This window comes from Lolium perenne, chromosome 3 (assembly GCF_019359855.2).
Source record: "Lolium perenne isolate Kyuss_39 chromosome 3, Kyuss_2.0, whole genome shotgun sequence".
Lineage (NCBI taxonomy): Eukaryota > Viridiplantae > Streptophyta > Magnoliopsida > Poales > Poaceae > Lolium > Lolium perenne.
Window position 1 is genome coordinate 301928716 of NC_067246.2, and position 72089 is coordinate 302000804.

At 44.3% G+C, this 72089-nt stretch overlaps 3 protein-coding genes and 2 long non-coding RNA genes across 5 annotated transcripts in view; 2 read left to right on the forward strand and 3 right to left on the reverse strand.

The window, feature by feature from the left end:
- Positions 1-2657, reverse strand: part of LOC127345254 (uncharacterized) — a 5145-nt gene extending 2488 nt beyond the window's left edge. Inside the window, exons 1-7 of the mRNA XM_051371699.2 lie at positions 2319-2657; positions 1649-1704; positions 1359-1533; positions 1178-1279; positions 994-1065; positions 152-268; positions 1-74 (exon numbers count right to left, since the gene is read on the reverse strand). The exon at positions 1-74 is cut by the window's left edge and continues 4 nt beyond it. Of these exons, the coding sequence (XP_051227659.1) occupies positions 1-74; positions 152-268; positions 994-1065; positions 1178-1279; positions 1359-1533; positions 1649-1704; positions 2319-2408 (686 nt within the window). The 5' untranslated portion in view covers positions 2409-2657. The remainder of the gene's footprint in view (positions 75-151; positions 269-993; positions 1066-1177; positions 1280-1358; positions 1534-1648; positions 1705-2318) is intronic.
- A 15694-nt stretch (positions 2658-18351) lies between these two features.
- On the forward strand, positions 18352-21448 carry LOC127345255 (uncharacterized). Its single transcript, XR_007878604.2, has 2 exons — positions 18352-19268; positions 21285-21448. It is a non-coding gene; the product is annotated as an uncharacterized lncRNA (long non-coding RNA).
- Positions 21449-27508: 6060 nt separating this feature from the next.
- LOC139838618 (uncharacterized) lies at positions 27509-30606 on the forward strand. Its single transcript, XR_011756182.1, has 2 exons — positions 27509-28425; positions 30443-30606. It is a non-coding gene; the product is annotated as an uncharacterized lncRNA (long non-coding RNA).
- Positions 30607-41441: 10835 nt separating this feature from the next.
- LOC127345256 (vacuolar protein sorting-associated protein 53 A) lies at positions 41442-50575 on the reverse strand. The gene is made up of 24 exons (XM_051371701.2): positions 50278-50575; positions 50066-50160; positions 49782-49838; positions 49454-49604; positions 49268-49338; positions 48995-49119; positions 48310-48470; positions 48060-48201; positions 47768-47831; positions 47185-47373; positions 47062-47103; positions 46851-46955; positions 46713-46772; positions 46409-46486; positions 44719-44826; positions 44562-44627; positions 44047-44124; positions 43816-43949; positions 43061-43154; positions 42849-42926; positions 42714-42776; positions 42299-42367; positions 42099-42194; positions 41442-41991 (listed from the first exon to the last, which is right to left on the reverse strand). The coding sequence occupies exons 1-24, from the start codon at positions 50324-50326 to the stop codon at positions 41656-41658; spliced, it is 2511 nt and encodes an 836-aa protein (XP_051227661.1). The 5' UTR covers positions 50327-50575; the 3' UTR covers positions 41442-41655.
- Positions 50576-52735: 2160 nt separating this feature from the next.
- LOC127345257 (uncharacterized) lies at positions 52736-61389 on the reverse strand. The gene is made up of 12 exons (XM_051371702.2): positions 61105-61389; positions 56926-56999; positions 56777-56841; positions 56483-56575; positions 56303-56404; positions 56002-56166; positions 55812-55900; positions 55619-55740; positions 55251-55432; positions 54073-54357; positions 53804-53951; positions 52736-53507 (listed from the first exon to the last, which is right to left on the reverse strand). The coding sequence occupies exons 1-12, from the start codon at positions 61281-61283 to the stop codon at positions 53152-53154; spliced, it is 1860 nt and encodes a 619-aa protein (XP_051227662.1). The 5' UTR covers positions 61284-61389; the 3' UTR covers positions 52736-53151.
- Between the last annotated feature and the right edge of the window lie 10700 nt (positions 61390-72089).

The following is a 72089-nucleotide window of genomic DNA, read 5'->3' on the forward strand; positions in this document are numbered from 1 at the left end:
TGATACTCATATATGCAATAGCTTCCCAAGCTGCCAGAAGGTAAGTCAAGGGGGTATCCAGTTTGGATAAATATCTGTTATGTGCAAGAAAAATGCCCTGTTAGGGAGGTGAAGAGGAAAAGTGAGAGGGAGAGTGCCACAAGAAGAACACCTCAGGTCTCTTCTCCATTTCTTTTGTGAGAGCTCCGACTGTCCCAGGATGCAGTCTGACATCATCATCCAGAAATAGAACGTATTTGGTGTCCTTATGCATCTTTTCAACACCAATCTGTATCAGTGCATGAATAAGAAATCATTACCTTTGGCACCTCAATGGGTTTATTTGGCAAACAGATAATAAGATCAAAAATAGTCCTATGATAGCTCCAGAAAATTTGGAATGTCTTTCCTTGAGTTCAATGTCACCATCATGGAATGACAATGCACGACTCCAAAAGGTTACAGTTTATCAATTTTTTAGGTTCTTTAGATTGATATGAAGAGTTAGGATGAAAGAATGTAAGAGAATGTATGTATGGACAGCCCAAATGTATATTACCATGAATCATCAATAACAACTCCGACCTAAAAAAATGATAACAATCCCAATTTCCCATGCACTTTATATGAAGGTGTGCATACAAAGTCAGCCCCAGGCAAATTCGATCATGTTTTCGCTCAAAATTTAGGCACTTTTACTCCATCTAGATATAAAAGCACTTTCTTTATGAAGCCAAAAGGGAGGGGGGGCAAATCTAGTGTGTACTTGTTCAATAAAATATACTCCTATATTTCCAATGAAATTTGAGCACAATCTGACAATTTTGTTAGCAAAAAAAAAAATCAAGCAGGCCAGGGGGGCTCAGTGATCCCTTTCTAACTCTGACTAGTGTCAACAATAGCGTAACGTAATAATCCATAGTGCAATCATATGGATGAGTTAACCAGAACATTCAACTTTGCGAAATATAAAAAATAAAATAAAGACAAGCAGGAAAGAAGTCCTTTACGTACTAACTGATTATGAATTTTCTGGCTACACGTTGTTGAAAACCCAGCTACAACCACCTTTGCTTCCAGTTTGTCCTGAAAATTATATAATTCAAAAGGGTTACAGCTGATGAAGAGAGATATAAACAAATGAGATGGACTACTTGGGACAATAAGATCATCAACTAGTATCAGGTCTTTCAGTTACCTTGTACTCTACGATCAAACGGGAGACTGCACGATAAGCTGGATCGTCTTGGCTTTCTACTACAAATAGGAATTCCAACGGTCCGCCATAAAGAGAAGTAATCTGTATTTTTTTAACGAGGGTCAATAGCAAAATAGTAATACTATATGCATGAATGGTACACAATGCAGTCTGGCTGTACCTGGGTTTTCCAATTCTGCAAATTGTGTTCCCCCAAGCCCTTCAAGGGCATGATAACAGAGACCCTAGGTAATCTCTCCTGGACAGAGTGCTCAAGCTCATCTACGTCGTCACAGAGAAATGCAAAACTATGTCCATTCGCCATTTTGCGCCTCATCTTGCGTATCTCCCTTTTTCTGGTAAGAAAAGCATCAGTTGCAAAATAAATCAGTTGCTGCTGGATTTCTGGCCTTGAAAACATAGCGAAGATATTTATGATTATGCGAGTGCTTTTCAGAACGTCCGCGATACCTGACGAATGAAGCAAGAGCCCAGCCAAGAGCAAGTAGTAAGGCGATACAGCAGCCCTACAAGAATTGTGGGAAACTTCATTAGAGATCAGCATCAAGCTACAGTAACTATAAAAGTAAATGATACAAATTTAGTGGCAAAGTACTTAGGAAAAATTTCATCTTTAACCTAGTCTAGACGATATATTACATGTCATGCAATCAAATGAAGGTCAATTACCCAGACGGTAAGACATAACCCATACTATACTACACAACAAGTAAGAAAAGTTGAGATCGACATTGCTTGTCCAAACGAAACCGACAGGACGATAAATCTTATGCTCCTAGGCAGGTATCCATTGGGTATGCATAGATTTGCCAAATCGTATCGCCAGCCTCCAATTGCAACGCTCCAGAAGCAGACACAAGTTGCTGTTTACCACTGTGACGAAAGTGAAACACCGCAACTCCTCCCACTTTAATAACTTCCAACAACTGGCACGGGGAGGAAAATCCTCCGCCCAGAAATTACTACGTACTAGAGTAAAAAACGTTTGAAAGAAAAGAAAAAAAAAATCCGCGCTTTCCGCGGCTCCCAGGCAATTCCGCGTCCGGCGGCGGGAAATCCACGGAAATGAGGAGCGCAGGAGAGGAGGGGGCGAGGGCCTCCGTGGGGAGGCGGGTCTCACCTGGATCTGGAAGTACACGGCGACGGAGCTGCAGAATGCGCGGCTGGCGGCGGCCAGCATCGCGTCGGCGGCGGCCTCCATCGCCGCCATTGCCGCGGCGGCGTCCCCTCCCCTGGCGCCGCGGCGGGGCGCCTGCCGGAGCTTCTAGACGCCTCTAGGCGGACCGGCCGGCGGGGGAGGGAGCGCGAGAGGCCGCGTAGGATGGGGGGCGAGGTGGTCTCGTCTCGTCTCTGGCTGGATCTCTCTCTGTGTTGCCTGAGCGGTAAGAAATCGAGGCAGCAGCTCTAGGGTGCCGTGGCGTGCGAAATTTGTATCTGCTGCCCGTCAGCGCATACTGCCTGCTGGCTGCTGCTTGACGTGCGGTTCCTGGGTTTAATCTGGGCTCGGTGCTCTTCGGGATTAGGGCTCTGGCGGCCCGCCTCCCCAGATTGCTTCTGCGCCTGGGCCCCATCTTGTCCCAACATTTTGAATTGGGGATGCTACGGGTACACTGCATCCGTAGTGTGATTAAAAATGTAATTCGTCCATCTCAAAAATGTATAATTCCAACATGTTCAAACAAATGTAATTCCAGGGCAGAGAGTCGGACGACGAATTCAAAGATTTTGTATGTCCACTTTTGTTTGTTAGTCATCTTTGTCACTCGTGTGTGTTTCAGTTTATTCGATCGAGTGATTTTTTTCTGTTTACTCAGTAAAGTCGAATCATTTGATTAAAATTAGAAGAACTAAGTTGAGATTGACACCATATGAAGGTTCCATCTCGCGCCTAAAAAATTAGTCATTACATAATATACATACAAAATATGTATTCACACATGCAACCGAGCGTACATATATTGAGACAAGAGAAGAACACAGGCAGCGAATGGAACATGGTTAAAATGATGAAATTCGAAGATCGAAGTTTTTAAATAGCAAATAAATCTCAGGAGATAAAGAGAAATTATTTGGTACTAATTAATAGGAAATTCTGTAATTAATAAGGTGATAAGTGCACAAGATATTATATGGTGCAAGATTAATTCCAACTTATCTATTCCATACTATATAGGAAAAATTATGTTTGGATGGTCTAGATTCCTTGGGCGAAACGCAATTTGTGTTACCACTTGTTCACATGCATGTTTTAGGATGTATTCCAGTGTATTATCCCTAGTGTTTTGGGCAAAAACACTTGTAAGCATTGATAAGGGGTAACCTTATCAATGCCCATGATGATGAATTTGGATTTTAAGGAAGAAGAATGATGGTGAATCAACAAATCGGTTAGCCAAACTAGGTAGCCCACGAAAAGTATGATCAAGGGCAAATCGTCGAGATTATATTATTCAAGGTCTATAGTTACAAGGTGTTGCGAGTTGTGAATTTGTCCCCTCTCGGTGGCTCCTCCTAGCCCTTATATAGTAGGCTAGGTCTCTGTAAGGGTACATTGTCCCTAAGTGTGTTTTCGGTAAATAATGACAACCTTCTATGAACTAATATTTTTATTGTGTTTATATGAAGGAATATTGCATAGGTATTTCTTAAAGTCCATATGTTAGATTCAAGTGTGGATGTCATGAATATAATGTTATATCTTTGGTATTAGCATCAAGATCATCGATTTGAAGAGAAATATATGATATGATCAACAAAAAGAAATGAAGATGGATTTCTTGTGTGGCACTAGTACAAAAAAGGTCTTCCATCCCAACCCATTAGTCCCCAAATACTTTGACCCGGGACTAATGGGGTCTTTAGTCCCGATTCTGCTGGTGAACCGAGATTAATGCGTGCACCAACCGGGACTAAAGGGCTATGGTGGGTGTCCCCAACCGGGACTAAATGTTTTTTCTGGCTGGTGTCCCCAACCGGGACTAAGAGCATCTCCAGCCGCGTCCCCCAAAGCGTCCCCCAAAGGGATATGGAGCGCGCCGGACCAAAAAACCGTTCCAGCCGCGTCCCCCAAAGCCTATTTTTGTCCGGCGCGCCCCCATACGGTGTCCGGCGCCACGAGCCCGTCCCCGTCCCACAGGGGGCGCTCCGAGCACGCCGGACACAACGAAAAGTGAGGCGAACCGACGCGGGCCCGACGCGTCAGCGGCTCGGAAGCCTAAAACCCCGTCGCCTACCTTTGGTCAAGCGACGTTAATGGCGTCCCTGTTTTCCCAGGCGACGCAGGGACGCGTCTCGTCGTGCATGGCCGCGTGGCCATCCGCGCCGGCGTTATTGCGTGCAACCACCCGCTGCCGCCGCTGTTTAAAGACGCCCTGCAGTTCTCACCGCTCACAAACCATCTCGTCGCCGCTGCCTCCCCCCTCCCAGATCTTCTCCTCGCCGCTCCAAAAATGTCGAGCTCGTCCTCCCGCAAGATCGCCGCGGCGAACGGCTTCAGCCGCGGCAACCTCACCGTGCCGAAGGCGTGGGCGCTGTACAACACCCGGTATCCAGTCCCGCCGGACATGCGGCTGCCAAGCAGCGGCGGCTGGAAGATGGCACGGCATTGGCGTTCCGCCGCCGCCGAAGCCGCGCACGGACCAATGGAGGGACGCCATCAAGGCCCGTCGGGCTCAACTCACCACCGAGGAGCGGTTGGATCCGACGTGGGCGGCCAACAACAACGACGCCTGGTGGACGACGTACTTCAAGGCGAAGTACGACGTCGAGATGCACAGCACCGACGGGCTCGTTGGCGGCTGATGGCGTGTATTTCACACGTTCGTTGGGCAACCCCAAGAGGAAGGTATGATGCGCACAGCAGCAAGTTTTCCCTCAGAAAGAAACCAAGGTTTATCGAACCAGGAGGAGCCAAGAAGCACGTTGAAGGTTGATGGCGGCGGGATGTAGTGCGGCGCAACACCAGGGATTCCGGCGCCAACGTGGAACCTGCACAACACAACCAAAGTACTTTGCCCCAACGAAACAGTGAGGTTGTCAATCTCACCGGCTTGCTGTAACAAAGGATTAACCGTATTGTGTGGAAGATGATTGTTTGCAGAAAACAGTAGAACAAGTATTGCAGTAGATTGTATTTCAGTAAAGAGAATTGGACCGGGGTCCACAGTTCACTAGAGGTGTCTCTCCCATAAGACGAACAACATGTTGGGTGAACAAATTACAGTTGGGCAATTGACAAATAAAGAGGGCATGACCATGCACATACATATTATGATGAGTATTGTGAGATTTAATTGGGCATTACGACAAAGTACATAGACCGTCATCCAACTGCATCTATGCCTAAAAAGTCCACCTTCAGGTTATCATCCGAACCCCCTCCAGTATTAAGTTGCAAACAACAGACAATTGCATTAAGTATGGTGCGTAATGTAACTAGTGACTACATCCTTGAACATAGCACTAATGTTTTATCCCTAGTGGCAACAAGACAACACAACCTTAGAACTTTACATCCTTTGTCCCGGTGTCAATGCAGGCATGAACCCACTATCGAGCATAAGTACTCCCTCTTGGAGTTACAAGCATCTACTTGGCCAGAGCATCTACTAGTAACGGAGAGCATGCAAGATCATAAACAACACATAGCATAACTTTGATAATCAACATAACAAGTATTCTCTATTCATCGGATCCCAACAAACGCAACATATAGAATTACGAGATAGATGATCTTGATCATGTTAGGCAGCTCACAAGATCCGACAATGATAGCACAATGGGGAGAAGACAACCATCTAGCTACTGCTATGGACCCATAGTCCAGGGGTAGACTACTCACACATCACACCGGAGGCGACCATGGCGGCGTAGAGCCCTCCGGGAGATGATTCCCCTCTCCGGCAGTGCGGAGGCGATCTCTGGATCCCCGAGATGGGATCGGCGGCGGCGGCGTCTCCGGAAGGTTTTCCGTATCGTGGCTCTCGGTGCGGGGTTTCGTCACGGAGACTTTTTATAGGCGGAAGGGCAGGTCAAGAGGCGGCACGGGGGCCCCACACCACAGGGCCGCGCGGCCAAGGGGGGGGCCGCGCCGCCCTAGGGTGTGGCCCCTCCGTGGCCCCTCTTCGTCTCTCCTTCGGACTTCTGGAAGCTTCGTGAGAAAATAGGCCCCTGGGCTTTGATTTCGTCCAATTCCGAGAATATTTCCTTACTAGGATTTCTGAAACCAAAAACAGCAGACTTCAGCAAGTGGCACTTCGGCATCTTGTTAATAGGTTAGTTCCAGAAAATGCACGAATATGATATAAAGTGTGCATAAAACATGTAGATAACATCAATAATGTGGCATGGAACATAAGAAATTATCGATACGTCGGAGACGTATCAGCATCCCCAAGCTTAGTTACGCTCGTCCCGAGCGGGTAAAACGATAACACGAGATAATTTACGGAGTGACATGCCATCATAATCTTGATCATACTATTTGTAAAGCATATGTAGTGAATGCAGCGATCGAAACAATGTATATGACATGAGTAAACAAGTGAATCATATAGCAAAGACTTTTCATGAATAGCACTTCAAGACAAGCATCAATAAGTCTTGCATAAGAGTTAACTCATAAAGCAACAATTCAAAGTAGAGATATTGAAGCAACACAAAAGAAGATTAAGTTTCAGCGGTTGCTTTCAACTTGTAACATGTATATCTCATGGATATTGTCAACATAGAGTAATATAATAAGTGCAATAAGCAAATATGTAGGAATCAATGCACAGTTCACACAAGTGTTTGCTTCTTGAGGTGGAGAGAGATAGGTGAACTGACTCAACATTGAAAGTAAAAGAATGGTCCTCCATAGAGGAAAAGCATCGATTGCTATATTTGTGCTAGAGCTTTGATTTTGAAAACATGAAACAATTTTGTCAACGGTAGTAATAAAGCATATGCATCATGTAAATTATATCTTATAAGTTGCAAGCCTCATGCATAGCGTACTAATAGTGCCCGCACCTTGTCCTAATTAGCTTGGACTACCGGGTCATCACAATGCATTGTTTTTACCAAGTGTCACAAAGGGGTACCTCTATGCCGCTTTGTACAAAGGTCTAAGGAGAAAGCTCGCATTGGATTTCTCGCTATTGATTATTCTTCAACTTAGACATCCATACCGGGACAACATAGACAACAGATAATGGACTCCTCTTTTATGCATAAGCATATAACAACAATTAATAATTTTCTCATTTGAGATTTGAGGATTGTTGTCCAAAACTGAAACTTCCACCATGGATCATGGCTTTAGTTAGCGGCCCAATGTTCTTCTCTAACATATGCATGCTTAACCATATGGTGGTAGATCTCTCTTACTTCAGACAAGACGGACATGCATAGCAACTCACATGAAATTCAACAATGAATAGTTGATGGCGTCCCCAGTGAACATGGTTATCGCACAACAAGCAACTTAATAAGAGATAAAGTGCATAATTACATATTCAATACCACAATAGTTTTTAAGCTATTTGTCCCATGAGCTATATATTGCAAAGGTGAATGATGGAATTTTAAAGGTAGCACTCAAGCAATTTACTTTGGAATGGCGGAAAATACCATGTAGTATAGGTAGGTATGGTGGACACAAATGGCATAGTAGTTGGCTCAAGTATTTTGGATGCATGAGAAGTATTCCCTCTCGATACAAGGTTTAGGCTAGCAAGGCTTATTTGAAACAAACACAAGGATGAACCGGTGCAGCAAAACTCACATAAAAGACATATTGAAAACATTATAAGACTCTACACCGTCTTCCTTGTTGTTCAAACTCAATACTAGAAATTATCTAGACCTTAGAGAAACCAAATATGCAAACCAAATTTTAGCATGCTCTATGTATTTCTTCATTAATGGGTGCAAAGCATATGATGCAAGAGCTTAAACATGAGCACAACAATTGCCAAGTATCACATTACCCAAGACATTTATAGCAATTACTACATGTATCATTTTCCAATTCCAACCATATAACAATTTAACGAAGGAGAAACTTCGCCATGAATACTATGAGTAGAAACCAAGGACATACTTGTCCATATGCTACAGCGGAGCGTGTCTCTCTCCCATAAAGTGAATGCTAGGATCCATTTTATTCAAACAAAACAAAAACAAAAACAAACCGACGCTCCAAGCAAAAGCACATAAGATGTGATGGAATAAAAATATAGTTTCAGGGGAGGAACCTGATAATGTTGTCGATGAAGAAGGGGATGCCTTGGGCATCCCCAAGCTTAGACGCTTGAGTCTTCTTGATATATGCAGGGGTGAACCACCGGGTGCATCCCCAAGCTTAGAGCTTTCACTCTCCTTGATCATGTTGCATCATACTCCTCTCTTGATCCTTGAAAACTTCCTCCACACCAAACTCGAAACAACTCATTAGAGGGTTAGTGCACAATATAAATTGACATATTCAGAGGTGACACAATCATTCTTAACACTTCTGGACATTGCATAATGCTACTGGACATTAATGGATCAAAGAAATTCATCCAACATAGCGAAAGAGGCAATGCGAAATAAAAAGGCAGAATCTGTCAAAACAGAACAGTTCGTATTGACGAATTTTAAAATGGCACCAGACTTGCTCAAATGAAAATGCTCAAATTGAATGAAAGTTGCGTACATATCTGAGGATCATGCACGTAAATTGGCTTAATTTTCTGAGCTACCTACAGGGAGGTGGACCCAGATTCGTGACAGCAAAGAAATCTGGAACTGTGCAGTAATCCAAATCTAGTACTTACTTTTCTATCAACGGCTTAACTTGGCACAACAAAACACAAAACTAAGATAAGGAGAGGTTGCTACAGTAGTAAACAACTTCCAAGACACAAAATAAAAACAAAGTACTGTAGGTAAAAACATGGGTTGTCTCCCATAAGCGCTTTTCTTTAAAGCCATTAAGATGGGCTCAGCAATTTTAATGATGCACTCGCAAGAAATAGTATTTGAAGCAAAAGAGAGCATCAAGAGGCAAATTCAAAACAAATTTAAGCCTAACATGCTTCCTATGAAAAGGAATCTTGTACACAAATAAATTCATGAAAAGCAAAGTGACAAGATCAGGAAGATAAAACAAGTGTAGTTTCAAAAATTTCAGCACATAGAGAGGTGTTTTAGTAACATGAAAATTTCTACAACCATATTTTCCTCTCTCATAATAACTTTCAGTAGCATCATGAGCAAACTCAACAATATAACTATCACATAAAGCATTCTTATCATGAGTCTCATGCATAAAATTATTACTCTCCACATAGGCATAATCAATTTTATTAGTTGTAGTGGGAGCAAATTCAACAAAGTGGCTATCATCATATATAGGAGGCATATTGTAATCATAAAAGAAAATTTTCTCCTCAATGCTTGGGGGACTAAAAAGATCATGCTCATCAAAGCCAGCTTCCCCAAGCTTAGAATTTTCCATAGCATTAGCAACAATGGTGTTCAAAGCATTCATAGTAATAACATTCTCATTAGCATGCATATAAAGTTCCATGGGTTTTTTAATTCTCTCTTCAAACACATCATGTCCTAATTCAAGATAAAGTTCATAAAGATCTCTCATATTTTTGTTGTTTTCCATTATGCTTAACTAGTGAAATAAAAACATGCATGATATTAAGTAAAGTAAAACAAGTAACTAATTTTTTTGTGTTTTTGATATAGCAAACAAGATAGCAAGTAAAGTAAAACTAGCAACTAATTTTTTTGTATTTTGATTTAGTGCAGCAAACAAAGTAGTAAATAAAACTAAGCAAGACAAAAACAAAGTAAAGAGATTGAGAAGTGGAGACTCCCCTTGCAGCGTGTCTTGATCTCCCCGGCAACGGCGCCAGAAAATCTATGCTTGATGGCGTGTATTTCACACGTTCGTTGGGCAACCCCAAGAGGAAGGTATGATGCGCACAGCAGCAAGTTTTCCCTCAGAAAGAAACCAAGGTTTATCGAACCAGGAGGAGCCAAGAAGCACGTTGAAGGTTGATGGCGGCGGGATGTAGTGCGACGCAACACCAGGGATTCCGGCGCCAACGTGGAACCTGCACAACACAACCAAAGTACTTTGCCCCAACGAAACAGTGAGGTTGTCAATCTCACCGGCTTGCTGTAACAAAGGATTAACCGTATTGTGTGGAAGATGATTGTTTGCAGAAAACAGTAGAACAGTATTGCAAGAGATTGTATTTCAAGAAAGAGAATTGGACCGGGGTCCACAGTTCACTAGAGGTGTCTCTCCCATAAGACGAACAGCATGTTGGGTGAACAAATTACAGTTGGGCAATTGACAAATAAAGAGGGCATGACCATGCACATACATATTATGATGAGTATTGTGAGATTTAATTGGGCATTACGACAAAGTACATAGACCGTCATCCAACCGCATCTATGCCTAAAAAGTCCACCTTCGAGGTTATCATCCGAACCCCCTCCGGTATTAAGTTGCAAACAACAGACAATTGCATTAAGTATGGTGCGTAATGTAACTAGTGACTACATCCTTGAACATAGCACTAATGTTTTATCCCTAGTGGCAACAGCACAACACAACCTTAGAACTTTCACATCACTTTGTCCCGGTGTCAATGCAGGCATGAACCCACTATCGAGCATAAGTACTCCCTCTTGGAGTTACAAGCATCTACTTGGCCAGAGCATCTACTAGTAACGGAGAGCATGCAAGATCATAAACAACACATAGCATAACTTTGATAATCAACATAACAAGTATTCTCTATTCATCGGATCCCAACAAACGCAACATATAGAATTACAGATAGATGATCTTGATCATGTTAGGCAGCTCACAAGATCCGACAATGATAGCACAATGGGGAGAAGACAACCATCTAGCTACTGCTATGGACCCATAGTCCAGGGGTAGACTACTCACACATCACACCGGAGGCGACCATGGCGGCGTAGAGTCCTCCGGGAGATGATTCCCCTCTCCGGCAGGGTGCCGGAGGCGATCTCCTGGATCCCCCGAGATGGGATCGGCGGCGGCGGCGTCTCTGGAAGGTTTTCCGTATCGTGGCTCTCGGTACTGGGGGTTTCGTCACGGAGACTTTTTATAGGCGGAAGGGCAGGTCAAGAGGCGGCACGGGGGCCCCACACCACAGGGCCGCGCGGCCAAGGGGGGCCGCGCCGCCCTAGGGTGTGGCCCCTCCGTGGCCCCTCTTCGTCTCTCCTTCGGACTTCTGGAAGCTTCGTGAGAAAATAGGCCCCTGGGCTTTGATTTCGTCCAATTCCGAGAATATTTCCTTACTAGGATTTCTGAAACCAAAAACAGCAGAAAACAAAGAATCGGCACTTCGGCATCTTGTTAATAGGTTAGTTCCAGAAAATGCACGAATATGACATAAAGTGTGCATAAAACATGTAGATAACATCAATAATGTGGCATGGAACATAAGAAATTATCGATACGTCGGAGACGTATCAGCGGCCCCAATAGCTGGAACAAGGACGGCCGCGCCCTGTTCTGGGGCGTTCAGGGGCGCACCCTCGAGAACGTCATCTGCGGCATCCTCAACGGCGCTCCAAGGTTGGAGATGCTGTCGTCACCGCCGACGTCTCCTCAATGGCAGCCGAGGAGGACGACGTACTCGTCCTCCTCGCATTCTTCTTCCTCAGGACCGGCGCGATCGACGCCGTCCTCGTCTTACCGGTCGGCGCCCTACACCGTCCCCAAACGGGAGGTGAAGGAGGAGCCGGCGACGCCCGTCAACACGAGCCGTGGCGGCAGCGGCAGCCGGCGGCAGCAAGGGAGGCGCGGCGGCGCCCTCCTCATCCCGAAGCCGGAGGTGAAGGAGGAGCCGGAGGAAGCGTCGCAGGCGGCGCTGCTGGCGGAGTACGAGCGGCAGCAGCGGCTCATCGACAGCAGCGACGACCCCGAGGACTGCCCAGGTCTGCGGGCGGCGTTCTTGGCGTCCATGAATGACAAGGACGCCTGACAAGGATGCCTGGAGGGGCGACCTCGACGCGGCGATTGCCATGTCCATCCGCGACTCCGGCAAGCCACTGGTGGACCTCTCCGACGACGGCGAGGCAGGACCAAGCGACTTGGTGAAGGACGAGCCCGTCGATGAACCCGTCGATGAGCGCGTCAAGAAGGAGGTCGTCATCGACGACATGTACAACTTCCAGCAGTACTACGACGCCTTCGGCCGCCGCAAGTGGTTCTAGATTAGTTTTAGTTTAAATTTAGTCAAATTTCGTTCGAATCTATGTAATATATGGCAAGTTTGGATGAATCTCGCTTAAGTTTACAATTTGCGAAATTTGGTTTGGGGGACGCGACTGGGGAGCGACGTCCCCCAAACGCGGCACGAACGAAACACGTCCCCCAAACGCTCAATCCGGCGCGGTTTGGGGGACGGTTTGGGGGACGCGACTGGAGATGCTCTAAGGTTTTTTCTAGTTTTTTACTCCCCACGCACCGTTCACCCCCGCCCCCCGTGGATCGCCTTTTTCTACTATGTAAAATACAAAAGAAAATGATAGAAAATTCAAAAAATAAAATGTTTTCAGATTCTCAAAATTTTCAATTTTTTTGCAAAAAAAGTTTGAAAAATGGTAAAACCGCATTAACTTTTGCATTCGACGTCGGAAAAAAAACGTATAATATATCAAAATAAGCGTGGGAAAAAGTTACATCCGAATTCTCCTGGGTTTACCCGGTTAACCAATTTTTAGATTCTCAAAATTCCAAATGAAAATACGAAAGCAGAAAGATTTTAGTTTTTGTTATAAATTACAGATTTTATATTTCAAATTTTTTTAAAAAATTAAAATTAATAATTGCATCTGCATAAAGATTACTATTATACCCAATTTTTAGATTTTCAAATTTTTAGGTTTTAGGTTTGGCAAAAAATACAAATTAAAAAGTTAATGTTTATTTATTTATTCAATATTATTATTGCAACATTACTTTTGTTTATTAAAAGAATTATTTGAAATTCAAACAAAAAAGAAATGTGACGTCGACCAACATGTTAATAGGACTGATATGATACTAGTTTCACATACATGCACGCGAAGCACTTGGATGCGGGACGAAATGGAACTCGGAAGTTAAGCGTGCTATTGCTAGAGTAGTGGTAGGATGGGTGACCGAGCGGGAAGTTTGATCACGAGTAAGTAATTTGACCAGAGATAAGTGTAGTTATAGATAGAGACTAAACTATGCAAATAATAGAAATTCCGAAAAAAATAGAAAAAAGTGGAGTGAAAAAAATAAAAATAATAGAAAAATTCACCTGGAGATATTTTTGCCCCATCGCACAGAACTCACGTGGATGGAACTTTTGTCCGGTTCATAAGCAACCGAGAATAAAGGGGGCCTTTACTCTTGACCCTTTAGTCCCGGTTGCACAACCGGACTAAAGGGCATTTTTCTATTAGTGTGGAACTCTAGTTAACCATGCTCTAGCTTATGTGTTAAGTAATGAATGATCAAGATATTATGCTATAGCATGAAGATATACAAGGTTGGCTAAGACTAAGAGTGAAGATTGAATTCAAGTTGGTCAACACATGAAGCATAAAGATTGTACCACTTTGGATCATGTGATCTTGTGGGCGGTAAGCCTTGTAAATTATGCTTCATGAGCTACCCACTATATATGTGCATTTTTGTTGTCTATATGGGTTATGTATCTTGCCATGGCTATGAATCAAGAGTATGATCTCATATAGCCCATGAGAGGATGGCATCAACTTTTGGATGTCATCAAGGTTGAGAAGAGCAAGTTCAAGATGAGCATATCGAAAATACCATGCTTGAAACTTGTGGTCCATTTGGCGATAATGGACATGTGAAGATGTGCATCAATGAAGTTTTCCCATCATGGTGTATGCGTGAGCAATTGTGAGTCTTCATGAAGCAAAAATGGTCAAGTGAGACATTCTGACTCGAGGGAGCTTGAAGCATTGTCATCAAGATCAAACGGAATGCGCAATGCAAAGGCATGACCTTGCTAAGTTTTCTTTTTACCGGTCTCACGGTGGTTGTTGGGATACCGGGTTATAGGACAGATAGCCACACTACCAAGAGGGGCTTTCGGTTGTCAAGGGTGAGCTCATGAAGCTTAGAGAGAATTGTGACCAACTTCGGGCAACTTATGAAAATGCTCTTGGTACATTGAAGCATCCTATTGTTATCAAAAATATTGCTTGTGCTTCTAACTCTAACTTTTATCAAGTGGTCCTTGTTGAGGAGAATAAGAAGTTGAAAGAGGGAAAATATGGTGTAGAACATGGGTACCAACGCACTTGTAGAGGCTAAAAAACTTCATAGGAAACTTCGATGAATATATGTCTGGTTTACGCCCGCCCTAGTTAGGCCATCACCAACGGCCCGATACAATACTTTTGGTCTGTTGCGTCCGCGCGGTCAAAATTTGGGTTTGCCTGCACCCCTGCGACCCGACACATAGTTATGGGCTGTCCGCCGAGACGCATTCATGGACCAAATTTGGGTCGCAAATGCGTCTGCGCGGACACGACACAGACATCTCGCGTGACCTACCCAATCTCGCCTTCCAGGCACAACGAAATCCAACAGACAAAAATCGTACCCCCTCCCCTTTGCATCCTTAAGGCGACGCCGCTACCCTACCGCCACCTGCTCCCCCGCGCCATAGTGGCCAAGCTCTGTTCAGGCCACGACTCGCCCAAGTCCATGCTATGTGCGTGGGTAGGGAGAGGCCTTGCCCGCATCCTTGTTGTCCGCCCATCTGCTCGGAGCCCCTACTGGCCTCGACGCATAGGGCTTGTTTGGTCAATTGTGCGGTACGATATCGACAAACCATTTGGTCATTTGACGTCCATTTGCACCAACTGTGATGGCCATTTATCCATTGTTGTTGTCTCCGCAGATGGACATCACGCAGTCGCTGGAGATGTTGCGTAGGAAAGTCATGGACACCTCGTCGGATGACGAGGAGTTCGAAGAGACGTCGCAACTCATGGTTGCCACGGCCTCCCTCATCCACGAGCACAATGCGAGGCAAATGTCGGTCTACCGGGGCTCGACGAAGGGCCGCTTGGCCAACGTGAATCGTAACCGAGTGGACAGGCACCTCCGCATCTATAAATACTACTTCCATCTGACTGACCCGATCTACAAGGAGGTCATGTTCTGGCGCCGCTTTCTGATGTCAAGCGACCTGTGGTGACCCGGCATACCACTGCATGGTGTAGTATGCAAGTCTGATATAACACCAATGAAACACCGTTCCACTAGTATTATATCGCTCAGAGTGGTACAACAGAAACATATGCGGGTCCAAGGCATGTCTATAGAATTACAACACTGACTCTGTTACATAAGATCATCACAGCCTCCTACTTTACAATGAGGTAAATCTGCAAATAAACTCCAGAAGAACGACTCGTAGTCTAATCCTATCACGAACTCTATTTGTAGAGTATTTGACTAGCTATAGAGGCTATGAATAGATTCTAGCTAAGTAGGAGCTAGGTTTAGGAAGCTAGTTCCATTCTATTGCTAAACTAGGTTTTCTCCTTGTTGGATGTGTAACTGACTCCTCTGACAGGGTCCTGTCTCTTGAAGTAGTTGTTGACTCCTCGGTCTTCGAGTTGCACTGTAGATCCTCCTTCGATGCCTCCATATCTAAGCAGGGGATTTAAGAGTGGGATAAGTACGAGCGTACTCAACAAGTTCATTATAGGAAAGAGGTGTTTAATGCACTAGCTACGATATTAGACCAGAAAGTCTAATACCAATGCAAGTTTTCATAACCATTTCTTCAAAAGGTTGCTTTTATTCAAAAGAACTATGTCCGTCAGCCTTCACCGGTTTACTAGAACTTCATGGAGCTCCTTTCCGGCCGCGTTCGCAGTTCCATATCCCGGAACAGGGAGTGACAGGTCACGGTTCTTTACACTCTGCAGAGGTGTGTTGCTTTACCCATAAGAGATCTTAACCTTGGTGCCAACCGAGCCGCGAGCTCGTCCACACTTCCTATGGTGTGAGGCCCGGTATAAGGTCTAGCCAATCATGTTCCTCCGCTACCTCGAACACCCACCCTTTGTTGCATGCCCCGACCCTGGGTCCTCGCCGGTCCCATTATTCCCGTAATTTCAGGGTGGACCCCGACCACGACGACGATGCAGGATCGAACCAAACTCCTTCGCCGGTAGCTGCAACCCATCATAGACCGCAATACCGTGGGGACTTAGAATGGGTTCCCCACCCACAAGTTGTTCCGCAAGCCGCAACCGCTACGGTATGCACTGCATATCCGTGGGGACTTAGAATGGGTTCCCCACCCACAAGTTGCTCCGCAAGATACAACTGCTACGGTAAGCGCATCCGTTGATAAACGAGAGGTGGAAACACTTTTGACTACTCCGTCCCACTCCAGATCTTATGGTTAACACGGATATTATGGCACAAGAATCACTGGCGACATTTGTTGTTTAATCCTAGATGGATATAAACCCTTGCAATGGAACCTCCACCATATCAACACAATCCATGGTTCCATTGCCCACCACATAGTCATATTCATAGTTATGAAAGTAGTGGTTTTGGTTTTTATGCAATAGTGATAACCATAGTACTTTGCAAGTAATTTGATAGAAATACTCAAATGACATGAGCAAGTGATGAACTTGCCTTTCTTGACTGCAAGATTATGCAGGCAAGGTCTTCGATACGCAATAACTCCAAATTCTGAAATAGCATCATCGTCCGGTAAGGACGATGTTTAAAAGATTGGCAAGGATGCAATAATGCATAAGTATGAGATGCAATCGCTCTAAGCGTGACCTAACCCCGATGATTTAGGTTTGGTGAGTGGTAATGATTAGTTCAGGGTGTGTTGCACTTTTAGAGTGATTCACAAACAAGGTTCTTATTCAGGTGTGATTACTTGGTATCATAATCATGTGCTGCAATATATCATAGCAATAGCATTAATAGCACACAATATTAAGATTTGGTGTAATCCTAATCATGTAATGAATAGTGGTTAGTTTTAGCACTATATGTCATGGTTAATGATTGATTATTATATATACTTTAAAAGAATAACTTTTGAAGAACATGTTCTTGAATAAATAACAAGTATAATAATCAGGGTTGTGGAGTTCTATGGTTTACTATGGTTATAATTTGGTTCTCGAGTAAAGATTAGATGGATCACAACAATTTTGGATTCATCAGTAGCTAGGAATCATATGGTTTTAGTGAAGCACATCTGAGCAATTCATTATACATAGGTGTTATCAAGGTTGGTATATCTTGCTGATGATAGCTGGCTAGGGTTTATAGGTCCTATTAGGCAGGGTTGTTTATTACTCTATATCTACTTCAAAAGAACAACTTTTGAAGAACATATTACTTAAGTAGTAAGAAGTATTTCAGTTGAGGCTTATGGGTTCTAGGTTTTGCTATTGGATCCACTAAGGAGGTAGATGGAACATATGAACATGACAAGTGGATATTCATTTAGCATTTGAATTTTTCTAAGAGAGCATGGATATGCAAAGTAAGTGAAACAATTTACTGTAATTTGAGTTTTGTGCAAGTGTAAGGATTTAAGTGTTGTTGGAGTTTTTATGACTTTAGGTGTGATTGTAAACTCCTAATATTATTCATCTTAGAAAATAAAGGTATATTAACTATTTTAAGGTATACTAAATATTCATAAAATAGTAAAAGCCAGTACTAGAATATAATTTAGAGTTGGCTAACATTCATTATTTTATGAAACTTCTAAATGACTTTTATTAATTCAACATCAAAACTAAGTTTTATTTATTGAATCATGTTTAAATTATAATGAAGATAATTATTACAAAACTAAAGTTGAAATAATGTTTAATTACATGAGTAATGTTTCTAGTATTTTTTTAGAAGTTAGAAAACAATTTGTATATATTGTTGAGTATTTTCTTTCTAATCTGTAATAAAAATAGGCATACATTTAATTACACTAACATGAGTATTGTACATGTTCTAATTCAATTGGCTTGTATATTTAGGGACACACGGATGAGTTTAGAGCTGGGCAAATTATGACACACATATGCACATAGACGGTCGGTCATACAACGTACGGTTCCAGTCTAGCACAGTCGATCCCCTCACGTCTCTCTCGTCGCTCCTCTCATTTTCTTTTTCTTTCACACGCACGCACAGACGTCCCACGCGCACAGGCCGTGCCGCTCCGGCCGTCGCAGCCCCGGCCAGCCGCTGGCCAACTCCGGCGCCGCCGCCCGCCACCGAGGCTTCGCCACCCTCTCCCCTTTCTACTCCTCCACTCTCCCTCGCCGCGACGCCCCTGTCGCCCGCGCTCGCGACCTCCGCGACGTTGTTGCTTCACCGCCTTCTCTCGGCCGCTACCGGCCGACTCCGACGCCGGCGAGGTGGGGTTTTTGCTCACCTCGACGGGATCTACAACCTCCCCCTGTTTGATTTGATTTTCATGGATCCTCACTGTCGCCCCCAATCTGGAACCCTAGCGGTCGCTGGTCGGTTTAGCCGTCGCCGGCTAACTCCAGCGCCGCCGCACCTCGGCTGACCTCTGGCACGTCCTCCTCCGCCAGCCTCCTGCTGCTGTGATGCTCTACAGCCCTGCATCGACCCCCTATGCCCTCTTTGATTTGTCATCACCGCTCACAACGTTGGTCGATGTCGACCGCCCCTGGCACCTCCGGCCATCTCCGGTGCCGGCTCGAGCTTCTCGTCTATCTCGACTACCTCCTCGAGCCCTTGGTCGTCCTTGTTGGCAACCCCGACCACCCTTGCTACTTGCGCTATGCTACTGTGGCTGTGTACTGGTGGTGATATGGTGTTGGTTGCTGCGATGGCATTCTGGTGGTGGTGTGGTGATGTTGCTGGTGGTGGCATGGTGTTGTGATGCTGGTGATGGTGCCCTGCTACTGCTACTGCCCCCTCGACCTTGACGCCGGCGGGACGGTGCTGCGGACGCAACCCCGGCGTCGGCCTCTTCCTCTATTCGACTACACCACTGTGAGCTATTCCCCCTCTCTCTCTGTATTCTCTATGGCTATGAATTTGTTGACCAAGAACTGGAGTGTGCTTGGCCTGATTATTGCATATGCTTGGGAGTGCTATTCATGGGCTATATGACTTGTAAATTTATCAGTCAAGTACTGATTCTAATGAGTTATACTATATGCTTAAGATGGGACCTATAACTACTAGCTGCTGCATCAAATTGGTTAGCTAACATGTGCTTGGTAATGCTCCAGTTTGGATGAATTGATTATCCAGGTTTTCTGAGAAAGGCTGCTGGTCTGATGTTACCATTTCTGCCTCAATTTGGATGGATAACCATCCCTGGCCTAAGTTAACTGCTGGAATGCTATATTAGATAAAACTGGACATGAATACTACTGCTGGCTAAGGCAATTCAGTGATACTCTTGTTTTAATTCTTAGTGGCTTATATATGCAAGGAACATGTATTGTTGATTTCTCAAGCAAGCTTTTGTTGTTGGCTTGTTATTGAGCTTATTTGCTGGTTTAATATGGCTTGGTTGTTGGATCAAGTGCTCCATTGATCCAGTGATTATTACCATGTGTTATGTAACAGATATATGTATATGTGATATGCAAAGTGGATACTTGATTATTCCTGGACATGATTTATTTGCTGGCTTTCTCACATGGACCTTGCTATTCTCTCTGTATGTGGTTAGGGTATGAGCTCCTGGTTCTACCAGGGATCACTAGCTAAGGCTAGGTGATCAAGCTTCCCTCTCTACTGACACCTCACTTTTTCTCTCTTTCTCTACATAGGACTGATAAGAACAGAACTATGCTTGATTTCTTGGCCCTGCCTATGATGCATAGGCTGAGGCAAAATCTTGGATAAGAACAGATGCTTTTATGTGGCTTTGTATTTCTCAGTGATGATATTGGCATAGCACTTCTCTGCCAGATCTGAGAGAAATCCATCTCTCAAATCCTCCTAGACCGAGTCTAGTTGAAGGGTAGATTGATGGGAGGGTTGTATATTCCTCATTTATTTCCCCTGATTCTAGTTGGCAAGCTAGTATGCTGAGATGCTTGTATGAGATCGATGGATCAACCTTTCTTGTTGTTGAATAGCTTGGCCTTGGATTGAATAACTCGCTTCTTGTAGATAGCTTTGCTCCTCCTCGCTGCTTGTATATTTCCAAAGATCTAACAATATATTTTTGTGGCTGGTTTGGCTATTCTTGTTATTCCTCTAATGGATCTTGGTGTGTTTTACTGGTGGATGATGGATAGATGACTGCTAAGATGTGCTGATCTACTCTTGATAGCTTTCTGTTCTAAGGCTGGTTCTTCTAGTACCGGATAGTGTTCTTGTATGTGAGCTGAGCTGATAATCCTTGTATATGCTCAAGGATAGGTTGGTACTGGTTTGGTTGTTGCGAGAGACAAATGCTTCGGCTGGTTGTTCTAGCCCTGATTTTATACTACTGGGTAATTGCTGTGGTGGTGACAACACATAGGTTGCATGTGGTGATAAAGCTGCTTGTGTGTATGCTCTATTAGCTAGTGCAAGAGGACAAGTTCTCTTTCTTCTCCTCCTAGCACAAGCTACGGTTGGTTGCTCTTATCTCATCTTGGCCTTTATTTTGTAACTGCCAACTGTATTAACTCCTATGAGATGATGTGCTGTGCAACCTAGTACTACTATTGTGGCCTTTAATTGATTGGCTGAGGATCATACTGTCTCATCTATGTCATCTATGTCAGACATGATCCAATTGAACCAATTTGGTGGGATTCTCTAATTAGGAACTTAACTAGGTTAGAGGGATTAATTAGTTGCCTTTTATGATCCAAAGATGATCCATGATCCCAAAGTTGCCTAAAGATTGAGATTGATCCCTCTGGCCACCAATTGGGTATTAGAACAAGTTTCTAATGTCCAATAGTTAAGCTCTGTCACATTAAAAATGCCTCATCATGGATGATGGCAACATTTTAACATTAACCAACTATTCTCTTGCGTTTGTTGTGTCTTTTGCAGGGAAAGAAGAACAAGAAGATTGGAAGATTGAGAAGATTTAGATTTAGGACTTCTTTTATTTTATTTTTGTAATTTTCTCTATTTCTATTTATGTGACTTGTAAATAATTGGATAATGTTATTTATGATAGAGTTTAAATTATTTGTTCATTTGGAATTATCAAATGTGTTTACTTTTACCTATTCGTTTGGAATTCAAATTCCAATTCATATTTTATTTGAATTCATGTTATTCCTATTTAATTTGAATTCAAATTATTCTACCCAAAACACATGGATTTAGAAAGGTCATGTCGAATTTTGTCGCACCCACATTGATGACTAACTCAGTTCCACCGATGCAAGAGAAACCTCGATCACTTTGATGGTTTTAAACAAAAGCGCGAAAATTCCCCGGATTTTCTATGCATGAATGCAATGCACACATCTGTTTCCTCTAGTTTTGTAACCCCCAATCCTGGGATATTACAGTCTCTACCCCTTAAACTAAACTTCGTCCTCGAAGTTGGAACTCTCTCACGTTTCCGGAGTGTGGATCTGACTTGTGCAGACTACATCTTTTCTCAAACTCTATGGTGATCTCACTATATATAACTGAATATATCCCTTGTCCAGATTCTTCCTGGAATCCAATAGTTTCTGTCTCTGAACCATGGCTTCTTATTTCAATTCCATGATTCCTTTCAATATCATAATCTTGTTTCCTTTCTCATTGAAGATTCAATGATTAGGACTTCTTCTTGTACTGACAGTCTTAATTGAGGATTAATTGGATAACATTCTCCTATTTGATAAAATAGGACTTTGTTTTTCCCTTACTACCAAAACTGCAATAATGGTACTTGGTAAGGTACTTACCATAGATATGGTCTTGACAGTTTACTTCTCTAAGAATGGTTTAGACTCATTTAGTCTGTCAAATCATGGTTTATAGTTGATACCTATAACTATTTTGTTTCATTTAGGTTCCATGAAAGGAATCATTCTATTAGTCTTTGATATTGGTATGTTCAATCTTCTTCATTCTTTGACCATCTTGAGCTTTATTGGTCTACGGTATTTCCTTCGCCCAACTTCATTAGACTTAGCTTACTTGAGCTTCCGTACTTCTGAGTAAATTTTACTCACTTTCTCAAGTTATAGTCCACTTCTTACTTCCTCGAGGTATAAACCTCAGCTTCTGGTCTGACATACTTCTGAAAGTAGTGTTCAACAATCTTATGAAAATAAGATTTAACTTCCTCTCAGTTTAGACCTTCTTCATCTATCTTGCTCCAAGTATGGAGTCACTGTTCATCCAACTCAGTCTTTACTCTACCCCTTAGAGTTTTCTTATGGTCTTCAATTCCTTTTCTTCCAACCATTGGGTTTATGGTTAGAATATTGGTTTGGTTCTAGTTTATGGTTTATACTTTTCTAAAAGTCTCACGAAGAATATTTGTGGTGTATCCACTCAATTATGGACGTCCAACATGAATCCTTCGACTGAATGATTATAAGTCATAATTATTTGGCTAACAAAATTTTATTCGTTCACAACTTCTTGGTACAAGTAATCCAATGATGGACTACTTGATACCAATTATGGCTATTTGTTATCTAAAAATGGACTCTATTATAGGTTCTGATCAACTTGACGAGACATCTTCTACTTTATCTCGCAGTATTGATCCTATATTAACTGTGGTCTTCTGATATCAACTATGGTCTTCTTATATCTGCTATGGGTTTCATATATCATCTTCCTTTCTTCGAGGGTTTATTGTTGCTAGAAAACCACTAGCTGACACTATGATTATAGTATCCTAAGTGATTTCCCATGCATTCCCTCTTCTATATTAATTATGGATCTGCTTGAGCTTCACCATAATCATTATCTTTCTCACCTTCATGCTTCTTATGTACTAAAGTACTCCTCTATTGAGGTAAGCATGAGTTTCTGGTTGTACTTCCTTCAGAGTATTGTGGTTGCTTCCCACAACTTTACTCATTTCTTCTGATGAACCTTCATCTTATCTTCGGAATCTTCCAGAATTCGTCACTTCCTCACACGTTTACCATTACCCTCTAGATCTATAGCACCAAGTAAGGACTTGATATTGCAACATGCATTTGCATATCAAAGTCAAACTTCATGTATGGATCTAGTCAAACAATGAAAATCCAATAAAATCCAAGAAGATTCAGCTTTGTGCTTATAATACACATCATCATAGGCCCGAATAATAGTTGAGTAAAACATCTCTAAACATCAGGCTCTGATGTGTAGTATATAACACCATATAAGATAGGTTTATATCATGATACTTAGCATGATTATATGGCAGACTACTATTTGTCTCAACCTTTACCATAATTGCACATTTGCAATGAGATAAACTTGAAACGAAGTGGTCTAGGATATTTGAGGTTAACCTAATTTTCTTTGGAAGTACTAACTTATCTTCCATTTTGTTGAGGACTAATTTCACATGGTATATCTGGGTTCTAACATTGCTACTCTAAACACATAATTATGGAAATATAGCTCCTATACTTCCAAGTGTTTATATTTTCATAAGACTATGGTCATGATGTGCTTGGCACACTTCCCATATTTTTGGAACAAAATTCTTGCACTATTGTTGAACACCTGTCTTCGTATCGTACTCATCTTAATTATTTATGATGTTTTAGTCCATCACATAATGACTCTCAAGTGAATCATATATGATTAACGACTCTACCATGTAAGTTGGCATATTTTATTCCTATCCCTCTTCCTTATTTTCCATGATTGACTCATCATGGTCTATACTACCTTAAATAACTTATATTTTTCACTTACTATCAGTTGTTTCATATGTCTAGATAATTTTTACTTACTCATTACTTATCTGGGTCTACATCTTCTATTAGGATATCTAAATTATCTTCATCACTTGATATAACTTCTATTACAGGTCTGAATACTTTTATTTAATCATAATAGATGTTGGTACACATCTTCCAATAGGATATCTTCCTTATGGTTGTATCCTCTCTTTGGACTACCATGTATTGTATACCAACTGTGATCTACTCATCTATGGTTTGAAGGACTTAATGTATGCTACATATTTGGGATTAGCTAACTAACTTCACTTAGGAAGGATAGATAAGAAAGGTTGACTCAAGTGTGTCAGGATTATTCTCAAGTGAATATCCATCTCAAGTCATAAGAAGTATTTGGTTTAACCAAGACAACTTCCTATAGACACTACCAATCCTATAGGTCTCATTTAAAGGGTTTTAATCCTAGGGTCAAAGCATTTGCTCTGATACCAACTGTGGTGACCCGGCATACCACTGCATGGTGTAGTATGCAAGTCTGATATAACACCAATGAAACACCGTTCCACTAGTATTATATCGCTCAGAGTGGTACAACAGAAACATATGCGGGTCCAAGGCATGTCTATAGAATTACAACACTGACTCTGTTACATAAGATCATCACAGCCTCCTACTTTACAATGAGGTAAATCTGCAAATAAACTCCAGAAGAACGACTCGTAGTCTAATCCTATCACGAACTCTATTTGTAGAGTATTTGACTAGCTATAGAGGCTATGAATAGATTCTAGCTAAGTAGGAGCTAGGTTTAGGAAGCTAGTTCCATTCTATGGCTAAACTAGGTTTTCTCCTTGTTGGATGTGTAACTGACTCCTCTGACAGGGTCCTGTCTCTTGAAGTAGTTGTTGACTCCTCGGTCTTCGAGTTGCACTGTAGATCCTCCTTCGATGCCTCCATATCTAAGCAGGGGATTTAAGAGTGGGATGAGTACGAGCGTACTCAACAAGTTCATTATAGGAAAGAGGTGTTTAATGCACTAGCTACGATATTAGACCAGAAAGTCTAATACCAATGCAAGTTTTCATAACCATTTCTTCAAAAGGTTGCTTTTATTCAAAAGAACTATGTCCGTCAGCCTTCACCGGTTTACTAGAACTTCATGGAGCTCCTTTCCGGCCGCGTTCGCAGTTCCATATCCCGGAACAGGGAGTGACAGGTCACGGTTCTTTACACTCTGCAGAGGTGTGTTGCTTTACCCATAAGAGATCTTAACCTTGGTGCCAACCGAGCCGCGAGCTCGTCCACACTTCCTATGGTGTGAGGCCCGGTATAAGGTCTAGCCAATCATGTTCCTCCGCTACCTCGAACACCCACCCTTTGTTGCATGCCCCGACCCTGGGTCCTCGCCGGTCCCATTATTCCCGTAATTTCAGGGTGGACCCCGACCACGACGACAGTCTGGGATCGAACCAAACTCCTTCGCCGGTAGCTGCAACCCATCATAGACCGCAATACCGTGGGGACTTAGAATGGGTTCCCCACCCACAAGTTGTTCCGCAAGCCGCAACCGCTACGGTATGCACTGCATATCCGTGGGGACTTAGAATGGGTTCCCCACCCACAAGTTGCTCCGCAAGATACAACTGCTACGGTAAGCGCATCCGTTGATGAACGAGAGGTGGAAACACTTTTGACTACTCCGTCCCACTCCAGATCTTATGGTTAACACGGATATTACGGCACAAGAATCACTGGCGACATTTGTTGTTTAATCCTAGATGGATATAAACCCTTGCAATGGAACCTCCACCATATCAACACAATCCATGGTTCCATTGCCCACCACATAGTCATATTCATAGTTATGAAAGTAGTGGTTTTGGTTTTTATGCAATAGTGATAACCATAGTACTTTGCAAGTAATTTGATAGAAATACTCAAATGACATGAGCAAGTGATGAACTTGCCTTTCTTGACTGCAAGATTATGCAGGCAAGGTCTTCGATACGCAATAACTCCAAATTCTGAAATAGCATCATCGTCCGGTAAGGACGATGTTTAAAAGATTGGCAAGGATGCAATAATGCATAAGTATGAGATGCAATCGCTCTAAGCGTGACCTAACCCCGATGATTTAGGTTTGGTGAGTGGTAATGATTAGTTCAGGGTGTGTTGCACTTTTAGAGTGATTCACAAACAAGGTTCTTATTCAGGTGTGATTACTTGGTATCATAATCATGTGCTGCAATATATCATAGCAATAGCATTAATAGCACACAATATTAAGATTTGGTGTAATCCTAATCATGTAATGAATAGTGGTTAGTTTTAGCACTATATGTCATGGTTAATGATTGATTATTATATATACTTTAAAAGAATAACTTTTGAAGAACATGTTCTTGAATAAATAACAAGTATAATAATCAGGGTTGTGGAGTTCTATGGTTTACTATGGTTATAATTTGGTTCTCGAGTAAAGATTAGATGGATCACAACAATTTTGGATTCATCAGTAGCTAGGAATCATATGGTTTTAGTGAAGCACATCTGAGCAATTCATTATACATAGGTGTTATCAAGGTTGGTATATCTTGCTGATGATAGCTGGCTAGGGTTTATAGGTCCTATTAGGCAGGGTTGTTTATTACTCTATATCTACTTCAAAAGAACAACTTTTGAAGAACATATTACTTAAGTAGTAAGAAGTATTTCAGTTGAGGCTTATGGGTTCTAGGTTTTGCTATTGGATCCACTAAGGAGGTAGATGGAACATATGAACATGACAAGTGGATATTCATTTAGCATTTGAATTTTTCTAAGAGAGCATGGATATGCAAAGTAAGTGAAACAATTTACTGTAATTTGAGTTTTGTGCAAGTGTAAGGATTTAAGTGTTGTTGGAGTTTTTATGACTTTAGGTGTGATTGTAAACTCCTAATATTATTCATCTTAGAAAATAAAGGTATATTAACTATTTTAAGGTATACTAAATATTCATAAAATAGTAAAAGCCAGTACTAGAATATAATTTAGAGTTGGCTAACATTCATTATTTTATGAAACTTCTAAATGACTTTTATTAATTCAACATCAAAACTAAGTTTTATTTATTGAATCATGTTTAAATTATAATGAAGATAATTATTACAAAACTAAAGTTGAAATAATGTTTAATTACATGAGTAATGTTTCTAGTATTTTTTTAGAAGTTAGAAAACAATTTGTATATATTGTTGAGTATTTTCTTTCTAATCTGTAATAAAAATAGGCATACATTTAATTACACTAACATGAGTATTGTACATGTTCTAATTCAATTGGCTTGTATATTTAGGGACACACGGATGAGTTTAGAGCTGGGCAAATTATGACACACATATGCACATAGACGGTCGGTCATACAACGTACGGTTCCAGTCTAGCACAGTCGATCCCCTCACGTCTCTCTCGTCGCTCCTCTCATTTTCTTTTTCTTTCACACGCACGCACAGACGTCCCACGCGCACAGGCCGTGCCGCTCCGGCCGTCGCAGCCCCGGCCAGCCGCTGGCCAACTCCGGCGCCGCCGCCCGCCACCGAGGCTTCGCCACCCTCTCCCCTTTCTACTCCTCCACTCTCCCTCGCCGCGACGCCCCTGTCGCCCGCGCTCGCGACCTCCGCGACGCTGTTGCTTCACCGCCTTCTCTCGGCCGCTACCGGCCGACTCCGACGCCGGCGAGGTGGGGTTTTTGCTCACCTCGACGGGATCTACAACCTCCCCCTGTTTGATTTGATTTTCATGGATCCTCACTGTCGCCCCCAATGCGGAACCCTAGCGGTCGCTGGTCGGTTTAGCCGTCGCCGGCTAACTCCAGCGCCGCCGCACCTCGGCTGACCTCTGGCACGTCCTCCTCCGCCAGCCTCCTGCTGCTGTGATGCTCTACAGCCCTGCATCGACCCCCTATGCCCCCTTTGATTTGTCATCACCGCTCACAACGTTGGTCGATGTCGACCGCCCCTGGCACCTCCGGCCATCTCCGGTGCCGGCTCGAGCTTCTCGTCTATCTCGACTACCTCCTCGAGCCCTTGGTCGTCCTTGTTGGCAACCCCGACCACCCTTGCTACTTGCGCTATGCTACTGTGGCTGTGTACTGGTGGTGATATGGTGTTGGTTGCTGCGATGGCATTCTGGTGGTGGTGTGGTGATGTTGCTGGTGGTGGCATGGTGTTGTGATGCTGGTGATGGTGCCCTGCTACTGCTACTGCCCCCTCGACCTTGACGCCGGCGGGACGGTGCTGCGGACGCAACCCCGGCGTCGGCCTCTTCCTCTATTCGACTACACCACTGTGAGCTATTCCCCCTCTCTCTCTGTATTCTCTATGGCTATGAATTTGTTGACCAAGAACTGGAGTGTGCTTGGCCTGATTATTGCATATGCTTGGGAGTGCTATTCATGGGCTATATGACTTGTAAATTTATCAGTCAAGTACTGATTCTAATGAGTTATACTATATGCTTAAGATGGGACCTATAACTACTAGCTGCTGCATCAAATTGGTTAGCTAACATGTGCTTGGTAATGCTCCAGTTTGGATGAATTGATTATCCAGGTTTTCTGAGAAAGGCTGCTGGTCTGATGTTACCATTTCTGCCTCAATTTGGATGGATAACCATCCCTGGCCTAAGTTAACTGCTGGAATGCTATATTAGATAAAACTGGACATGAATACTACTGCTGGCTAAGGCAATTCAGTGATACTCTTGTTTTAATTCTTAGTGGCTTATATATGCAAGGAACATGTATTGTTGATTTCTCAAGCAAGCTTTTGTTGTTGGCTTGTTATTGAGCTTATTTGCTGGTTTAATATGGCTTGGTTGTTGGATCAAGTGCTCCATTGATCCAGTGATTATTACCATGTGTTATGTAACAGATATATGTATATGTGATATGCAAAGTGGATACTTGATTATTCCTGGACATGATTTATTTGCTGGCTTTCTCACATGGACCTTGCTATTCTCTCTGTATGTGGTTAGGGTATGAGCTCCTGGTTCTACCAGGGATCACTAGCTAAGGCTAGGTGATCAAGCTTCCCTCTCTACTGACACCTCACTTTTTCTCTCTTTCTCTACATAGGACTGATAAGAACAGAACTATGCTTGATTTCTTGGCCCTGCCTATGATGCATAGGCTGAGGCAAAATCTTGGATAAGAACAGATGCTTTTATGTGGCTTTGTATTTCTCAGTGATGATATTGGCATAGCACTTCTCTGCCAGATCTGAGAGAAATCCATCTCTCAAATCCTCCTAGACCGAGTCTAGTTGAAGGGTAGATTGATGGGAGGGTTGTATATTCCTCATTTATTTCCCCTGATTCTAGTTGGCAAGCTAGTATGCTGAGATGCTTGTATGAGATCGATGGATCAACCTGCTGTTGTTGAATAGCTTGGCCTTCTGGATTCTGAATAACCTGCTTCTTGTAGATAGCCTGCTCCTCCTCGCTGCTTGTATATTTCCAAAGATCTAACAATATATTTTTGTGGCTGGTTTGGCTATTCTTGTTATTCCTCTAATGGATCTTGGTGTGTTTTACTGGTGGATGATGGATAGATGACTGCTAAGATGTGCTGATCTACTCTTGATAGCTTTCTGTTCTAAGGCTGGTTCTTCTAGTACCGGATAGTGTTCTTGTATGTGAGCTGAGCTGATAATCCTTGTATATGCTCAAGGATAGGTTGGTACTGGTTTGGTTGTTGCGAGAGACAAATGCTTCGGCTGGTTGTTCTAGCCCTGATTTTATACTACTGGGTAATTGCTGTGGTGGTGACAACACATAGGTTGCATGTGGTGATAAAGCTGCTTGTGTGTATGCTCTATTAGCTAGTGCAAGAGGACAAGTTCTCTTTCTTCTCCTCCTAGCACAAGCTACGGTTGGTTGCTCTTATCTCATCTTGGCCTTTATTTTGTAACTGCCAACTGTATTAACTCCTATGAGATGATGTGCTGTGCAACCTAGTACTACTATTGTGGCCTTTAATTGATTGGCTGAGGATCATACTGTCTCATCTATGTCATCTATGTCAGACATGATCCAATTGAACCAATTTGGTGGGATTCTCTAATTAGGAACTTAACTAGGTTAGAGGGATTAATTAGTTGCCTTTTATGATCCAAAGATGATCCATGATCCCAAAGTTGCCTAAAGATTGAGATTGATCCCTCTGGCCACCAATTGGGTATTAGAACAAGTTTCTAATGTCCAATAGTTAAGCTCTGTCACATTAAAAATGCCTCATCATGGATGATGGCAACATTTTAACATTAACCAACTATTCTCTTGCGTTTGTTGTGTCTTTTGCAGGGAAAGAAGAACAAGAAGATTGGAAGATTGAGAAGATTTAGATTTAGGACTTCTTTTATTTTATTTTTGTAATTTTCTCTATTTCTATTTATGTGACTTGTAAATAATTGGATAATGTTATTTATGATAGAGTTTAAATTATTTGTTCATTTGGAATTATCAAATGTGTTTACTTTTACCTATTCGTTTGGAATTCAAATTCCAATTCATATTTTATTTGAATTCATGTTATTCCTATTTAATTTGAATTCAAATTATTCTACCCAAAACACATGGATTTAGAAAGGTCATGTCGAATTTTGTCGCACCCACATTGATGACTAACTCAGTTCCACCGATGCAAGAGAAACCTCGATCACTTTGATGGTTTTAAACAAAAGCGCGAAAATTCCCCGGATTTTCTATGCATGAATGCAATGCACACATCTGTTTCCTCTAGTTTTGTAACCCCCAATCCTGGGATATTACACGACCCGTACTTGATAATTTTATGAGGCATCGGAAGACTACGCCCATACTTCCGATGCATGCCCGATGCCACTAGTAAGCTTGGATTCACCTCTTACCAGAAGTATTCTACAGCTATTCGCATGCTTTTGCACGGAGTGTCTGGTGATAACTTCGATGAGTAACTGCGAATGAGTGAGAACACCTACCTTGAATCCATGTACAGATTTTGCCAAGCGTGATTGCGGTGTTTGAAAAAATTTACTTGAGAGGGACAACAGTCAAGGACACATCATGGCTGTTGTCCATCAACCAGGTAAGAGGGTTCCTAGTGATGATCAGTAGCATAGATTTATGCACTAGGAGTGGAACAAATGTCCATTTGCATGGCAAGGTCAATATAGCGACCATGCCGAGGGATGCACTTTCATTCTTGATGTTGTTGCATCCCATGATTTGTGGATTTGATACTCTTTGTTTGGCATGGACGATTTCCACAATAATATTTGTTGAAGTATAAATGCATTGCCTAATCTCTTCCATCAGATCGGTCGTTTGGTTGCATTGGTTAGAGCATGCAGTTTTACATGGTATCAGAGCCAAGAGGTCTTGAGTTCAAGACACGGCTGGCGCAATATAAAATAAAAATATTGCAGCCCACTTTCGGTCCACGTTTAGGCCTGAGGGAGCCACACGTGAGGGGGAGTATTGAAGTATAAATGCATTGCCTAATCTCTTCCATCAGATCGGTCTTTTGGTTGCATTGGTTAGAGCATGCAGTTCTACAATATTAATGTGCTCCACTGCTCTCCGGTGTTCGGCCGGCTTCTACAAGGCACTGCTCCTGTGGTGTACTATGAGATCAATAAAATGCATAGGACAAGTCATGCTATCTTGTTGATGACATCTATCCTAACTGGGCCACACTTGTGAAAACAGTCTGCAAACCTGATACCGAGAAGAGGTTTGCCCATAGGCAAGAGCTTGCAGGAAAGATGTGGAGCAGATATTTGGTGTGCTTCAAACTTGGTGGACTATTGTTTCTCACCCAACTAGAACATGGTCTCTGAAGACAATGCATGAGGTGATGATGTGTTGTGTGATCATGCACAACATGATTATTAAGATAGAGCGTCCTAATGACCTGAATGAGGGTGGATGGAAATTTCAAGGTAACTTGGTTCACCCACAGGCTAGAGCAAGAACATGGGAGGAGTTTGTGCATATGAACATTGACGTCTCTAACAACCATATTTCCAAATGTCTGCAGGCAGGACATTGGCAGGATATAAAGAGAACGATGAGTAGACACTCTCATCTCATTTTATTTGTTAATTATGAACCGTGCTCTTTCATTTTGCATGCATGACAATGCATGTAAATTTTGCTATTTATTTGGATGTAATATGCTTGTTAAACATCACACAGGAACATTTTTTTATGACATATCTATGTATCAATTTGCTATTTATTTGGATGTAATATGTTTGTTAAACATCACACAGGAACATTTGTTTTGACATATATATGCTTCAATTTAAGAAGAATAGCGGACATCTAGTTGTTGGGGCTACCCGACGCAAACTGCTAATCGAGGGTCTGGCAGCCATTTTGCTCGGCGGCCCTACCTAAACACATGCTTTTGGTATCCGTTTTGGGTTGGGCCATTGGAGATGCCCTTACAGTCACAAAAAGTGGTCATTTTTGTTTGTAAAGAGGGTTGATATCTGAGGAGTGTTCATCTCCGAGTGCACGTAACAAAAACATTAGTTCCACGGCCGGCAGAGGGAGGAGATGCCATATTTGCCAGTAGAGTAGATGCGCATCAGTTCCACACTGGCTGGCGCTGGCCAATCCTCACCCCCAGCTCTCTCCTTCGGAACCGTCCAAAAGCTCCTCACAAAATTAAGAAACAGCATCTGATTTCAGCGCCACCAACACAGCCTGTTGTCCAATTGTATTTGCCTGGAACTGACCCCACGCCCAGCTAGCTCCTCCTGACCTCCTCTCGCAAGGAAACGCACGAACGCTTATCCACACACACACACACGATTTTGCTCATCCAAATGAATACAAAACTGGACCTATATGTGTGGTCGTAGTGTTGAGGTCCGATCCGATCCACACATTCTCCGACCTCGGTTTGTAGCCTACTGTTCCAGGTGATTGCTCGTACTTATAACTGAATAATGGCCGTCACAGCTCTGTCCATTTCGGTGTTGTTCGTCAGTTCCCCGAATTGCGCAGCGGCACATGAGCGGTTTCTTGCAAATCCCCCAAAGTCACACGAACAATTAACCGCAAGTTTACAAATGTACACTGAACCGCATGTTTGATAGTTGGCTGGCACGTTGAAACAAGATTTACATTGTCGGAGAAAGGCAGCAAGTCCCTGTCAGTACGTCCAAAGGCGGATCAGGTCACAAGCAAAGGTACAATCAAAAGGTTTTAGCAAATGAGAACTGATCTGGGTTCATGATTGGTCAGGCGCGCGTCAGCTGTTGCGATGAAAACGGCGGCGGCTAGCATGCCATTGATTAAGGTTATCGTAGGGGAGTGTTGATCTTAGGTAAAGAACATGCGTGGCAGGTGGATTCCTTCATATACCACAACTTGGCTCCAATGAGACGAAGATTGGAAGCCTTCCTCTATAGGTTGGTGCTACTAGTACATTTTTTTAGGCAGAAGAGCTGAAGAGGTAAACGCTTTTGTCAGTTTGGAGAAGAAAGCTCGGGATGCTGCTAGCGCTCTCCCTCGCCAGCTGCGTTCGAGTTAGATCTGTATCGCTGTCAGGCCTGACTAGCTAGCTGCACACACGCGACTGATGGACCGGAGCCAGCCCGGCCGTGCTGCGTGCACATGCGTGTGGCCGATCGATCATGTGCTTCCGCTGCTGGCGAACAATCACAGTTCAGACTGGCCTTTGGGAAAGGAAGAGTTAGACAAAGAAAGGCAGGCAAGCGCACGACGCTTGCTCGCTCGCCCGCCGTCGACTACCGGAAAAGCACATGGATTCTAGGCAGCGAGTGACCAGCTACGACAGAACAGAACCGATTCGGCGCCGCCAGAAAGGAGCTAGGCTCTTTCAGAAGAAGATGGAAGTCCGCAAGTGCATGGGCGAAGAACCCTTTTCCAGAACCGACGATGGTCCGCTTTTCCTGCCGCCAACAAGTTGTTGCGTCTCCGCAACACTTCCGGAACAGCCAAGTCGCCTTGACTATTATTGCTCTCTTTGAAAACTTGAGAAGAATTTACATAACGAGGGTCCGGTCGATCGACACGTCGTGCTGCACTGACATTGATCGACATGGACCGGCGAAAAAACAAGAAGATGAGAATTGGAATTGCGGATCAGGAAGATCTGCGTGACGCGCGACCGATGTTTACCTGAAAGCGATCGAGTATAGAACATAACTCGTTCAGAGTAGTATAAAAGAAGCTGGATGTCTTGTCTTGCTTGCATCCAGCTTCCGCTTGGTGCCAGATTGATGTGACGATGTCGTGAGTGGACTGCGTGCGTGTCCAATGGTCGGGGCGAGAATATCCGCTTGGCAGAGGGATGCGTAATTGCGTATGGCATGGTACAAGCATATCCTATTCATGGGTACCGGGCTTCTCATGACTGGAGCTGGACGGGCCAGGGCCGTCCAATCGGTGCAGGTTGCTGCCTGTGTTTGGCAGTTGACACTCTGTCCGTAGTTGCTCATGTGCCATCTCCAAACAGGCGGGCGGTCAAACAATGACCGTAGTAGCACAGGCTGGTCCACGAATGTCGTTTCTATCCGGGAATTCGCTGTTTCAAGGCGGCTAGTGCGTCAGAAAACGGAATTAAGCAGGAGAAGAGTCCCCAGGAAAACGGCTGCTACGGCCTACACAGCTGGTAACGTCTCGTAACAAATTTCCCCAGACATTGTTCCATCTCAAATGATCAGAGCATAACTATTCAGAAACCTTACACCACGGAGTAGAATTATCAGAAGCATCAGGAACGCCAAGCTGCATTACTAAGGACTGGAAAAGATCATCACATTGAAGCTCATGTCGAACACAGCATGTTGAGCAACTCATACTGATACTGTACAATTGTTGTCCACGCGACCGTCTAGGCACCTGATCACGTTCCCTGCTGGCATCGTCACAGCGTGTCCAACTCTCCCCGAGTTTCCGCTCAGCCCTGCTCCGCCGGCCTTGGACGCCTTCTTCCTGGAAGAGCTCGAGGAAACCCCCAACTTTCCCAGGGCGTGCAGAATCTTGGCTCTTATACTCGACGCCGCCTGCCTGCCTGCCTGAAAAGACAAAGCTGTACAACTTAGTGTTGATATAATAAACTCGATGTTGTTTCAAGATTCAAGACATGGTGCAAGGGGTTCAGTAGCTGGTGATGCCCTGCTCGCATACTCCTGTACTGAATTTTAACCGCTAAACATGCCCTTGTTATCATTGATTCTCGTCTCTTCTTGGAAACCTGCACGTCGCGGTCACAGACATAAGCATATCATTCAGCAGCCTACTGACAAGATTACATGCAACTAACAAGGTTAAACTTTTTTTAATGCAAAGCAACCTAATGACATTAAAATTAACTCCCAAATAAAACAATGCAAGGCGAGGAGCCAATAACCCTGAGAGTAGGACATGGCTCATTTCCAGTAATTTCAGAACATGTCACATAAATTTGATAGATGGACACATCGGTAGATACAGAAAAACCTTCTGTTCACTACAAAGTTACGATGCCAGCACAGAAAGGGGTAACACAAGGTCACAATTTCACTAGGTAGATCAAAGAAATCAGGAGGTGAAAGCGTAGACTTCTTGATGATTCAAAAGCCGCTTAAAAAAGGTAACAAATTGTTGACATCATAAGCATAGACTCTAGATGAACCTGGTTGTCAGAAAAAACAATCAGCAACCAACAGAAAAGAAACGAAGGCAGATTGGTGGAAAAGAAATGACGGAAAATAGGACATATGATCAAACTATCACAATCATATGTTCTTCGTCGGAGCTCATGGTTAAGTCCTTGTACAAGTTGCCAGCCAAGCCATGGCTTGTAGCTGAAGCACCTATCTTGGCCCCCAACAGCAACACAAAATCAGAGAGGTTTAAGAGAATAACTGTTAACATACTGCCAGATGTAAGACTCTTTTTAAGAAAAAAAAACTATCGAGACAACAACCGCTGCATTTGCTTCAGTGAATGGTAATCAAGAGTCTTCATCAAACACCTTAAACAACACCAGAGCAGCATGAACAATCGACAGAAACATAAAAGACATGGTAATGACTATAAGGAGAAAGCAGAATTAATTTGCTTTCCTGCAGATACCATCTAATTTCAATACATAACTCTTTTGTTCTTTTATATCGCAATATAAAACACAAAAACATTTAGTTTCCCAAAAATGATCATATCCACAAAGTCACACACACCTTCTATAATCTCTAGATTATGGTTCATGAGCCAGTCTATTCAGCTCAGGACCACTAGCAGCAGACAAAGAGCAATTTAGTAATTAGGTTCTAGTATAGAATATCTTCTTTTTTCTACACTCTTTCCCCCAGATAAGTGCTCCAGATATAATTTAGATGGACACGAGTGACGATTCACTCAAAGATTAGCATGCATATTTGTAATTTTTCTCACCTCAATCAGTGGGTGTTGATGAGACAATAAACAACTTACATGACTGAAAGGGTGATGGAGTGGGACCCTAGCCAGGTATAACAGAACACACTTTTAAGAGATAGACTGGGAATCTGGGATTAATCCCAATCTGGGGTTATCCCGGCTGACCCAAGGGGATTGGTTGTCAATCCCAGCCACAGTGGGATTAAATGAACGGAGCCTGAGGGAGATGTCTATATGCTGTGTAGTGAGTGCAGGGTGTAGCTTGTCTGTTGGGTGAAGAGGATTTTGCGGGAGAGCAAAGCATGTGGCACTAACCATTGTCAAGGTTGAGCTACTCCGCTCCAGCTCAGCTGCTGCTCTTAGGACAAGCATCACATACATATGAATGATATAGTAACAAAGACAAAAGAGAAACCTAATTACATTCCTGAGATTAGTACCAGCATCCATGCCAAGGCCATAAAATACTAGCATTAGGTACGCACTAGATAGCGAGCAAAAGGTGACCACAGCTAATTAATCTAGTGGCATGGTCATAAAGAAGCAGTGAACCACTGCAAAATTCTAACTAATCCACTAGCACTACGACTATATTAAGTCAAGTTCAATGCTCATGTTCATGTTTCCTGAAAGCTTGCAGGTGGGGCTCAACGCTTCCTCTTGAGTGATCCCCACAGTTTTATGATGTACTCGATGGCCTCTTTCAATGTTGCTCTCCTGTCATCCTTATAGTTCCACAACACCTTTTCGGGGAAGCGTCCGCTGGGGTTGTGCTCATTCAATTCAAGCAGCGCCTTTACTACTGAGGTGTATATTTCTTCACCGAGCTCTTTTAGCTTGAGAAGCTTGTCATCGCCCTCATTGAGAATTTCCTGAATCAAAGAAAATAAGTTATGTCACCTTCAGTTCGAATCATAGAAATGTTTGCAAGTTTATATAAAAAAAGGAATGTTTGGAAAAGAAGATGGAATTGAATTATAAAGTGCTCCTAGGTTTCCGAGAAATTGAGGAATTAAGTTATATATAAGCTAACAAAGCTAAGAAACTAAAAACAATGGCAGAAGGCTTATAGTATACATACTGTATATTTATCGCCATCCTCGACTACCATAAAAGGATGCCATTCTGGGTTTCTTAGTTCCTTTTCCCATTCTGAACAAAGCGTAGCAGCTCTAACTTGTGCATCCTCTTGTGATTGAATATTTCTGCAAGCATTTGCAAACACTTTGTTATCCAGCACACCCATCTTTTTGACACCTATATGTGTCTGGCCATTTGTAAACTGCTCAAAAGCCTGCGAAACATTCGGTAGATCGACCACGAGGAAATCAGTGATAAATATAATGTGATATTTTGTGGAACTATCAAGTACACTCATCGTAGAAATCATTTATGAACTTGTATCTACCTAATTATAATTGTATTCACAGAGAAGATATCAGTTGCCCACTTACTTCTATCAGCTTCCTCCGAGCATCTTGCAACTCGTTATTGCTCTTTAGATCCCTGGTAGTCAGTACCTTGAGCAAGTCCATTGCTTCCGTGTCAACATCTTGCTCACCAGGTTGTTTTGTTCCCGCGTCAACCTGTTTGGATGTGGGTTCGATCATCTTAGGTGTCACACTGATCATCTCGAATACCCCATCATACTTCTTCAATTTGGCATGATCATCTCGGATACCACATCGAACTTCTTCTCTAGTTTGTCTTCAATCATCTCGGATACCACATCAAACTTCTTCAATTTGGCATCGATCATCTCAGATACCGCATCAAATTTCTTCAATTTGGCATCGATATTCTCGGATGCCGCATCAAGCTTCTTCAATTTACCATCCATCATCTCGGATATCTCATCGAACTTCTTCTTCAATTTCGCATCGATCATCTCAGATAGCGCGTCAGGCTTCTCTGCTGCCATGTCAATCTTCTGGCACCTCGCTTCAACCTTCTCCACGTCAGAGTCGAACTGTGGGCAATGCTTTTGGTTATCATTGAGTGCTGATTGGTTGCTTCCTCGTTCCTGCTCGCGGTCCAATGCCGTTAGCTCCGGCGGTATCACATACAGCTTTGAGGGGTGCAATGCCGCTAGCTCCAGTAGCGCATCTGCCATGGACACTGACGGTAGTGCATCTGGCATGGCCAGCTCTGGTGGTGCCTCTGTCATGGACAGCTCTTGAGGGCACAATGCCGGTGGCGCATCCGCTACGAACGGCTCTGCCATGGACAGCTCCTGGGGGCGCAATGCCAGGGGCGCATCCACCACGGACGGCTCCATCACAGACAGCTCAAAGGGGCGCAACGCCGGTGGCACATTTGACAGCTCATGGGGGTGCAATGCCAGTGGCACATCCTCCACGAACGCCTCCATCATGGATAGCTCCCGGGGGCGCAATGCTGGTAGTGCATCTGGCATGGCCAGCTCTGGTGGCGCATCTGTCTCCTGAGGGTGCAATGCCGGTGGCGCATCTGTCTCCTGAGGGTGCAATGCCGGTGGCGCATCTGCCACGAATGGCTCTGTCATGTAAAGCTCCTCGGGGCGCAACGTCGGTGACGCATTTGGCAGCTCGTGGGGATGCAACGCCGGTGGCGCATTTGACAGCTCGTGGGGGTGCAATGCTGGTGGCGCATCCAGCACGAACACCTCCAGTGGCAGCCGGAAGAGTTCCTCCTTCTGCACCCAGATGAGCCTCTGCAGGTACGCACCATAGTAGCACGCCATGTTGGTGCTGTGCCTATCAGTGAGGCGCTTCATCTCCGCCCGCACTTGCTCCCAGATTAGCATCCTCCAGTCCACAAGATGCGCCATTCCGTTCCTCACGGCCTTGGACTCCAAATCCACCAGGAAGGGGCGCTCCCCATCGGCGGAAGCGGCGAGGATGTAGACCTCCATGAACTCCTTGGCGGCAGCAGTCACGGCGGCGCTGGCCGTGACCAGGACTTGTCTCGCCGGCGGCGGGAGGGGTGTTCCCGGGAGGCGGGAGTGCGCTGCCGAACGCGCTGGGGTTGACCTTGATCCTCTCTCCACGGACGGTGCTCCATCCGCCGCCGTCGGCGCAGTAGTTGGCGATGAGCTCGGCGACGAGGTCGGGTCGCGGGGAGGAGGAGGAGGAGAGGTCGAGGCGGACGAAGTCGAGGAGGCCGAGGGCGCGGAGGCCGGCGTGGTGGTCGGCGGATGGGGCAGCGGAAGGGCGGGTCGCAGAGGCGGAGGCTAGCGTGGAGCCGCCCGAGGCGCCGCTCCGCTGCGAGCGAACCCGGGGCCTTGGACAGCGCCTCCTTCACGGGAATGACCGCGTCGGAGGAGGAAGCTGCTGGAGGCGGAGCGGAGGGCCGCATTTGCTGGCGCAAGGTAGGAGGAGGAGGTCGGGAGCTCCGCCGGCCGGAGGCGGAGTGTGGGGGGAGGAACCCTAGCTTTGTTTCGGCCGGGACATTTCTGAGTGAATCCGACGAGGAGTGTGGAAGGACCAATCGTCGTCCTTCTCCTTTAGCGTCGGCGGCTGAGAAGGACAGGCAAGCTCGATGAAGTTCGCGCCTCCAACTGCCGCCGGTTGAGCCTGATTTGCCTGTAGTCTTCCTCGACGGACATGCCGACAGTGAGGTGTTGCTCCGGGAACTACTCCGGGTCGCCGCCACCACGGTTGGTTTTTAAGGGCGGGGGATTGCATTAAAGGTGCGTGGGGGTGGTGGGTGGACGTCACAGTGACCACCGCCGTCCTTGTCACCATCTCGATTTCCGAGCGAAGCTATTAACGCCAATGATCATCCAGCACACGTCGTTTTTTATGTGACCCGTCGCCTTCCAAGTCACTGCCATGGCACTTGGCGCCGGTGCAGCCCTTTGCAAAAGGCCGGCACGTGGTTGCGGGCGTTTTTATTGGGCTCAAACCCACACTGGCGTTTTTTAGGACGCGTCGGTGTATGCATAAAAACAGATCTGGCCCCCAAATAGCTATCGGCGCCGCTATCAAGGCCGTCGGAAGAGATGCTCTTACAAATCCACTGTTGCTCTGAAAGGGGATATTTTCATCATTCTTGATGGTTGGATTTGAGATACTACTCCTGATTCGTCCCTTCCTGCGTATCCCCCTTCTCTTCTTCATTTTTCTCTCTACACAGAATGGTACTGGTTTGATGAAGAACGTTGTCGGCGATGAAGTCAGTCAAATTATCTTGAGAAAACGGAGCATAATGTGCATTCAAATGGATAATGTCCTGTCATTACCTTCTGTTCCAGTAATTCAAAAGCTGAACTCCTGGTTTATGAGAACGGACATCGAATACCGCCACATTCAAATTTCCGGCGGAATCACTGACCAAGCCGCAGTCCCGTAAACTCATGATGTGTGTGCTGACGCTGAGAAATCAAGAAAACGTTGTTGTGTCGGGTCAACACAAAGAAATTACGAGAAAATCTGGTTTCGGTTTTATGGGAACGGACTTATGTAATTCTATGACCCGGGCATCGATGAGCACTTCAGTTAGACTGGCAGGGCGTTGAATAAGGCAACAAGTTTTATCAGAGTTGTTCCGTGTCACAGGAGTTGCAAGTAATACATACATTTTGTTCAGGGATCAAATTTGCGTTGTGCACTTTCAAGATGCAACTACGATTTTAAATAGATGGGCGACCTTGAGCTTCACACATAAAACCAGACAATGACTCAGGAATCGATCGCCCTTGCCCTCCCAATAGTTCTTCGATTTCCATAGATATATGGATCCCCCTGTCCGGGTCTGATAATTTCTGCTGCGCTGTTAAGTGTTTACGACTTTAGTTACCAAATCACCTTGGAACAGACTCCTGTCTTGCTTAGCCAAATGATAACAGGAGGAAGTACATTCAGCAACAGCAAGCTAATTGGAAAAAACCTAGAGACGCACTTGTGATTTTTTTAAAATGGGCGGCCTTGAGATACACATATGGAACCAGACAATGAAATATTATTCCTGTGATGAAATGTTACAGCAGCTGAGCTATCAGTTCTCCGCTAAACGGGGAAGTGTCAAAAATATCTAACCATTATACACTGATGATGACGGTTAGGGTACACATGAACACAATGTGGGAATGATTTCCTATAGCTATGTGCACTGCAATAGAGACTTGCCGACTATGAACAAGCGAGATCAAAACTTCAGGCGTTGAAAAGCTTACGGAACGGCCCGTCCTTCCGGTCTTTGGCTGCCTCTGTCAATGCGAGGAACCTCTTGAACCCTGTCGTGGCAGCGCCCCGTCCGAGTGCTGCAGCTCGGGCGAGTACATCCTCTCGGTTGGCCAGAGCCCCCGTCAAGGCGGTGGACATGCTTGGCGATGCTGTCGCTGAAACGGCTTGGGTCGCGACTGGTACGATTGGGACAGATGCGATGGCAACTGGCGGTGCGACTGTGGGAGTTATGGTAGGGTGTTTGATGCTGGGGCTATGCTTGTTGAAGTCTTCCAGTATAGCTTGTTGGTCTGCTTTCTTCAAGCCCTGCAACAAAGCAAAGAATAACACAGATGATGAAGTGTGTTGGGTCAACCAAACCGATGGGAAACTGCAGCTGGCATATAGGAGAGTTGAGATTTTTAAGCAAAAACCTTGAGCTCAAGTATCCGCTGAAACTCAAGAGGTGTGCCTTCCGGAAGGAGAGCACGGTAGGTATTAGCAACAGAATCAACTGGTGACAAAATAACCTACACCGAGGAAGGTTATATTAGCTTGACCGTATCTTGATGCAATTGAAAGTGCCGTTCTGTAATACCCATGTAGATTGTAAATTTGACCTTTCCCAGTTTACCTTCAGGAGTGCTTCAGCTTTACTCATTTCCCGGCTTACAAACTTTGAGTAGCTAGCCGCAACTGTAGTCTGTTACATGAGATACAAAAAGAACAAATAAGAAACGAGGAAAAATGCAAAAATATGTCTTCTTGCAACTAAGCATAAACAATAAATATGCTGCCTCCTGCAGACAACAAAGCAAAAAATTATTGCATTTGTTGGCTGCTAACCTCCTGCTTTGAGTAACACCAGAATCGATCTGATCGATTCTGAACATACTTAACTCTTTGCATGGCCTAATTTCTTTTCAAAGATTCAATAAGATTTGGTACAAAACAGTTGCCCCACTTGGCGGGATTCTGCAACCCACCACAGCTAACTGAAGGACACACAGGATGTACTGATGATTTTGTGCTGACAAGACAAGGTTTACCTGTTTCCCCAGAGCTGGGATGTCCAGTAGAATAGTCTTAACCGCTTGAGTGTCCAAAAGCATCTGAAGAGAAAATATGAAGTCACGACAAATGTGCTACATAGCACAAAATAGTTTTTAAAAACTCATACGCACCTGCTGTGCACCCGTTTCCGATATATGCCTACACTTGTATATATTGAGATAAAACCGTGGACCAAGCGATGCAGCCAGCTGCATCATGAACAGAGTATCATAAACCATGCTGCTAGCTAATATATATTCATGATAACATATGATATTTATTCAACAATAAAAGGTGATAAGGACCTAAAAGTGTCCCTAATAGAGAAGAACACTGAACTTACTTTGTCCAGGAAATACTGGAAGTAGGTTGGTGAAAGCAGGCTACCAAGCACAGGAACAGTACTGGACAAAATTGTGCTGATACCATTCACATACCTGGAATGATACACTGTAAACTTAGGTTTCAAATAATGTAGGGAAATCTCAGTGAATCCACTAATAGTAGTTATTTACATACTTGAATAAACTGAGGACTGTTCCAAATTTTAATAATCATGTCTGTATATGACTTTAACTATATAGTGCAACAGTTATTTACATACTTGAATAGACTGACGACAGTGTTCCAAAACTTCAATGATCATGTTTGTATATGATTGAATATATAGTGCAAATATAGTTGTGCGTAAATGTGCTATTCCCACATGAGCCATTGATGGACTATTTAGACAAACTCAATGGGGTGATAATTTTATTTTTAGGTTATTACATGCAAACTGTGCATCCATGCTTCCACCAAGGAAGTTAGTGTATTTGTATTTCTTTACAGGTTATGGGATACAGCTTCCAATAAGCTACCATATATTTTCTTCTTTTCAGTCAAATATAAAGCTAACTACATCAGCTATGAGACATGTGACATCATTGCAATTTTATGGAATTTACTCATATTTTTCAACAGCCCATGAATTTTAGGCTAGGGGACCTCTGTAAAGTGAATGACTTGGTATTATTCCTTCAAATATGCAATAAGGCTGTCCATAAGATGAAATATCAGTGGAGGTTGTACTATAGAAGGGATTTAACAAAATCCTACTCTGATTGATCGCCGACGCTTTCAAGGGTTGACCAAGGAACGCGAGTCATTGCAACCATTTCAGCATCAAATTTGGTTTCTACACCATGCACAAGTGTCATCAAAGCTTTTGTGATAACAGCTGAGAATTCATCCTGCAAGCATTGAAAGTATTCAGGTGTTCCTTGTAAATCTAGTGATAATCTTGAAAACAGGTAGAAAAAACAACAGCGAAACATAATGATCAATCACCTCAACGTCAGACATGTCCACCTTGTCAGAAAACTGAGAACTGATCATCTTAGCAACATTCTCAGCTAGCTCACCAGACTGTCCAATTTACAGAGGAAGTTAATAGTCACATAAAAGAGCACAGAGAGATAAAACAGTTACAGACGCATAAGGAAAAATCAGTTACATGCTCTCTATACCAGGTTTACAAAATGCCACTGCAGTTTATTGGATAGCTTGCAATATACGAAGGCTTGTGGCTGTTGCATTTACCAAGTGCAGTAGCAATGGCCAATGACGTATAGCTAACTAAGGAATCACGATTTTGTACTTCTGTTGGAAAGCAAAGCTGAAAACATTCTCTTAAGAACAGAATGCTACTACTTGAATGCACAAACCTAGAATTTAGTCCGAATATGTTCTTTCTGTGTCTACAAGCAAGAGAGAATATCTTAATTGATAAATTAATAATACCTTATTTTCTTTCTATTTTCTTCTACACCTACCAGTTATGATTTAAGAGAGAGAAGACTTACGGTTTGGTGACAATATTCCGCCGTGTTAACAATGTAACATATCATTTTCTCATCCCTGTCAGAGGTCTGCAGTAATGCCCACAAGACACAAAATGCTGTTAACAGATAAGGAAAACAAGATATACAGAAGCAACAAATGGAATGATGACTGACATACCCTGATCTGACCGTCGGTACCAGTAGCAGCTGCAACAATGCCAGTACCAGCTTTTGGTATCCTAGCATATAACTTTGTTGCATAGGCCTTAAGTATTCTTTGAAATACCTAACAACAAAATATTTTTTATCAGTAATGAACCCGTTTGAATTCATAGCTGTGATAACTTCATAAAATCGGCAGACGCTACCATAGTAACCGAGCTAATAAACATGTCTTTCAATGAACCATATAGCTGATTGTTCACAGCGATTTCATGGTACATTTTTGTTCTGGGGGTATGAATCCTGTCCTAAAACTCTTTCACCAATCGAACAGCGTTCAAAAATCAATATCAGACAGCTGAGGTGGCTCTGGTACACCAGGACGGACAGCAGCAGGGCCTGGAGCGGTCTGGACTTGCAATTCTCCCCCGACGAGCATGTCCTATTCTTTGCCTCGACCTCCATGAAGGTTGGGAACGGCAGCAAAGCCCTCTTTTGGGAGGATCGCTGGATTCAAGGTAAAGCGGTCTGCGAGCTAGCACCATAGCTATACAACTGCGTCCCCAAGCGACGACGCAAGGCCACGACCGTCGCAGCAGGCCTAACCGGCAACAGCTGGGCTAGAGACATACAGGGCGTCGTCGGAATCACCGAGATTGGGCAATACCTACAGCTTTGGCTGACTATCCAGAGCACCACTCTTAGCGACGAGCCAGACCAGCTGATATGGAGGTGGACCAATGATGGCAGCTACTCTGCCCATTCTGCATACCTGGCAACCTTCCATGGATCAGTCACTTGCCATTCCTGGAAGCTGATTTGGAAGACATGGGCGCCACCGCGGGTGAAATTCTTCCACTGGCTTGCCAACTTGGACAGGTGCTGGACTGCGGACCACCTCGCAAGACATGGCCTGCAGCACCACACACGCTGCCCTCTCTGTGACCAGGCACCAGAAACCATGCACCATCTCATGCTCGAGTGCCCTTTCACCAGGACCATCTGGCATGAACTAGTCGCTTGGCTCAGGATGACAGCAAGAGCACCCAATGGTGAGGACACCCTCATGGACTGGTGGCTGCAGGCCAAACAGCAGACCCCCAAGCTGCTACGCAAGGGACTCGCCTCTGCAGCGCTTCTCATCCCTTGGATGATTTGGAAACATCGAAATGATTGCATTTTCCAGGGAAACCAGCCCTCTGTCCACACCCTTGTCTCCATGATCAAGGACGAGGCCAGCCTTTGGGCAAGAGCAGGCACAAAAGGGCTTAGAGTAGTCTTGCCATCCACCTGGGATGTGCACTAAGTTAGCCTACATCTTGTTGTAACCCACCACCTCCTAGGAGATTTGTAAATCAAATTCTACCTTTTCAATGAAATGAAACGCAAAGGTCCTTTGCGTTTTCTCGAAGAAAAAAAATCAATATCAGACATCACAAACAAACATATATGACCCCCCATTGCATGCGTCAAGTATTGGCAATAGAATTGTCAGACCACCTAATGTTGAGTCGAAAGTAAATTCTAGCACATTTGCCCAGGTAATAAAATGGATTGGTCTATTGAAATTGATCTAGTTACTCAAGCATCATTTGACAGAAACAGGAACTAGCACTGAATTGACCTGGCCATAAAATCTGGAAAGAAAGCACTGAATTGACCATAGAAAGGGAAAGTGGTAATAAAATCTGGAAAACAAAGTCTACCTGAAACAAGTTGAATAATGTTTGGTTCTTTGTTAATGCACTGCATCTCTTTAAGCTTCTCCTAATTACCAAGAACACCTGCAGAAATGAAATCGTAAAGCAGATGAACATAGTATTTTGATATATTGTGCGGACCATCAGAATTGCACATAAGATCTGTTAAGGAGAGAGGGACACTTTTTGACCAATTTAAACAGAAAATAGCATGATTTGGGTAAGGTTTAATTGATCGTGAATTGCCCAGACGCATGAAGTAAACCTGCCAGAAACAGTATTTCGAACTAGCATGAAATATTTCCTATACCTGCATGCTGCTTGATAGAATGTGTGTCTGACTCCCTTCCTCGGTTTCCCATTTTTCTTCCTGACGGAATAAAGGGCGAAGTAAAGCTAAGCAGACCTCAAACAACACCGGTCCAAATTGTAAATGTGTTAAGTTTACCTGGATAAGTTTATCTAATTGTTCAACCAAAGATTTCTCCTCGAGTTCTATGTACACAGCCATGTATGGCTCAAAACAAGATGATATAATTCCATGAAAATTGAACTGCATGCCAAAATATGATATATGAGTATATGACACACAGTGACACAGCTGGTAATTCCAAAGAACTCAAAACCATGCACTGTCCACTAGCTGATAGACTACTAACCCCAGCACCAGGAACTGATAAGTCTTTCTGCTTGTCTTTGTCCTGCCAGTAAGGAGTTGCAGAAGAGTTGGAAAAAACGAATATCGAGAAGAAGAAAAAACTAAGAGACTAAGCAGTAAATACTTGTTGAACTTCATCATTGGGCACTCCCACTTTCTTCTCGTATTTCTTCCGTATATCTGAAACAATTTTATTTTGTTCCACACCCTCATTTTCATCATCGCTTTCCTGTTCTTTATTCCGAGCAGTTGTAGTTCCTCCACTGAATTTCTCAGCAAGTTCTTCCTCAAATTCAAGAGTTCTCTGCAACGCCTGCATTGCAAGAATCTCTAAGCATCCGGTGCAGAAGCTCTATTCATAAGTGAACAAACTTACATGCTCAACTATAACGCTAGACATGCATAATATGATACACAGCTCACAATTCAAAGTAGTATCTCTAATGCTCCAAGACATAAGCTGATACAGCACTAGCCCATTATAAATTACATAATTCCGTTTGTTTTCTCAATGTTTGGTATGTGAATGCCAGCAAATCTAACAGAAGACCTGATGCAAGATAAACCCACGAGAAAAGTCACCCAAAAACCAAAGTTAATTAATGTGATTTACGATATTAGTAAGCTTGCACATAATGGTAAGATAAAGGGGACATATTCATTTCCAAATGTCCTCCATACTTCCAAGAAATAACAAGCAAACTTACCAATAACAGTGTTGCAACATCTGGCTTTTCTTTGAGATTATTCAGGATATCGACAAGCTGGGTCCTGGAAAAGATAATTTCTCACCAGTAAATTAACTTGTGTCGCAATAGATAATATTTGCCTTAGTGGTCAAATATAATTAGCCATATATAATGCATAAAAGAATAAGTAAAATAATGATTTTTTAGATCGAAGTAAAACCAAGTTGACCGTGATTGCTTCAGTTCTATGTAAATCTCAATCTGAAGGAAGAAGTTCATAGAATGCAAAACTGGAGAGGCGGAATCAAACCTTGTAATCTTACAGAACTGGATACACAACAGATAATCAACATGCCAGGAGGGTGGAAATATTTTCCAGGTATCCTCATTTGATCGTAGTCGACGCTTAATCCATGCATATCTCCTTTCAGTCTTGTCCAACTTTGCCAGTTCTGTTTCACCCCAAAGAAGTATCAGAATAACGATGTAGCTAAAGCTTTACACATTTGTGATAAAATAAAACAGACAACTGATGAAAGTGGCATATGCAAGGTTTTCACCTGCCCCTTCAAAGATCTGCTTATATGAGATGAGCTCCTTGCTGCAAAAATTCTTTACTAGCTCTTCTCTCACAGACGGTTCCAGAGCATCAACCACCAAGCAAGCATCAGATAGCTGCTGCAATAGATTGGCATCTTCTGCTTCCTTCCCAGTTCCTAAGCTGCAAGAGTACAGTAATTTGTGGATCTGTATCATAGTGTAAAGTCTTAGATATGTACTCCCTCCGTTCCATAATTCTTGTCGCGGATTCGGATGTATCTATTCACAAAATATGTCAAGATACATCCAAATTTGCGACAAGAATTATGGAACGGAGGGAGTAGCAAGCAAAACAAGCGGCTAAAAACTTTAGAGTGCTTCAAAGTATACCCCCTTATCAGGCATGAAACACAGTCAGGATTAGTATTTGATAAAGCAGGATATTAGGGAACATATATTATGACTTTCCCTATCACGTTAGTTTCTATCACACTGGATTTACTATCAACTATTGAATGGTATTACTTGAAAATCACAAATAAATGAAAGGGTTGCCACTTTCCAAGTTTGGCCACCTGTTTCTGGGTAACAAAGGGATTTAACTTGTCCTTTGCAATGATCATACTTGCAGTACCTAACCTACATACTGCTCTAAATTTGGTGCTTCCATCAATGACACAAAGACAAAGTTCAGTTGTTGTGTACCTTGTAAAATCTGAATATACATGGGATTTGAGGATTTTCTTGATATTCTTGAGTTTCTCTCTGAGCTCTGTTATTTTTGGCACATCCCGATAGGCTTCAAAATGACTGCACAACTGGTTTACTGCCTGGAGAAAGAAAAAGAGTAAGGAGCTTTCTTGTATAACTAATACACACAACTACCAGAACCGGCATGCCAATGCAAAATTGCCATAGTAATAAACGGAACCGGCAAAATATCGAAAGCATGGTGTAGCACTTAGTACTGTGCCTTACCTCTAACTGTGCAGCTGCTTCCTTGTACTGACGTTTTGAGGCCATGACCTGAAGTTGCTCAACAGCAGAAACTGGCCATAACGTATGAGCAGTATCAGTTAGCTTAGGTGGATTTTTTATTTGTTGCACATGTATTTTTCAGAAAATAGCACATATTCCGAATAAAAGTGAAGTAAAGAAACTAACCAAGCATAGTAAGCCGGTGAAGAGCGGTTATTGTAGTTGTTATATGCCTCTTTGCGCAATCCAACTTCTTTATGTCGCGGCAGATTTCTTGAACCATTGTTTCACTTTGTCCAGCCTTAGTTTTTATCTCCCGTATCTTATACATCAGTTCCTGTTAGCACGCAGCAAGGTTAGACTGGAATGATGCCATGAAGTGCTCACTCCAGTACATGATTTCCATTTCGGAGCTACTCTAACTATATCATAATAAGACTTGCCGCGCAATTGATCATTCAGTAAGTTCATTGCGAGTAAAAGTGCAAGTTGTACAGAATGGGGAAAATATGACCTGAACAGCATTTGTGGCAGCAGCAAGTTCTTCCTTGGCCTTGGTTCCCGAGTTGCTCTGTGGAGTAACAATAGCTTTCCATTATAAGATATATATATAGTACAGCGATAAGCAATAACAAGCATATACCGAGCAATACGGTATATTATACTCTGGAGCTTCCAGAGAAGTATCGCATATTCAGACCAAATTCACCGCAATTGCGTCCACCTGATGCAAAGGGTGCTGGCATCGCGAACCGCAGCATTGCGCGAAATGAAACATGAAACCACAGGGCCGCGTACCTGCTGGCGGACGGCGGCGAGGATGCTGGCGTCCACCCGGCGAATCTCGCTCTGTATCTTCTGCATCAGCGGCTCCACCCCCGACAGCGACGCCTCTGCCAAGTCGCACAAAAACAAAAGGAAGCTCTGAATCTCGGAGCAGCGAAAGCTTGAAACGAGCGCATTGCCGCGGAAGGGCGATGAGCCGAGGAGCGGAACCGATTCGAGCATACCGGTGGGGAACATCTGGTTGATGTACTCGAGGGCGCTGGACTTGTCCATCTCTCCCGGAGATCTCCCTGCCCCGAGCGCCCGCTCACGGAGGATCTGCGGCGAGGCGAAGGCCGATCCAGCGGGGCCCGGGCGGCGGGGGAGAGAGGCGGCGCCGCGCCGGGCTTCCTCTCCGCGAGCGGGACCTGAGGTGGAGGAATCGTCGGCGGGGTCGTCTTCTACTCGGCCGATTTGTGTTCGCCGGTGGTGGCGTCGAGTTGGAGTTGTGACGAGTCGGTTGCTGCAGGTGGAGCCCCGGTTTTACCCGCTTTCCAGCTAGAACCAAACTTGTTTCTTTTAGACGCCAAACGCACTTGTTTTTATGAAGTTCAAATTCATAAACCCTTCATCATGTCTCTAATCTAATCTAATTATCTAAATATCTGATTAGAACTCCAGTTGGCGAGCCATCAAACTCCCATCAAGCCAATCATCTTGATCTACAATCAGTAACTGGAGAGACGTTGTCAAAATATAAAGAGTAACCGGAGACTGGATATCCAAATCTTGATCCTGTGCAGCCGTTTCATCAGCGGGTAACAGGAATCACACTATTTGCAAAACATCTTCACCAGGAAACAATCACGAACAGTATAATAATAAGATGGCAAACATAAGATGCACAGGTATTAGATTCTAATATAGGACACCGGAACGAATTGGAATCACGAAAAAAATCCCCTCGCGTTGCTCTGCCTGGGGGTGGGCGACCCGAGGGCTCCCATCCGCGCCGCCAGGGGACACTCCCCACGCCGCCCCCTCCTCGCCGCCGCTGCCGCCGGCTGTTGCCGTGGTGGCGGCGGGCCCCTCACTGCCGAAGGTGGTGGGGGGGAGCCCTGCATCGACGACCTCCGTCGTCTTCAAGCGCGGAGCGGCGCGGTAAGCCAGGGCGGCGGCCCTGGACTCCGGTGGTGGCTGCAGGGCGAGGCGCAGCGAGGGCTGGGCGTCGTGCGGTGATGTGGGGTTGCGGCGGTGCGGGGAAGCGCCGGCTGCGGTCGTTTCCCTCCGTGACGGCGCGGGTTGGCTTGAGCGGCGGATCTGCGGCGGCAGCTTGCTGGCCGCCATGGATGGTTGGGGCGGCGTCCCCGGTGCGCGGCGGCGTCCTCCCAGTGGTCGGCGCGCTGCGGGGTGGCGGGGACGCGGCAGTCTGGTCCTTGCGTCCAGATCTGGCGAGCGGTGGCTGGGAGCTGGTGGCCTTGAGATTCAAGGGCATGGCGGCGGGATGGTGGGCATCGGCGCTGGCTTGCTGGCCGGCATGCTTTGTTTGCCCTGCCGGTGAAGGACGCCTAGGCAGGATGGTGCTCCGGGTGAAAGCCCTGCCCGACTCGGTCGGTGCCGGCGATGACGACGCCCCGGGGCGCCGTTCCCCTTTTTGAAGGCATCGTTGTGGGGCTCCTAACTCTCCTGCATTCAAGGCTTCATGTTCTCCGGGTGAAAACCCAAGCTCTGGCCTCGGCCGGTGCGGGCGACGGCGACGGTCTCGTCGCTTCCCTTCTTGGAGGCGTCGTCTTGGAGCGCCTGACCTTCTCTCGGCGGGGGTGGTTTTGCTTGTCGTGCTATGTTGCCACGCCGGATGGGTTGGAGGATGTCGAGGCGGCGGCCTCGGGTAGGTGGCTGTGAGTCGGGGCGGCGGCTCCGGAAGGCGGTGCGGCAGCATCTCTATGGTGCGGGGATGCGGCTTGCCACGACTTGGGTGGCGACCCTGGCCGTGTGGGCGGCAGGGCAGTCGGCTCGGTCGGATGCGTCCTAGTGGGGACGGTCGGACGTTATGTCGGGGCGGCGGCCCCGGATGAGTTGGTGTGATGGCCGTGGTCTGCGGCCATTTGCCCTGTGCAGCTTGGGTTGCGGGTGGACGGTTTGTGCGGCGTTGCAGCTCGAGAGCGAGCGGTGGTATGTCGGGGCGGCGGCCCCGGAAGGTGGTGGTCTTGGTGGACGCGCAGGGCGCGACGGAGCAGCGGTATGTCGGAGCGGCGGCTCCGAATGTTCGTCATCCTGACAGTGTTGAGGACATCGACTTTGTGTCGCGAGGGCGACAAGGTCGTTTTGGCGCAGTTCTCTGAGCGGTTCGTCTTCTTCAGCTATGTTGGAGTGTCCCGTGTCTGCTCCTCCCATAGTAGGCACGGCGTCTTCTCTTCGACTTGGTTGGGTGACAAGCTGATCTTTGCGAGTGTGTCGTCTCTTGTATCGGTAGTGGGTTTGAGTTGGCTTGCCCTTGTGGCGTGGCGAGTGGAGGCTTGACCCCGTGGTGTCTTGTTGTATGGTTTTCGCCCGGTTTTCTCCTAAAAACTGTGCACTTTCTGCTTAATTAATGGATGAGGCAAAGCTTTTGCCTCCGTTTCAAAAAAAAAATATAGGACACCGGGCCTATATAAAAAAAAAATATAGGACACCGGGCCTATATCGATCAGATCAAACGGGACGGAAACAACAAATCAACCGATGAAAGTATGCTGTGTTTGCAGCAAAGCCCCTAAGGCGCTGAGGCATTATGTACAATACAGTTGCAGTCAGAGTACATATCATACATAAATGTTACAGCGCAATATTACGCCCCGGACATGCTTCAAAAAATTTGGGCCCATTCCGGAGTGACAGGCCGCTGAGGATATAACAGACACAACTGCAGAGCCTTGCCGCTGATCCTTGGCGGCACCCGAACAGCAGCAGCTCTCCTGATATTCAGCGCAACCTTATAGACTCCTCCTCTTTACAGCTTCCAGCAGCCACCCACGCGTCGGTTCTGAGCTGGCCATTCAAGAGCCGACATGTTCCAGACCAGATATTTGAAGTCCTTCCTTGTTCGAAGCTCCAGCACAAGGCTGAGAGGTGGTCATCATTCATCTCGTGTTGCCTTGTTGTTTCTTAGCCAATGCAAGGGCTTTTGCCAGGTTCGATTTGGCAGCATCGAGCAAGTCATCGGATTTTACAGCTCTCTCGAAGCAGCCTATAGCATCCTCCAGACGGCCCTCCGCCACAAATACGAGACCCAGGTTGTTGTTGGCGGGTGCGTACCCAGGGCAAAGTTCCAAAGACCTTGATAACATCTTTCTTGCAAGTTCATACAGCCTGTGCTGCCGGTAAAGAATTCCAAGATTAGAGAGGATTGCGTGCGACTGCTGGCTTGAAGATAGCACTAGGGCCCGTTTATATACAGTTTCAGAGGACGGGTCGTCTGATAACTGCAACGCGATACCTGTGTAAACAACCATATGGTAAGGTGCATAAACATTAGTCATGGAGCTAAATTTCAGAAAAAATATTTGGGAAAATCCAGGCGTGGTGGTTTAAGCTCCTTTGTTTATAGGAATGACTGTTTAGATCAATTAGAAAAATGACAAGATTGCTGGGACTTTAACCAAGTATATTAACAAGAACACTCTAGGTAGCTCATTTAAGCCATGTGGTATCACAAATTCACAATCCATGACAAAGAGAAAAATAATCGGCATTCTGCTGGCTTGTTTACTCAACATATAGCTCGAAACTTACCAAGATTAGACCAAGCATAACTGCAATCTGGGGAACGAGCTATTGCAGATTTCAGAAAATTTACAGATCGACTAAACTGAGTCGTGCAAATATTATACAAACCAAGTTGATGCCATTGAACAGCATCATCTGGATCCTCTTGGATTGCCTGCAAATAAGATGTCAAATAAGAATACATCTTTCGCTCCTTTCCAGTGCCCAGATTTTGCATTTTTCAGTTAAAATTGAAGTGAATGGCTTTATTTGGGTAATAAGTTTCCAAACATTACCTGCTTTAGAGTATAAAGAGCTCGCTCTTCTGCCTCATTTAGAACGGCCTGCTCTCCATCATAAGCAGCCGGAATTTCATGTTGCGCCCTGTGAGCCATTGCCAACCCTGCCCATGCAATTGGAGCATCAACTGCTGAAGGGTCTCCTTCTTTTAGAACCGTTGCCATCTCAGTTGCAGCCCAGGAAAGCTGATCATCGGAACATTGTGACCTTGTAGCATCTCTGATACGGTGAACTGCAATTGCATACCGACCAGGCATATGATTGGGTTCAAATTTTGCTGCCTGGAAAGCACAGAAACAAAGTTTATTTCATCTCAACTTTGTCCCATTTACCAAGCCATCGGCAACTTTGTCACAATGAAATGCAACATTGGAAACATCTAGTGCCAGAACAAAAGGTATTTCACGGGTATTGAATAGCTTCAGTGATTGGCAATGGTGGAGCTGGAGGGAAACTGGCTGATGGACGAGTTTCATGTTTGCTATTGTAGATTGCACGTAAGTTTCTAGACCGCAAACTCGCAATGATAACACGCAGGCAAGATCTATGGTTTAAGCCAGATAAAACAAGTCGGAGGCTCGGAGCCTGTCCTGTTTGAGATATTGAACATGCCAAACACCAAAAAAAAAAACTGGCTAATAATTCTAATATGACAAGCGGACAACATCATATATCCTCTTGACAGCACAAGCAGTAACTTTATAATGGCCTATTGGCAGGCAATTTTGGATGAATCATGTTACTGTAGCTACTAGTAATGTCACTTCTGCACAAAGTTTGTTCAATAGCTAGAGTGGTATAAAATAAAGAAAGCAGGCAGACAATTCCAACATTATAATGGCAAACTAACGTAAGGAAAAGAATGTTAAACTGTTTGTATTCTAATCTATGAAAAGGCGAATCTACAGAGGTTGGCCAGCCAGTCATGACTAACAAGAAGAATTCTGGTAAATCGTGTAAAGTCAATTAAAAGAAAAGAGGCGAGCAAAGAACTAATGGTCATAAACAAATTATTACTAAGAGTTGGAAATAATTGTGTTGTCAATATAATAGTTTCCCCATGTTGACAATATAGATCAATTAGTGCTAACTATGCATACATGATAGCTAATTTGAGCAATAATGAATGTTCAAACAATATTGTTAATCATCAGAAAGTTAACACCATTGTTACCTGCTCCAAACACCTCTTTGAATTTCTATGTTCACCAACCATGTGATATGCATTTGCAAGATTTACCCATACAGATGCAGCTTTAGGATCAGACCTCACAGCTGCAAGTAAGCACTCCTTTGCAACAACTAAGGCTTCTTTCTGGTGCAGATAAGACCCTGCACTTTCAGTACCAGACTCCCCTGCCATGCAACAGTTTATTAGGCAGCAACTAAAGGTAATATACACTGGCCAAAATACCACTAAAAGTAATATCCACCTAATACAGGTAAATTTCATACTAAATGGCAACCGGGCAGCTTTAAGATAAGATATGAAAAGACTAAGGAAGAAGAAATATATGGCAAACAAGTTGCTAGTGTATGTACCTGCAGCCAAAGATCCATATTTACATAGAAGGAGAGCACCATAATTCACCAGAGCAGCTGGGTGGTTTTGGTCTTTCAAAACTAGCTCTTGAAAGCATTTTGCGGACTGCTCTAGATTCCCACTGGAAAATGATGAAAGATTAACAGGGTGAAACAGGGAAAGTAAATTGAAATGTCGTTTCATAGTTCACACCTTTGAATATATGCAACACCAAGATTGGCAAGCGAGTCCAAGTAATCTGGAGCAACAGTCGTGAGAGTAGAAAAAACTGAGATAGCACTCTGGACAGGGTGAACAGTCAGGTAGTATTCCAAGACATTTCACTTTGGACACTTCAGCATGATGGTTGGAAAGAATTGCAACATGATTAGCATATTGGTACCTGAATTTGACTGCCGCGAAGAAGAACTAAGCCAAGAATATTCCAAACAGCTGCCTGCCTGGGGTCCAATTCAACTGAACTCTTTAGCTTAACAAGGATTTCATCCAGTTCACCAGTGTCAAGCTCTTCATCAAAACTATCACCCATGCTTGCTTGCAAAATACACTGCATGAGAAACATAGCCAACTCAATGGAGGAGCAAATATTTATTATAAATACACAGACAAAGTAAGAGTTGCAAGAAAACTAAGCAAATATCAAACTGTAAATGAGGCAAGTCTCGTTGTGTAGGCTGATGAACCTGAGCATGGTGAATCCTCACTGATGAGAGTAAATCAGGCCTCCGAACTTCTTGCTCGTCTTGTACCAATATTTCAGATGACTTTTCATACGCTAATATTGCCTGGGAGATTCCAGCAACTGATTAAGCAATATGCATATGCTACAAAGTTCAAAATTTTCAAAGTGAAGGACCATTTACCTTCTGGGGCTGACCAAGCCTTTGGTACATCAAACCCAACATAAAATGGGCATGGGCATTCTTAGGCATCTTCCGGGCAACATGAACTAAAGCCTGCAAAAGGAAGATTAAGCTCTAAACATTTCCATTATATAAACAACTTACACATCAAGGCATTGTGATGACAACACTGTGGTTCATACGATATTAAGGTGTCCGAATACAGTTTCACCTTTTCTGATATAGTCAAGTTGCAGACAATTTTATAAATATATAAATGGTAATTTTCCAGTGGCATTAGGACCAATAACTCACAGCTTTCAGGTTGCTAACTTTTTCCTCACGTGAAACAGATGCCCCTTGATAATGTTGATCAGCGTCTGTTTACAATGAATCATAAGTAGTCGATTCAAAACAGCAAAAAAAATCTTCCATTGCTTCACATGTCATTTAGCATGCCTCACCTTCGCATTCAACAGTATCAGGGTCCTTCGTTGCGATTGCGCTTTTCGTCAACCCACTCTCCTCAATACAACTCCTGCAGGTAAAATGTATGCCTAAGATCTCAACAGAGAACCAGTAAATAAAAAATCGAGAAAACGCACGAGATTTTGCGTTTCATTTCATTGAACAGGAAGAAGAAATCGGGGGTACAACCTCCAGAGGGAGGGAAACACACACACACGACACACACGACACACACACACACACACACACACACGACCGTCCTCATCAAGCGACTACAACTTGGTAATGAGGTGCCCTCTACAGACCGTAATGACATTAGACCCCGCCAAGCCTTGCCTTCAGCCAAGAATGGTGAGGCAACAGGCCTCAGAGCAACACCTAGCATCACCTACCGCATCCATGTGGCGCTATGGGAGCTCGAGATATCTCCAGGCTATGTCTCGAAAGTTGGCGCCACCGGGAACCCTGCTCGGTCCTTGTGACCATGGCCTCCACTACCGAGTTCCGGGTATGTTGTCGAAGTTGCAGCCACAAGGTCTCGTGAGTGCATCTAGCCGCAACTTCGACAACATACCCAGAACTCGGTAGTTTTTGCCCATGGTCACAAGGACCTTACCAAGAAAGTTTAGAGAAAAGGCGCTTGGCCCTGCTTTTTATAGAAAGCAATGAAGGTGCGCGGGGAAACCAGTCATACAAGGTTCAACAACGTGGTCTTTTACGGTACAATTTACTAGTCCTATGGACTAGTAGTATTTTGGTTAATTTACATGGTAAGAAAATCATGACACAGATTTGGGTGGATTTGTTACCATCTACTACAATTTACTAGCCTATGAACTAGTAGTATTTTGGTTAATTTACATGGTAAAAAAATAATGACACAGATAGGACTAGTAGTAATTGCAATTATGCCACGTTAATTAGAATTTGATATTTTGATGCTACCTCCCACGCATGCAGGTGACATGATTGAGCCATTGCTATTTTTCTGTCCACTAGATTTTAACCGACTCACATCTAGCACGTGGACAATATTTCGGGTGCAAGGTTATTTCCTGTATTGAGCATCAGTTCAGCTAAAAAATATAACTTATGCTCTGATATGTCTTAGATGGACGTTTAAACAATTACTCTCCGCGCTTGTAGATTCTAAACATGTGGTTAAATTATACTAAAAACTATTTTAGAAGTAAACATATATTTAAAAAAAGGTCAGACTAGCGACCAGGACAGAAAAAAAAAAGACTTTTGACACATTTGAACTGTTTGGGTTTTAAACAATAAGTAAATAATTTCGAAGTTTTAATGATTTATAGCACGTAAAGCTATTTCATTAGAACGACTTCGTGATGGCTTCTCTAAATTGTATTCAATGCTCATCAAATGCTCATATCCATCAGCGGGAGTAGAAAAAAATGGAAAATACTACAATACAACTCAATTCTTCAAAGAAAAAAGCCATCAACGAAAGTAGAAAAACAAAAGAGAAAATAAAAGGAACGAGTTGAACCCGACAAGAGCTTTCGATCGTAAATCCTGCACTCTAGAAAGAACGCCCGCGCAGAAGTACCAACTATGCTGATATGTTTTTCTATATTTGAACCGAAACTAAATTTATATAACGCAAACCAGAAAATTTTGGGCCCCAAAAATTCTGGGGCCCTGTGCGGGTCACACGGGCCGCACACCTATAGGCCCAGGCCTGCATACCAGCAGCATGCCCAATCTAACATTGTGGGAGAATCGAAAATAAGTCGATGCCAACGCCACATTGTTTACTGATAGGCGGGCCAGCTACGTCATTGGTACAGAGCTGGACAACCTAATTTAATGCCATCCAGCTGCCTGTGAACTTATGCGGAGATGGTTTCATAAGCGGTGGCAGAAGAGGCGTCGTGTCATCGCTGCGGCTTTCCTATGCAGTGGCGGGAATCCAAGTCGCCGCCGCCTCGCGTACCTCGGCCGTTTAAATACGATTCAACACGGCCCCCTCTCACTCACATTTCCAAAGCCCACAACCCACAACCTCAGACACTCAAATCACCGATGCAGACACTAGCAAGGCCGGCGATGTCTGGGCGGTAATAAAACGTCATCCTAGCGGTGGCGTGGCAGCGAATGGCTTTGGCCCACAATTTGATGGTCGACGAGGTGTGGCGCTCTACCACCATTAAGAGGAGGCACTGGCGTACATGGGGCACGCCGCCCTCTGTGGGATGCCAAAAACATGAAGCACTGATAGTCCTTCTTACTACACGGGCTCTGGAATTTGTCCGCCACGACGGCAGCCCGGTCTACTGAGTACAAGAACCATGAGGGAGGCAAACTCTAGTGGGGTGTTTCCGGGCGCACCCTCGACGTTTTCATTGCCCACTGCCTCCTCCACTGTTGTCGCCACCGCATGCACCGACACGATGGGCTTCGAGGAGGACGACGCCATGTCCTCAACAACGCTTACCTGTCCCCGGACCCCGGCTCTGCGCACCCCAACCTTTGTCGTAGCCAGACGCTCAGCCATTGTTGTGTGCCACCGACGAACCCTACTACAATCCAGGGCTTGCTCTCGCCCTCGAAGAATCACGCAACGACCTGAGAGCAACTCCACACATCGGCATCGCATGGTCAATGGGCGAGACGGGCAACTACGTCGACCTTAGCGAGGACGACATCGGCTCGGGAGGAGAAGGCGCAGGCACAAACACCGTCCCTAGCGGCGTCAAGGACGGGGAGGAGGAGAAGTTTGACTACAACTTACTACCATCGCCTCAATGGCGGGCTTTAGTTTAGTTAAGGTTTATATTTTATTTGAATTTAATTCAAGTTTATGAAATGTAACAAAATATAAATAAAACTTAAGTTTTTGTTTGAATTTAAAAATTCTATTAAGGGCACAGCTTGGGAGAGGCGCCCCCATATGCGGCTAGTAGTGGCTGCATCCCCATAGACTCGATCATGTGCTAGTGCTGGACTACATGTGGAGTTGCTCTATGTGATGTATACTGTATAGAGAGGTAATAAAAAAGTTATGTTGGTGTCCGGATAAATGAAAAATATCACGTGATAAAAAAATTATAAATAGAATAACTTGCAAAAAATAGGGTGGCCTGAACCAAGAACCATCTGGTCTGAAGTCGGCGACACTTATCGCTGCTATTTAGATGCTGCTATTTAGATAGAAATGGATCTTCATTGCAATGAAGTTTCGACCTATTTTAAACTTAGTTTTGCTAATTCTAAACTATCACTCGACACCCAAAACCACCGAATCTATCTATGCAAAAAATTACTCTAAAAGCAAGTAGTACATTATTTCACTATGTGGAAAAAATATTATCTATTTTTTAGGCATAAATGAACAATTTTTAAAAATTGACCAAGTTCTAGGTCGATATTTTGGAACTCTATTTATACTTTTTCTATTCTCGTTGGAGATGTATTTTTCTCTCTATATGAACTGTAATGAGATTCAAATTATCTAGCACATGCACGGATTGTTTGTAAAGGAATAAAATAAATAAGATATTATAAGCTTCCCTAAAAAGAAAATCTATTATAAGAAATGTTAAGCAAAGGAAAGTTTTCTTTATTAGATGTGCGCCTGCCAAATTAGCTCTTGGGTGGAAAAAAATACTACTCTTCGAAACGACCAGTATTGATTAAATTGGACCATCGGATCTGCCGATTGGACGGCCAATATTTTCTAGTCGCTACCGTAAAAAGCCTCTCAACAACAAACAACCAAATTAGAAGTTCCATGCTAGGATTACGCAACAGCTCACACAAAGATCAAAAGGCTCGCACCGGAGCTGAAATTACCAAGCAAGTGATGAAAGGGTCATTTGGTGTTGAACTGCTTGCTATTTCTAAGGCTGCTAACATTTCAAAAAAAAAATCTAAGACTGCTAGTAACAAAATTTTGAACTTCATTGGGTGAGCATGTGCAAGGAATTCGGCACCATATGTAGAGAAATCGTGTTGAGTTCAGCGCAAATCGACAGAGAAGCTCCATGCTATGGCAGAATCACCCCCCTCCCGCAGATGCAAAAGCACATCCTAGGTTACGGCTTACAGCAGACACGGAACGCCCAATTCCGAACTATTTGCAGGGGGCATGTGTGCAGGAGTAGCAGGAGGGTCCAGTACAGTCAGATCGAATAAGAACTTTAGGCTCCTACCTAGTGGAGTAGTCAGCGGCGGCCACCGGAACTGCGGCGGCGGCGGCGGCGGCGATGGCGGGGCTCGGTTTGGGGGTTGGCGGGTGGTCCTCGCCGTCGCTCTCCGGCGGGTCGACGTTGAGGTCGGCGAGCATCGCCCTCGGCGGCGGCGGCGGCGGCGGAGGCTGGGCCTCCGGCATCGTCTCCGCCGTCCAGGTCTCCGACGAGTGGGGTGGGGGTTTTGTGAGCTCCGGCCTCCGGATGCGCTGCCGGGTAGTACTATACTAGCAACGAACTGCCTTTCCTGCGGTCGGATCGGGTCTGCACTGGTACGTTCGCCGTGGACTGACGGACTGGCACAGTAACGGCCTGCAACTGGTCCAGGCTTTCACGAGTCCGCTACATGGGCATGGGCATTGGGCAGCTAGCCCGATGGGCCGGCTTGAAAGCTTGTGTCCATGTCTGCAGGACCGCAAAAAAAAAACAGTTTACAGGCCGAAGCCCAGTCTGAGAGCTGAAAAGACCTGATTTTATGAAAATGCATTTTAATTTAAAATAGGTGCACCAATTTTAATTGTTTGTTTTGAATAAGATAAATGATATTCCAAAATGCGAGACATTTTTTTTTTCGTGCCTCAGACTAGTCACGATGGGCTTTGTGCTTGGCATTTGCAGGCCCCACTCAGAATAAGAGTAAATGACAAATTCTGACTTTTCTATATAGATGAGTAAATGACAAATTCTTACTTTTCTATATAGATGCCCTAATTTCTCGTATGCGATTGTCATGTCTAGACTTCGACTACATATCGATAGTTTTTTTTCACATTTTGACTCTTTTGACTAGTTATCCAAAAGTGAACTTGTTTTGGAACTTTACTTGGACATGCCAGACACCACCACACAATTGGTAGCTTGCTTGGTTCCAACATGGCACCGAACCCTTGAGATGTCATGAGCTGCTACATATGCACAACTCAAACAATAGTCGGCATCATCAATCGCGGAGAAGACAAGCCCCATGCAGGCATGCACATAGGGCAACCGCACGAAGCGTGACAACAGTGTGCAATAGGTACCATAATCGCTATGTTCACATGTTTGCACCGATAAAAAAGCATTAGTTTCGGTTGTATTTAGATTTTACCCCCAAAATGATAATGTGCATGAAAGGAAATATGACATTCGATGGCATGTACATTCAAGACAAGACAAAAAGCAGAGGTCCTCTTCGTCTCGTGTAGATTTACCAAAAATCAAGGCTCTAATTACTGTTTTTTTCATCTTATGATTCCCGTGTGGTATAGAATCAGATTTATGAAAATTACAAAAACTATACTAAAGGAGGTCTTCAAGATTGACGAAGTCTTGTTCAAAAAAAAAAAAGATTAACGAAGTCATCATATATGCCTCCTTGTCATGAAAACGCCGTGATTCACCAAATAAAACGTGGATACACTTCAGAGAACGTACCTTGCGACGAAAATCAGTCTGGCACACACGCCGACACTAATCATTGGGATGAACTCGCATCAGCACGTTGGGTCATCAAGAGCGTTATTTTTGGGTTTATCTTACTGTTAGTGCTAGGGGATCGTACTTTCCGTGATTCCCTCCGATCGAGTACGACATACAAAGCTTCTACGGAGGAAGCAGGCAACGGAGAAGGAGGCGAATATGAACTTTTTCGCGGTTGTTTCTAGCGCTAACCCTTGGATAGATCGACAGCGATACATACACGCATGCAGCAGAGATCGACGCAGGACGCTCCAAAATCCAGCGCCTCCAACTCCGAACTAACTTCTACTTTTCTTCTTCCTACCGTCACCTACCTTGCCTCCTTCGAGCTAAGCTGCTACTCCCGCTTATTACGTGAAGCTCCCCGTCTCAACCGAAACCGTACGTGATGAGAAGCCTGTCTCTGCATCTGCACCCGACTCGGGAGAAAGTGACAGACGGAGAGGGAGGCGACAAAATCTGCCTATGATTGGGCACGTAGCAGGGGGGAGTGGCTAAAACTAATCCCCCTACCAAATCGACACCATTGACGCGGCTGCTCCTCGTCGGCTCGGCATATCATATCATCTCCACAGTGTTTCACTATAAATTTATGCCATGGCACCAACCGATCGATCGAACCGATCCACTGTTGGCACTTGGCAGTATGCCGCCGCCGGCGGTGAGTACGTGCGTCCCCAACCTCGATCTCATTCTGTATTCTGTAAGGAAAACAATCATCGCTCGCATGTGCTGTCCTTCAGCTAACGCAATCATCGGAAATTCGGACCGGCGACCAGACCAAATCCAAATCACTGCAGTGGTATAATTGAGCGCGGCAGGCTCGGTGCATTTCATCTCGGCTAAGCTACAAAGGGCATTGGACCGGTGGATCGGCGGCAGGAGGGGTCGAGAGCTAGCAGCTGCCGCGCGCCTACCGGATCAGGTGATGCGAATCGGTTCCTGCAGATCAAGCCCACATGCTCCTTGGCAGGCGCGCACGTAAGAAATACATGGTTCCTAGACGTATTTCGTTCGATCATCTGGCTAGCAGACTATAATTCAGTTCAGTGGTACCATAGGTACGGTTTGCCTTACATGGGTCTACTCTCATCAACTTATTATCAGCTTGACGATAGATGATCACGTTTTGGTGCAAAGTTTGGATCGCGACTCGGGCGTCGGTAGCCTGTCTTTCCGGAGTGTCTGATGATTTCTTAGGACATGTAGGAACGTCAGCCTTTTCTTATGTTTGCCGCGTTGGACTTTTGCATAGTTGGAGGAGAGGGAAGGAAAAAAAGAAAAAGTTCTTATACTTATTTTCCCTTAGCGACCCAAATTGCTACTAAAAATAATTAATTCTCACTTGTTGCAAGGGATGACAACAAGTGATAATGCATTGCACCCCTTATTTTTATCCATTTATCTTGATGACGTAGACTACTAAGCGAAGGTGTGCCTTCCCTACCATTGTACATGCCCTTATGTGATTCAGTTGTGTTGTTGCAGAGAAGCAGCTACGATGTAGTGCGGTGACTAGCGTAGCTATAGCCCATCGATTACCTATTGTTAGTGTACCTGGTTCTAACCAACTAGAGACCCACACAACTACAGAGCATCATAGGTTCCTGACTTGTGGAATAAAGACAAGCCATGATTAGGAAATTCTTTCAGGTGTTGTCCGACTCACACATATTCTGCCCTACATAAGATCTAATCTACAACACCATAGCCATTACAGAGACATTGTAATCTCCATCAATAATTAAGATCGGACAAGTAGAAGTAGGATATTATCCTTCGGGGACCTGAACCTAGGTAAACCTCGTCTTCTCCACTGTTTTTTAGCCGACAAATCTACATGTGCACCTTTTTTCCTAAACACAAGTTCACCGTCAATGGACATTGTCGTGGATACCCACGCCAGTAACGATGACGAGAAAGTGGTGGTCTTTTGCGCAAGGCTGAATCACCCTAAACTATCTGTTATAAATGTGAAGCAAATAACGAATAACGAACAAACCAACTACAGGGAGACAAAAGATTTTAACGTGGAAAAACCTCTCGAACAAAGAGAGAAAATTCATGGGCTCCATGGAGCAAAATATCACTATTTCGAGAGTGTTTTCACAACGCCGTGGATTTTCTAATGAAGCGATTAACCCTAGCAGACGGCTTACAAGATGTATTTATAAAGATTTGTACCGGCGATGGGCCAAGCCTCCCGACAACATACCTTGGTCCGCTCGTCGGAAGTTTACCTCCCTTTTATACGAAATTGGATCACAGCATAATATCCTGCATGTTTCTCATGTGATGCTCGTCGTCAAAGTCGTGAGTTGTCTATTGTTTGCGCGTGTGCACAACAATTGACATGGGTGGACATGGGTTTCGACGTTTGTTTGTTGTGAGGGCTTCGTCGGTGGTCAACGAAGGTGAAGTCGAGGTCAATTGCTCGAGGAGGGGTGATGAATAGCAACCTCAACGATGGTAGTTCAATTCGACGCCGTGTGGGTGGCCAGGTCGATTGGTGGGTTCAGTATGGTTGTGTTTCATGATGAAGACGTCCTAGCCGATTTTTTGTTAATAACCAGTCAACTCACTTTTCTTAATTATTTATAATTAAAATAACAAATTTTACCTTAGCCACACAATTTGCTACTATTTTCCACATTGTACCACTTGTTTTCCCTTAGCCACACAATTTTCTACTAAAAATAATTAATTCTCACTTGTTGCAAGGGATGACAACAAGTGATAATGCAGTGTACCCCTTATTTTTATCCTTTTATCTAGATGATGTAGACTACTAAGCGAAGGTGTGTCTTCCCTACCATTGTACATGCTCTTGTGTGAATCTGTTGTATTGTGGTGACTAGCGTAGCTATAGCCCATCAATTACCTATTGTTAGTGTACCTGGTTCTAACCAACTGGAGGCCCACACAACTACAGAGCATCATAGGTTCCTGACTTGTGGAATAAAGACAAGCCATGATTAGGAAATCCTTTCCGGTGTTGTCCGACTCACACATATTTGGCCATATGTAAGATCTGATCTGAGACATTGTAATCTCCATCAATAATCAAGATCAGACAAATAAAGAGTATGATATTACCCTTCAGAGGCCTGAACCTAGGTAAACCTCGTCTTCTCCATTGTTTGTTAGCCCACGAATCTACATGTGCACCTCTTTTCCTAAACACAAGTCCATCGTCAATGGACATTGTCGTGGATACCCACGCCAGTAACGATGACGAGAAAGCGGTGGTCTTTTGCGCAAGGCTGAATCGACCTAAACCCTCTGTTATAAATGTGAAGCAAATAACGAAGAATGAACAAACCGACTACAGGGAGACAAAAGATTTTACCATGGAAAAACCTCTTGAACAAAGAGAGAAAAGATTCACGGGTGAAAGGATCGTATGCCGCACCTAGAGGGGGGGGGGTGAATAGGTGCTACCCAATTTTTAGTTCTTTTTCAATTTAAGCTTGATACAAAGGTAAATTCTCTAGATATGCAACTATGTGAATTTACCTATATGACAAGGTAAACAACTAAGCAAGATATAGCTACACAATAGAGAGATAAAGGAAAGAGGTAACCAAGAGTGGAGCACGCGATGACACGGAGATGATTCCCGTAGTTCCCTTCCTTTGCAAGAAGGTACGTCTACGTTTGGAGGAGTGTGGTTGCTACGAAAGCCAAACCAACAGCCACGAAGGCTTCACTCAGATCTCCGGTGAGCAACGCCACGAAGGCCTAGCCCACTTCCACTAAGGGATTTCCTCGAGGCGGAAACCGGGCCTTTACAAGGTTCTTGGGGCACACATCCACAACTGAATTGGAGGCTCCCAAATCTGTAACAACACAACAAATCAACAAGGGTACATCAACAACAACAACTAGGGATCCAAAAAGGAACACTAGCAAGAGGGCCCTCAATCAAATGAGGGGGAAATGTAAATCGCTTCGGTGAGGATGTAGATCGGTGTCTTCTCCTTCGAATCTCCAAAGATCAAGAGATTTGGTTGGGGGAGGAAGAAGATCTTGCAAATCTTGTGTTCTTGAGTTGTCTCTAATGGTGGTGAAGCTTGGCAGATATTTGTGCAATGATTGAGCAAAGGAGGAAGGAAGAAGAAGGGGGTATAAATACCCCTCTCCAAAATTCAGCCGTTGGGGCTACCGGGGGGCCGGATAATCTGGCCTAAGTAAGGGCCGGATAATCCGCCCCCCCCCCCCCCCCCCCGGATAATCCGGCCTCCGGGACAAAACCAGGAGAATATCCGGCCAAATGTCCGGCCCCTATCCAGACTTGCTTTTCTTCAGGTCCTTAGCCATTTTCGAGGGGGCCGGATAGTTTGGAAATATCTGGCCCGGATAATCCGGCCCTGGGACAAAACCGGGCAAATATCCGGGCAAATATCCGGGCAAATGTCCGGCCCCTATCCAGAAGCATACTGAGCCACAATTCCTCAAGTCCTTAGCCGAAAACTGGGGGCCGGATATTTTGGAAATATCTGGCCCGGATTATCCGGCATGATGATCCTTTTGCTGCTTCTTTTTGACATGATTAACCACATCCAACACACATATAATTGTATCTATATAAACCCTGTACCACTTAGACAAACATTAGTGTATCACATACATTGACATCAAACACACAAAATATAATATGAGAGATGTTCTTTCAGTCTCCCCCTTTTTGGTGTTTGATGACAATATACGGATTTGCAAGAGAATCACTATAGAGACAAGCATGATGGCAAAACATAGAGGCACTCCCCTACATGTGTGCATGTAAGTAATTTGCATTTGAATACAAATACACAACACATAGGTGGGAGGTGCCTCAACACAAGAGGTATCCAACATGAGCTCTAACAAGAGACATAGACATATATGAAGTTGAGATAGGATGCTAGAAATCATACCCATGTGTAGATATATAATACGGAGATATAGCATCACGCATAATATAATAGCCTTGATCTCAACATATAGAAATCCGAAAAACCATAACAATGTCTCACATCACATAGCACATAGTTTTAAACGGAACACAAACAAACCAAATAGTTCAAATAAGAGGGAACACAAGCAATAGAGGAATGATAAACGCATATGCTTGTGCCCAAACCATGCAAATCCCCGAGAGAAGTCCTAATAGAACACTTCTCCCCCTTTGGCATCGAGACGCCAAAAAGGGGACAAGCGCGATGCTACTTGCCCCCACGGGGATCACTCGGAGGCATCTTCATCATCGGACTGGTACACCGCTTCCTCATCTTCATCTTCAGTGTCAGGGGCATCCGGAGAGCAGCGAGTGAGGTTGGACCTTTGAATGCAATCATCAAGATCACTCCACGGAACCTGTGAAGAATGCCACTCACTGTAACCAGGGTGAACTGGAGGCTGAGGTGGGGGTCCTTGCTCACCACTGAGCTTATGCAGAATGACCGCCTGAGTATGCTTAATCTCAGAACGCTCTCGGCTGGCCGCATAGTTCTCCTTATGGATCTCAATGTTCATGCAAAGGATGTGACGCTGAAACCAACTAAGCATGCTCACTTGTTTCTTCATAGCTGGGAGGTCAGCATGGCGAGCAGGAGCAAAACCACTAGAACGAGCATCACCCATGAAGGAGTCAGGTGCAGGTGCAGCAGAAGAGACTGGCTTAATCTTGTAAGGCTTCTTGGCAGAGTGCTTCATCAATGGGTACCCGCTCAAATCTTCACCATCCAAGGCCACAGAGTTGTTGATGAGGAGCTGGATATATGGTGCATAAGGTATGGTGGTCCGGGAGACCATGGCATCATGAATCTCATTGAAGATGAAGTCCATGACATCAATAGTGTAGTTACGTTCCTCATTAACATCACGAGCACACCTAAAGCTGAGGTGCATAAGATCCACAAGGGTTCCCCGGAGTGCATCATTGTTACCACCACTTGGAGAAATGGTGGCCCAAAAGAACCTGAGTAACTGACCATAGATGGGAAGCAGCCCCTTGGAAGTACCAACTTTTCCAGCTGAGGTATAGAGATCAAACAGCACACTCTTATATGTCTTCTGTGGTCCATGGAGGCGATGACCTCCTCCTGCAGAAAGTCCAAGAATACCAGCAAACCGGCGCAAGGTTGCCCTACAGTGAGTAGAGCCAGACATCCATTACATAGTGCGGTCCTCATCTTTCTGGATGGCCAAAGTGGCAAAGAATTGCTTCACCAACTCTGGACTATAGTCACATTGAATCTTCATGATATCCTTCAAGCCTAACTTGCCAGCTACCCAGATTGCATCTTCAAAATGATTGTTGACTGCCAGAAGGTCCACATCGATAGCTTGCATGGGTCTCAGATTCTTCATGGGATCATAAATGTCCTTGTAGATGAACTCCTGCTCCATGCACCAGTATTTCCTGCCCTCTGTCTCTTCATCCCTTGGGAGGTCTTCATACCAGTTCTTCAGGCGGATAGCGGAATAAGTGACACCGTCCATGTTCTTGTAGTTTTCCCTTGTAGCCTTGTTCTTCTGCCTAGATGCTAAGGACTTGCGAGGAGCGCTGGGCGCGAATCACTTGACCGATCACCCCTTGGGCGTCTCCGAGCACCCCGAGAAACACGACCTGTGAATAGCAAAGGCGGATAGCAAAGAGAAGATAATGCTCATAAGTCATGTATGATACAGTAATGTACTCTAGAAACATACTATAAGTCGGTACAAGTCTAGACAAGATAGATTGAAACCAAACTGCAGCGGCGATGAAGCTCCTGGCCGGATAATCCGGTGTCCCCTGGGGACGGATAATCCGGCCAGGCCGGATAATCCGGTCTTCGCGGGGGCCGGATAATCCGGCCCTGCGAATCTTGCAGTTCTTCCAATCAAAAGCTTATCTATGACCAGATCGGCCTCATAGCATGCAAGAGGAGTATACTACACACGATTTGGAACAACTAGACACCATCTCCACCAAGAAAATAGCACATACAGATCACAACACCTAGGGTTAGGGATTGTGAGTCATACCCGCATCCATTGTGGAAGCCGCTTGGGGGAGAGGGTAGCTAGGGAGGAGAGGCACCCGATCCACCCAAAAACTCCGAGAGGGAGCGGACGGGGCGACTCCGGCGAGGAGGAGGAGCTCCGGCGGCTGAGGAGGAAGAAGAGGGCGCGTTGGGGGAACTGATTGTTGTGGAAACTGTCCTCCCCGCGGCCTCTCTTATTTCTCCCGCAAATCGCCCAGGCCGGATAATCCGGCCCAAAGTAGGGGCGGATAATCCGGCCAGGCCGGATATTCCGTGGTGCCAGGGGACCGGATTATCCGGTTTTCTGGAAAATTCCAGAACACCGGAAATCATTCCTATCTTCAGTTGGTTATTTGCTTGAACCCATATGTGGTGCAATAATATATCATGTCACATATAAGATGCATATTTACCAATAAGATGGGGCAACCGAGATCATCCGACCGAGAAACCTCAAACTCCAAGTTTTTACCAAACATGACAAATGAGCAAGATGGAAGTGGCTTATAGGAGAGTGTAGGCTTAGGTTCAGAAGGTACAAACTGTTAATGGTACATGATCACTCAAGTTTGCAAGATATGAGCAAATAAGGCCAAACTAGAGTGATTTCCCATAAGACCATGGAGTTGTCAAATAAAAAACAATAAGATCCAAATAACTCCAACTCTTCACAAAGAAGAGTGTGGTGGCCTAGGCCACCATATATGAGTGTTATGGCATGGCACCGCGAAGACATATCTTGGGTCCAAACCACTACTTATCATTGAAGCTCACATATCAACACATGATATAAAGAGAATGATTTCTTAATGTTGGCATTATGGGGGGAGGGATAGCTCAATAGTTTAAACCGCACTCCCCCTATTTCCATGCCCACATCTAAACCAAATAAAGTTTTGAGACAAAGGTGTGTATGCAAGATGGTCAAGCTATACTCCTTGAATCAATGATGTTTAGCTCATTCCTCAAATAGCAAAACCTTGCTTCATCAAGAGGCTTCGTGAATATATCGGCAAGTTGGTCTTTGGTAGGAACATAGATAAGCTCAATATCACCACGGGCAACATGATCCCTAATGAAATGATTCCGGATCTCAATATGCTTCGTTCTTGAATGTTGCACCGGATTATAGGCAATCTTGATGGCACTTTCATTGTCACATAATAGAGGCACTTTGTCACAAATGACATCGTATTCCTTTAAAGTTTGCCTCATCCATAACAATTGAGTGCATCCACTTGCGGCGGCAACATATTCGGCTTCGGCGGTAGAGAGAGATATACAATTTTGCTTCTTAGAAGACCAACACACCAAGGACCTACCAAGGAATTGGCAAGCCCCGGAAGTTGATTTCCTATCATCCTTATCTCCTGCCCAATCCGCATCGGTGTATCCATTGAGAATAAAGCTTGAGCCTTTAAGGTACCAAATACCATATCTTGGGGTATCAACCAAATACCGAAAGATTCTTTTGAGAGCCATCATGTGGCTCTCCTTAGGAGAAGCTTGATACCTTGCACACACATCAACACTCAACACTATGTCCGATCTAGATGCACAAAGGTAAAGCAAGGATCCAATCATGGAGCGATATACCTTTTGATCCACTTCTTTACCATTGGGATCAAGTGCAAGATGACATTTGGTAACCATAGGAGTGGCTACACCCTTCAACTCGGTCATCTTGAACCTCTTGAGCATGTCTTGGAGATATTTTGCTTGATTGATGAAGGTTCCTTCCCTCAATTGCTTGATCTCAAAACCAAGGAAGAACTTCATCTCTCCCATCATAGACATCTCAAACCTATCGGTCATAAGCTTTGAGAATTCATCATTGAAAGCTTTGTTAGTAGAGCCAAAGATAATATCATCAACATATAATTGGAAAACGAAAAGCTCCCCATTGACCCTCTTAGTAAAAAGAGTGGGATCGATTAGCCCAACATCAAACCCACGGTCTACCAACAATTCCTTAAGGTGCTCGTACTAAGCTCTAGGAGCTTGTTTGAGACCATAAAGTGCTTTATCAAGCTTGTAGACATGGTTAGGAAAGTTGAGATCCTCGAACCCCGGGGGTTGCTTAACATAAACCTCTTCATGCAAAGGACCATTAAGAAAAGCACTTTTCACATCCATTTGTTGTAACTTAAAGTTATGATGCGATGCATAAGCAAGAAGGACACAGATGGACTCAAGACGAGCAACGGGAGCATAAGTCTCTCCAAAGTCAACTCCTTCAACTTGAGAGAAACCTTGAGCCACCAATCTTGCCTTGTTCCTCACAACATTTCCAAACTCATCTTGCTTGTTCTTGAAAATCCATTTAGTGCCTATAACATTGCGGCACCCCTTTGGCTTCTCTACTAAGGTCCAAACTTTGTTGCGCTTGAAGTTGTTGAGTTCCTCGTGCATAGCATCCAACCAATCCGAATCTTCAAGGGCTTCAAATACTTTCTTGGGTTCCACTAAGGAGATATA

Coding starts and splice junctions, on each gene's coding strand:
- LOC127345256 (XM_051371701.2), bottom strand. CDS start 50,326: ATGGACAAGTCCAGCGCCCTCGAGTACATCAACCAGATGTTCCCCACC. Junction 49,605..49,781: donor CTGCCACAAATGCTGTTCAG/GTCATATTTTCC, acceptor GCGTGCTAACAG/GAACTGATGTATAAGATACG. Junction 46,956..47,061: donor TATCAGTTCCTGGTGCTGGG/GTTAGTAGTCTA, acceptor TTTGGCATGCAG/TTCAATTTTCATGGAATTAT.
- LOC127345257 (XM_051371702.2), bottom strand. CDS start 61,283: ATGCCGGAGGCCCAGCCTCCGCCGCCGCCGCCGCCGCCGAGGGCGATG. Junction 55,901..56,001: donor TTCGCGGCAGTCAAATTCAG/GTACCAATATGC, acceptor CACCCTGTCCAG/AGTGCTATCTCAGTTTTTTC. Junction 55,433..55,618: donor ATATGGATCTTTGGCTGCAG/GTACATACACTA, acceptor GTTGCATGGCAG/GGGAGTCTGGTACTGAAAGT.